General features: G+C 37.4%; 4 protein-coding genes and 1 long non-coding RNA gene across 8 annotated transcripts; 2 read left to right on the top strand and 3 right to left on the bottom strand.

The window, feature by feature from the left end:
• The first annotated feature begins 14779 nt into the window (after nt 1-14779).
• LOC103420265 (uncharacterized) lies at nt 14780-17235 on the top strand. The gene is made up of 4 exons (XM_008358325.4): nt 14780-15298; nt 16196-16354; nt 16450-16558; nt 16718-17235. The coding sequence occupies exons 1-4, from the start codon at nt 14927-14929 to the stop codon at nt 16909-16911; spliced, it is 834 nt and encodes a 277-aa protein (XP_008356547.2). The 5' UTR covers nt 14780-14926; the 3' UTR covers nt 16912-17235.
• Nucleotides 17236-17334: 99 nt separating this feature from the next.
• On the bottom strand, nt 17335-19370 carry LOC103420264 (transcription factor DUO1-like). The gene is made up of 3 exons (XM_070817237.1): nt 19111-19370; nt 18187-18457; nt 17335-17989 (listed from the first exon to the last, which is right to left on the bottom strand). The coding sequence occupies exons 1-3, from the start codon at nt 19299-19301 to the stop codon at nt 17477-17479; spliced, it is 975 nt and encodes a 324-aa protein (XP_070673338.1). The 5' UTR covers nt 19302-19370; the 3' UTR covers nt 17335-17476.
• A 1358-nt stretch (nt 19371-20728) lies between these two features.
• LOC103420263 (uncharacterized) lies at nt 20729-23010 on the bottom strand. Of its 2 annotated transcripts, XM_029098942.2 has the most exons (4): nt 22625-22970; nt 21774-21830; nt 21665-21694; nt 20729-20989 (listed from the first exon to the last, which is right to left on the bottom strand). In XM_029098942.2, the coding sequence occupies exons 1-4, from the start codon at nt 22834-22836 to the stop codon at nt 20977-20979; spliced, it is 312 nt and encodes a 103-aa protein (XP_028954775.1). In that variant the 5' UTR covers nt 22837-22970; the 3' UTR covers nt 20729-20976. The 2 variants fall into 2 exon arrangements, 1 of the variants encoding a protein (XP_028954775.1); XR_011578117.1 differs by lacking the exons at nt 21665-21694; nt 21774-21830 and having other exon boundaries at nt 22625-23010.
• Nucleotides 23011-44075: 21065 nt separating this feature from the next.
• LOC103409600 (uncharacterized) lies at nt 44076-52935 on the top strand. 3 transcript variants are annotated; one of them, XM_029098940.2, is made up of 6 exons: nt 44076-44313; nt 45356-45416; nt 45886-46089; nt 48455-48525; nt 52168-52307; nt 52566-52935. In XM_029098940.2, exons 3-6 carry the CDS (start codon nt 45952-45954, stop codon nt 52580-52582), a joined length of 366 nt encoding a protein of 121 aa, XP_028954773.1. In that variant the 5' UTR covers nt 44076-44313; nt 45356-45416; nt 45886-45951; the 3' UTR covers nt 52583-52935. The 3 variants fall into 3 exon arrangements, 2 of the variants coding, with proteins under 2 accessions (XP_028954773.1, XP_070673325.1); XM_070817224.1 differs by lacking the exon at nt 52168-52307; XR_003771535.2 differs by lacking the exons at nt 48455-48525; nt 52168-52307; nt 52566-52935 and adding an exon at nt 46305-46549.
• On the bottom strand, nt 51395-51786 carry LOC139193697 (uncharacterized). The gene is made up of 2 exons (XR_011578099.1): nt 51648-51786; nt 51395-51598 (listed from the first exon to the last, which is right to left on the bottom strand). It is a non-coding gene; the product is annotated as an uncharacterized lncRNA (long non-coding RNA).
• Nucleotides 52936-71853: the final 18918 nt, after the last annotated feature.

Raw genomic sequence — 71853 nt, 5'->3', positions numbered from 1 at the left:
CAAAGCTCCACCACTCTTAGACACAAAGTATACAACTTGGAAAAGATGCAACGACATGGTCACATTGTGGATTGTGAACTCAGTTCACTCGGACATAGCCAGCAGCATCATGCACACCGAAATTGCAGTTGCAGTTTGGAACGATCTCAAGGACAGGTTCTCACAAAGCAGTGACTCAAGGATCTACCAAATTCGACAAGAAATTGTCAAGAGCAACTTTCAGTTTCTGCCTATTACACCAAAATGAAGGCCTTGTGGGACGAGTTAATGTCCTACCATGATCCACTTGTTTGCACTTGTTCAGGTTTGAAGGGGCTTACTGAACGGGAAGAGAAAGAAAAAGTCATGCAATTTCTGATGGGACTAAATGACTCTTACTCAACTATACGAGGCTCGGTTCTGTTAATGAGCCTACTGTTGGAAATGTGCCCTAAAACCAATCATATGATGATACTTTACGGACATTTCACAAGTTAAACTAATGTAGTTTAAATATAAAGGGCAAAGATTATTGTTTTAAGCCGTTTCATATAAATGTTATATGCTTAAACGATAAGTCCATGGAATATGTGATTGGGAGAATGCAATCTAAAGAAGTTAGATTCATGAGACCATTCTTTCGTATACATATCCTAAATGTTCCTGATCATAGGATTGCCAATTGGGCATTAACAGTCCGTAAGATCAATATGTGATGTGTCTTCTCTCAGGGAGAGTGACTAGTCTCGAGTCATTGGTGTGTGTGACATCAAGACAAGTACGTAGGTGCTCAATAGAGAATGAGTTGACTGAACACGATCAACGAAGAGTTCTCATATTCATGTCACATGAGAACTCATGGTTGGGATAATGCAAAGTAGTCCTTTGACCTGAGGCATCATAGTTGTCTTGTGGTTAAGTCCTTGATCTTTGATTATGTCAAAAGTCACTCCAAAAGGAGGGTGTCCACGGCATAGTTGGGGTTAAGCCTCTTAGCCATGGAGGCAAGTGAATGCGCAACAAGGGATCTCTAACCTTCAAACTATTTGAGGGAGAATACTCTATGATATGATTAAGAATCTCTGGCCAGAGTATGAATAAGATTTAGGAAGTCGTTCCAAATCACATTCAAGGTAATCATATAAGCACACGAATCACATTGGATAGTAGACATGAATAAACTATCAAACCAAATAATGTGGTCAAGAGTATTGTATTAGAGAAATACCGTATTGCATTTGTAATCCTAAACTGAATAGGTTCTCCACCTCTTCTGATTAGCTTGGGTAACCATGATATGCTGCTAGGTGTCACTCATGGTTTGTGGAAGCCCTAAACATGTATAATCACTAAAGGGAGAATTGAAAGTAAGTTTCAATTCACAATCGATTTGAAATGGTTTTAATCGCCCACTGCCTCGCTAAAAGGAACCTAATGGATCGTACACCGTGTAAGGTGGAGATTGAAGAAACAAAAGAGATGAGTAAGGATAATTAAATGGTTTAATTATTTATGGCAAGGATTAATTAATATGTTAATTAATCAAACGAATAAGTTCGTTAAAGACCACGGGTTTAGTTATGGGCCTCAAGGCCCAATGGGCTTCGAACGTCAAGCCCATTGACTTAAGTTGTATGACAACTTAATGACTAATAATTCACAAAGGCCTTAAAAGCCCAATGAAACCCTTAAGGCCGGCCATTTAGTTAAAGGAGTGGATTTTGGACTTATTTACAAGTTTGCCACTCCAAGGAATTAAGGTATATAAAGAACTTTATAGCCAAAATTCATTAAGGGTTTCTTTTGGAGAAAATTGGAGAGAACATGTCTCTCCCTTTCTCTCTAAAGAGGTCGGCCCCCTTGGAGGGATTAGCTAGTAATCTTTCTCCTCCAAGGTCACTCATTTCCTCATCAATCTTACCTTGGTGTGGAGAGGTTCTCAATTTTGGGAACTTGGAGAACCATTTCATCCATCCAAATCCATAGATCTAAGATGCAAGGAATGAATGCCCTCTCTTTGGGTGATTAGCCTTTGCTTATGCAAAGAGGAATCTACAAAGGTATAATTTCTCAACTCACTTTGATTTGAGTTGAGTCTTGGTTCACCAATCTACTAGGTTTGAATTTCATGGTTAATGTTTTGTTTTTAAGTGCATGCAAGCATGATTCCGCCTTTAATTGTTAATTGCATGCTTATAGATGTTGCTTAAATGAACATGTTTTTCACAAATCTTCCTTCAAGTGGTATCAGAGCCAGGTTTAGTAGTTGGTGAATCCTTTTGGGTTTTGTAGTTCATAGTCTTTGATTTAAATGTTGTAATATGTTACAAGCCTTATTCTTGCTTCTTTGAATGTAAATTTTGTTGGAAAATTTGCCATCTCAAATGTTGTAGATGTAGTTCATATGAGCATGAATATTGGAGCAAAAATTTGGTGCCATGTTTTTGGGGATTTTCGGCCAAATCCAAAGGGTGATTTTTTGGGTTCTTGTTTGACTTGTTAAAAGTGTTTTCAAATAACTTTTGGAACCCCTATGTACCCTAGTTTGGTTATATGTTATTTCCCTTAAGTTTGAGTGGTTTTGGGATTTCTTTGGATGAAAAATGTTCATGGAGCTCTTATGGGTTTTTCATGAATGTTCTTCATTGTTTTGACATTTTAGCCAAGAACAAAAAGTTTGGTGTTTTGATTCAAAGTTTTGATTTATTTCATAAAGTCTTTGTTTTGTGCTTTATCAAATGTTTTAATGTGATAGAAATTGTGTAAGGTGATAGAAATGGTGATGGGTGTGTAAGAAGTACTTCTCTTACACACACATCACTTGCATGACTTTATGTCATGCACCACTTGCATGAATTAATGTCACACTTATCTTGCACCACTTGCAAGGCTTTATGACTTTGAAAAAAAATTTCAAAATTTTTGTGGACTCCTCTCCCAAAACCGGCCCTCCCTCAAGTAGGGTAATTTTGGGGCTTTTATGCAATTACATAAAGTTTTGATACTTTTGTGTTTTTTCACTTTGACCCAAAAGTTTACGTATTTACGTAAAGGCCCAAAATCATTAAAGGACAAATTGTTTTGTTCCTTTAATGAAGTTTTTCAATTTGTTGAAATTTTTGGGTTCTAGTTGTGATTACATGAAGTAGTGGACTTTTGTGTTTTTACAAAATGAGCTCAAAAGTTTAAGTTTTGCAACATAGCCCAAAGGTTGAGGTTATTGCATTTTGGCCCAAATTAGGTTGAGAACAAAATGGTTTTGTCTCTTTAAATGAGAATTGGATTTTCATTTCATTTAGCTCCATTTAAATCAATTCTATGGATACAAAAACCAAATGAAAATGTTGCATTCAAGTTTAATTGGTTAAAGCGTTAATTGATTAAAGAAAGGGTGATTATGAACCTAAGCCTAATATAATTGAGCTATGTGAAAGGCCGTTTCAAATTTGTTTGAACCATGGGAATGTGTAGATTAGATTTTGGTTGTGATTTGATTTGATCAAATGTTGTAAAAGAGCATAAGCTCTTCTTTACTTTAAAGTAATTTGTTTTATTCAAATGTTGTAAAGAGCATAAGCTCATCTTTACTTTGAAGTACTTCTTTCTTACTTTATTTGATATGCATGAAATTGAAGTAGTTGGGTCCAACGCCCCTAAGACAACACGCCTTAATGTGATTAAACGCGTAACTAAAATCAATCACCATCCCTAGACCGAGATTCAACACTAGGCTCGTGTTGAATCTAAACAAAGGTTCATAGTCATCCTAAGGCCCTAAGGCAACTATATAGTCCATCAAATGAATGCAAAGTTTATGTTAGTAGTATCATATACTCTTGCTTTAAAAACCGTTTTATAAGCATAGTGGGAGTATTATATACAACTAAATTCAATCAAATGGACCAATAGTTGTAATAGGATCAAAATTGTTTTAATAAAGATTAAAATGAATATTTAGATGTGATGAGACCTAAAAACCCTCAACCAAACCATTATTAAGTTGAGAAGCGTGAGAGTGCTTTGAACACTCTTTCGTGGCCTTCCACCGTGGTAGGCTCCAATCGTTTATGACTTGTACACCGCCTTCACCCTATCATGGGGGAGTGCAAAGTGCATGCTTATACTCAGGAGGAGTCTATATGCATACTTGATGATGTGAGACGTACGCAACGAGAATGATCAATATCATATCATTGTGAGGTTGTTCTTGAACCCCTACCCGAACTTGCATGGTGGGAATGACTTAACTAAGTGCAATGGAACCAATATCATATCATTGTGAGGTTACATTCTCTAGAGGCCAAATAAGATGGGTACTTGCAAGAGATGCAAATGAGTAAGCGTACTCTCTCATTATTATTAATGCTAGCCAATATCATATCATTGTGAGGTGGGCTTGGTAGTAGTGAGTCTCCCATACCCTACTAAGAGTTTCCTCCAAAACTCTCGAATTCCGATGAGGGATATGGAATTTGCCAAAAATAGTGGGTGGTGCTATTTGATTTAAAGACCCGGATCAAATGGCTTAAAATCAATAAATTTATATTCGTTATGTATTAATTTACCAATATATTTGCAAACACTATCCAACACTTGACAAATAAAAGCCGAATGCTTTAGTTTCCGGACTTGGTACAACAATCCCAAAGATTGTCTTAAATGGATTGCATATGTACCTAAGTAGTCTCATCCTCACAATCTTCCTATTGATAATGTACCATTGGAAGAATATGTTAGATCAGTCTATCATAAGGAGGACAACACTTTTAATGTCATAATTCTTCACTTACAAATCGTTGTATGAAGAAATAAGAGTTGTTTTGAACAACCCTTAGTCAATGCAAACATTAGTGCTTGTTTCTTTGTTAAATGAACAAGGAACTTTAGAAGTAAGCACAAGGGCATGGACACTTTATGTGCCATGATTCTTCACTTACAAATTGTTGTATGAAGAAATGAGAGTTGTCTTGAACAACTCTTGAAAGTTTGTAATTATGTTTAGAACATAATGGTTGGTTGACAAAAAATAGTCCATCAACATGGACTTATGATGATTTTGAATCATTGAGTGTTGAAGTGTTAAACCACTTCTAGAAACGGAAACTAGGCAAGGACTTCACCTTTGTGTCCCTATCCAAATGGTTCACTAAGTTTATTGTAAACTATATAGTGAACAATAACCACACGCTCTCCAAATCGTTTGATGTGTATAACACAATTGAAATAAGTTTCAAGAGAGATAGTGGGAGTTTAGGGACCATGACTATTGTAGTCAAAGGAGAAGTCAAATGAAGAAGATAAAATTAGATCCAAGGGAACAAACTTTCTTTATGAAATGATGGACATTGGAAGGGGTATTTGCAAGAAATGTCTTGCAAGTGTCAAGAACACACCTTTCGAAGGTGTTGTAAATTGTTCTTGAATAGTTCAAAACAGTTGATTCTTCTACTTGAATGCTTGATTCCGTATTAGTAACTATGTTTTACAATCGTTGTAAAAGTGTGAATAATAAGAAGTAGAAGATATATGAGAGAAGAAAAAGGTGCTTCACATTCGGAACGTGAATAAAATAAAGATCTCTGGGAAAGCAGATAGTACTTACTTCCTCATATGAACTACCAAAGAAATTGGAAAAACCAAAGATTGTCTTTACATTCCAATTTTAAGGAACTTAATTCCGTCACTATAGTAGAGATGGATGAATGTTTTGTTTGACAAAACATTGTTCTTTATTAAATCAATGATTGGATTATAGTAATCTAATTGATTGTCTCTATAGTAGAGATGATATGGTAGTGTTAACTGTTTAGAATATAAGGATGCTTAAAACCCAAAAGGTTGCAAGATAGTGACTAATCCCAACTGAGTTGTGCTACCTCTAAAAACATAAATTACGAGTTGGTCATAGATGGATGCTCTGGATCGTTAGATCTGGATCCAATACGTTCTTGTTAAAATTGTATAAAGGCGAAATGTTAGAATCTTTATTCTTTTGGAAAGAAGAAAGAATCACAAAGTTGTTGAGGTTAATTCACTTAGATGTTAGTGGCACTTGTCCACAACATAATACTACTCATGTTGTATGACATTCACCGAAGATCACTCTCGGTTGGACTATAGTTTATTTTGAATAAACACAAGTCCGAATACTTTGCAAAATGTTTCAAAGAATTCAAGAAATGTAAGTTGATGAGTAAGACGTCTAAAGTATTTACATCCTTAGATTTGATCCAAGGAATGGTAACACTTTAGAATAGTTTTCTTGAAAGATATCAAGGAAAGAAGCATCATATGATAATGGATTTCTCCATAAGGAGAAGAACGAACTTGAATAAGATTTAGTTCATTGGATATTATCAATTACCCATATATAGGATAGATACTTCTAAGACAATATGATTGTCAATTAGAAGATCTTCCAAAATTTTCATGACTCCATAGGATGTAGTTGGAAAGAAAGACAAATCTTAATCATGTTAAGATTTGGGGTTATGTGCTAATAAGCAATATTTGTTTGATAACAATCTTGTGGGATATCCTTAAATTAACTTTTGGATATCGCTTCTATAAACCAACTAACAAATGTTGTTTTGTTGGGTAGTTCATTGTAATCTTACAATATGATTTGCCTAAGTGCAAATGAATGAGAGATAGAACTCAAAGAATGGATTCTTTGAGAGACAAGATAATAATCAACAAATATAACAACCTAGTTCTTATACCACAAGCTCCAAGGTAGTCGAGAATGATTTATAAACCGTCTCAGTTGAATGGTTTGAACTTTATGACTATGTCATAGAGTTACACCTCTTAAATCGAAAGAAATAAGAATGAAAATCCTTATGACTACATTGAGTGTATATATGATATATACTCAAGGAAATGGTAAAGTACCATTTGACCCGAAATAATAAAACCTTCATAAGCTAATTGGTAGCTTAAGGTAACTACAATCAAAAGAATGGTTGACTTTGAAGAAACCATCTTTGACGTAGTCTTGGTTTCAATTAATTCGAAGATAGCTAGCTACAACTAAATGGTGATTCAATGTTTGGACATAATATGGGTTTCCGAAACCATTATTAAGATAGTCTTAATAATATATGTCTAAAACTATGAATCACAAGACATGTAAGTTGTAGAGATCCATCCATCATGAATCTAAGCAAGCTAGTGGGAGCTATGAGCATCTTATGAGAAAATGATCAAATCGTTTGATTTCTCATAAAGATGTAAATGAATCTTTTGTTTACTAGGTTTACAAAAGATTAGTGGGAGTTAATCATGTTCCTAAATTTGAATATATATATATATATATATATATATATATATATATATATATACAAATATATGATATATTGATTTTGGAAATGAAAAGAATACTTCTTCGTTACAGTTATGACTTTAAAACATTATATGAAGATAGAATGTATATGGGAGACATAATCTATATACATGGGATGGAAATCTATATTGATAGATTTTAGGATATAATTGGATTATATCAATCCCTAATAATAGACAATAGATGCTAGGAAGTTTCTCATATGATGATAAACTTCAATTAGAAGGACAACTCTAGTGAGACTAAGAAGTTGCTCTTCTCAAAGAGAACGTACTCTTTGACTCCCAAAGAAATAATGCGTAAATAGAATCCTTTATGCATATGCATAAAGGTGATTTATGTATTTCATATTGTATGAAAAACATTGATATGAGTTGTACCTAGAACGGTACAAGACGATTTCAGTGCAAGCCCAGGATCAGAACCATGGCAACTTTCAAGTGAGTCCTTAAGTATTTAAGAAATACTAAAAGATAGATTCCTCAAAGAATGAGGAAGAATTAGAGTAACGTAAAGGAAGCGTAAATGTATTAGATTATGAATCTAATCCATCATTGGATGTTTCTTCATTATGAATGAAGAGATAATCAGATATCTCTTTATTATGACTAAAGAGATATTTGGATGGAAACATTAAAAGTAATGACTTTAGTATGTTCCATTATGAATGCAAAATATATATTGCCATATAGAAGCTTACAACATTGTTGTTTGGATGGGAAAGTTCATTTATGAACTCTCTATTCGGTTCCAACCAGAAAGTGTCTCTAGTGTACCGACACTACGACACTAATGGGGCGATAGCTCAAGCCAGGGAATCAAGGTCTCATCAAGATCCGAACTTAAATGAGAGACTGAACCACATGATTAAGAATCATGTATAATGTTGACGTCGTTATTCTCAAGGTTGCTTCTATGGATAACATATAGATATCCATTGTCTAGGCCTGCTATTCAGCCATTTATGAAATGACTACAGAAGAGGTATCATCACTGATGACCAAGCTGATTGGCTCTAGTGCAAGTGGGAGATTGTTGGAAATGTGCCCTAAAACCAATCATATGATGATACTTTACGGACATTTCACAAGTTAAACTAATGTAGTTTAAATATAAAGGACAAAAATTATTGTTTTAAGTCGTCTCATATAAATGTTATATGCTTAAACGATAAGTCCAAGGAATATGTGATTGGGAGAATGCAATCTAAAGAAGTTAGATTCATGAGACCATTCTTTAGTATACATATCCTAAACGTTCCTGATCATAGGATTGCCAATTGGGCATTGACAGTCCGTTAAGATCAGTACGTGCTGTGTCTTCTCTCAGGAAGAGTGACTAGTCTCGAGTCATTGGTGTGTGTGACATCAAGACAAGTACGTAGGTGCTCAATAGAGAATGAGTTCACTGAACACGATCAACGAAGAGTTCTCATATTCATGTCACATGAGAACTCATGGTTGAGATAATGCAAAGTAATCCTTTGACCTGAGGCATCATAGTTGTCTTGTGGTTAAGTCCTTGATCTTTGATTATGTCAAAAGTCACTCCAAAAGGAGGGTGTCCACGGCATAGTTGGGGTTAAGCCTCTTAGCCATGGAGGCAAGTGAATGCGCAACAAGGGATCTCTAACCTTCAAACTATTTGAGGGAGAATACTCTATGATATGATTAAGAATCTCTGGTCAGAGTATGAATGAGATTTAGGAAGTCGTTCCAAATCACATTCAAGGTAATCATATAAGCACACGAATCACATTGGATAGTAGACATGAATAAACTATCAAACCAAACAATGTGGTCAAAAGTATTGTATTAGAGAAATACCGTATTGCATTTGTAATCCTAAACTGAATAGGTTCTCCACCTCTTCTGATTAGCTTGGGTAACCATGATATGCTGCTAGGTGTCACTCATGGTTTGTGGAAGCCCTAAACGTGTATAATCACTAAAGGGAGAATTGAAAGTAAGTTTCAATTCACAATCGATTTAAAATGGTTTTAATCGCCCACTGCCTCGCTAAAAGGAACCTAATGGATCGTACACCGTGTAAGGTGGAGATTGAAGAAACAAAAGAGATGAGTAAGGATAATTAAATGGTTTAATTATTTATGGCAAGGATTAATTAATATGTTAATTAATCAAACGAATAAGTTCGTTAAAGACCACGGGTTTAGTTATGGGCCTCAATGCCCAATGGGCTTCGAACGTCAAGCCCATTGACTTAAGTTGTATGACAACTTAATGACTAATAATTCACAAAGGCCTTAAAAGCCCAATGAAACCCTTAAGGCCGACCATTTAGTTAAAGGAGTGGGTTTTGGACTTATTTACAAGTTTGCCACTCCAATGAATTAAGGTATATAAAGAACTTTATAGCCAAAATTCATTAAGGGTTTCTTTTGGAGAAAATTAGAGAGAACATGTCTCTCCCTTTCTCTCTAAAGAGGTCGGCCCCCTTGGAGGGATTAGCTAGTAATCTTTCTCCTCCAACGTCACTCATTTCCTCATCAATCTTACCTTGGTGTGGAGAGGTTCTCAATTTTGGGAACTTGGAGAACCATTTCATCCATCCAAATCCATAGATCTAAGATGCAAGGAATGAATGCCCTCTCTTTGGGTGATTAGCCTTTGCTTATGCAAAGAGGAATCTACAAAGGTATAATTTCTCAACTCACTTTGATTTGAGTTGAGTCTTGGTTCACCAATCTACTAGGTTTGAATTTCATGGTTAATGTTTTGTTTTTAAGTGCATGCAAGCATGATTCCGCCTTTAATTGTTAATTGCATGCTTATAGATGTTGCTTAAATGAACATGTTTTTCACAAATCTTCCTTCACCTACTTCCTGACACACGCCGAGTTCATGGTCTTATTCTCCAACATGAACGACAAATAGTTATGGTCAATCGACGCGATATGGGAACAAACTCCCATGCAATGCAGGTTCAACAAGCTTCAGCATCGCAATTGACTAACAACAAGCACTTCAACACATCTTCATGTAAGTCACTTAAATGCACTTATTGTGATGGAGATGGACACTTAGTGGACCGCTGCTACTACATCATTGGGTTCCCAGTAGGACACAGATGGCATGGCAGGAACATGAAACCCAAGAACAAAAGAACAGCAGCCAACAATGCCGAGATCATCACCTCTGCATTCACCAACAACTCGGCGAAATCTGTCGGTCCCATGTTCACTGCCGAGGAGTACAATCAGATCATTACCATGTTTCGCAATGGTAATAGACAACCACTTGCAAATGCAACAGGTATTTTCTCACCTAAATGCAACATAGCACAAACAGATCCACACTCGACTATATATTAGATTGTTGATAGCAGAGCAACCGACCATATATCGCATTCACCATCAACACACAACATCATTGATGCTCATCATGAGTACGTTGGCTTACCAAATGGGGAGCAAGCAAAAATCAAACATATTGGTTCCATGAGATTGTCACATGATCTCTCTCTTGATAAAGTTCTTCACATACCAAAGTTCCGCGTCAATTTATTATCTGTTAGTAAATTAACAAGAGCTTTGCATTGTAAAGTGACATTCTATTCCAATTTTTGTGTTGTGCAGGACATGGACACGAAAAGGGTGATTGGCTTGGGCAAGCATTTTGATGGGCTTTACTATCTTACACCAAGACAAAACCCCCATCTCGCCAACCACATTCATCATACCAATAGCCTCTGGCATAGGCGACTCGGACACCCATCATCCGCACCTTCACTTTCGTTAGCCAAAAATAATGTTGAAATAATGTTTGATTCCACACACATTTGTGAAGTTTGCCCTTTAGCCAAGCAAACTCGTCTACCATTTCATAATAGTGAAATCAAATCTTCTGCACCTTTCGACTTAATTCATTGTGACATTTGGGGACCTCACAAAGATCAAACACACACTGGAGCATGATATTTTCTTACTATTATGGATGATTTCACTCGTTTCACCTGGGCACACCTTATGAATTTCAAATCAGACACACAAACGATATTGAAATCCTTTTTCTCTTAGGTCAAAACACAATTCCAACATGCCATAAAAGCCTTTCGTGTAGATAATGGTGGTGAATTCCTTTCCCTACGTCCTTACCTAGAATCATGTGGCACCTCATTCCAACATTCTTGCACTTACACACCACAACAAAACGGAGTGGTCGAACGTAAACATAGGCACCTTCTGAATGTTGGTCGTGCTCTTAGGTTTCAAGCCAACTTACCTTTACAATTTTGGGGAGAAAGTATTCAAACCGCTTGTTATCTAATCAATCGTCTACCTACACCCTTACTTTCCCATAAATCTCCATATGAATTTTTGCATAACACACCACCAACTTACACCCACTTACGAATTTATGGATGCCTAAGCTATGCCACCGATCTCACACCCACCAATAAGTTTGACATCCGTGCTCGTCGTTGTGTTTTCCTTGGTTATCCTATTGGCCAAAAGGGTTAAAAGGTATATGATCTAGCCACACGTAGATTTTTTATCTCACGTGATGTCGTCTTCCATGAGCACATTTTTCCTTACAAATCCTCACCCACCATGGACCAAACCGACAAACATATTACTCCCATTATCCATCCCACACACGACACCACCTCATCATTAATCCCAAATCCCATGGTACCTAGCAGTGAAGTTGAGCTGTCTTTACCGACCAACCTTGAGCCTTTTTCACCCAACTCAAACCTTCCCGTATCACCTGCCACCACCGACATACCACAAGAACTTGCCACTTACCACTTGCCGCAACAACCTTCCCCTCTTCCTCCACCATCTGCACCAACACCCCCCGACCAACTCCCACTACGTCACTCCACTCGTCCCACCAACCCACCTGCTCACTTCAAAGATTATGTGGCTCATCATTCCACCTTGCTCATGCCATCGGAGGGCCTCTCTTTATCCATGTCCAGCATGCGATATCCACTGCATCGGTATGTTTCCTATTCCTCCTTATCTCCTGGACATCAACGTTTTGTTTCTCATATTTCACACTTGGTAGAGCCTACTACCTATGAGCAGGCTTGTCAAAACCCTCATTGGGTTGCAGCGATGAAGGTTGAACTCACCGCTCTAAAGGAAAATCAAACCTGGAGTTTTGTCCCCCTTCCACCAGGACAACGACCCATTGGCTGCAAATGGGTTTACAAACTCAAGTACCAATCTGATGGTAGCCAAACTCATTACTGTGCGTTGCCTCTTAACTGTGGTTGCTGTTCGCAATTGGCCTTTACATCAAATGGACGTTCAAAACACCTTCCTTCATGGCGAACTTCATGAGGCCGTCTACATGTTGCCTCATCCAGGTTGTCGTCGACAGAGGGAGAATGTCGTTTGTCGACTCCACAAATCTCTTTATGGTCTTAAACAGGCGTCCAGAAGTTGGTTTCGAGCATTCTCAAAAGCAATATATACCATCGGTTTCTGCCAATCCAAGGCAGATTATTCTCTGTTCACTCAAGTCAAGGGTACTTCACTCACCATTGTATTATTATATGTTGATGATAGGTAACAATGAGGCAGAAATCAAGAACCTAAAGGCCTTCCTCAGCAACCAATTTCAAATTAAAGATTTTGGACCTTTGAAATATTTCCTTGGAGTTGAGGTTGCACGATCAAAATCTGGAGTCACAATCTGCTAACGAAAATATACATTGGACATATTGGAGGAGGCTGGCCTTCTTGGAGCCAAACCCATGAAAGTCCCAATGGAGGCCGATTTGGTCCTAACCCTTACAGGTAGCACTTCACTACATGAACCTGCAAGGTATAGGCGCTTGGTTGGAAAATTAATTTATTTGACCATCACAAGACCATAAATAGCATACACTGTCAACACATTGAGTCAGTTCATGCAAGATCCACAACGACACCATCTGGATGCAGCGTATCGACTTCTTCGATACCTCAAAAGAGCACCTAGACAAGGCTTAATGTTTTCTTCCCAAAGTGAATTTCATTTAATCGGTTACTGTGATGCAGATTGGGCACGTTGCTTTATTACCCGTCGATCAGTTACTGGTTACTGTATCTTCCTTGGAAAGTCCCTGGTGTCCTGGAAAAGCAAGAAACAAGTTACAATAGCTCATTCCTCTGCTGAAGCGGAGTATCGATCTATGGCTGCAGCTACTTGTGAATTAAGTTGGCTGCGATATTTATTGGAAGATTTACATGTTGAACATTCCCAACCGGCAAGGTTATTTTGTGACAACCAAGCAGCTTTACACATAGCTGCAAATCCTGTGTATCACGAACGCACAAAGCATATTAAGATTGATTGCCACACTGTTCGTGAGAGGGTTGAAAGGGGAGAAATTAAAACTTCCTATGTCAGAACAAGAGAACAAGTCGCCGACTTGTTTAGTAAGCCACTTCGTGCGCCTATTTCAAACACATCTAGGCAAGTTGGGCGTCATTGACATTCACGCTCCGACTTGAAGGGAAGTGTTAAAGTGTTAAAAATGCTCCACTAACTGTACAGCCTGGACAGAAGGAATGTTAAAATGGATAAAACATTCCTTGACAGCTAGGTTAGCATGTGAAGATGTATCATTGTTCTGGACAGCAAGGACACATGCATCGTGGACAGCAAGGTCACTGCATGTGTATTCTGACTGCTGCATCGTGGACAGCAAGGAAGCCACTTCCATTGCTTTTGTTTATTGCATATGTGTGTAATAAAATGTATATAAACTCTGCTGCAATTGTAGCAGAATATCAATTCAAAATAGATATTGGACCCAAGTTTAATACTATCATCTTAATTGTGCTATCTCATTTTGACAATGGTAGGGAGAGATTGATAACCTCTTTTGCATTTGCAAGCAGTGATTGAAGATTGCAATTTCGGGGCAATGTTTAGAACAATTTCAGAGATGCTCCTAAGTACTGACAACCAAACCGAAGGTCACCCATTTTACCTTAGCTGGCTTAGTGTCATCCTAAATACATCACTATTACAATTTACAAAGTTGATTTCAATAAAGACTAACAATTGGGGACATCTTCGAGTGAGTAATTTGGTTTTCATATTTTTATTAAGTCTCACTCACATCCAATATTATTAATTTTAATAATATCTTTAATAAAAAAAGCAATTAAAATAAAACAATAATGTAGTCCTAGTCTAAGCAAACATCTAACTGGTGACAATACTATTTTCATTATCTTGCTTCTTAGTCCGATATTGCACCAAACGTTTCACTAAGCCAGTCCAGTTTATTCCCTGAAGCTAGTCCAGTCCGAGACAGTCTAGTGCAACAAACGCAACCTAACAGACAGTCTCAGGTTAACTATGTCTAAAAAATCAAACGATCAATCTGCTAAAAGCATAAATCAATGCAATTTTAATATATAGTACAGTAATTTAGGTCTAGCATTTAGGTCTAGCGATACTCTTCTTCGCATTTTAGGAAATCCGAAGTCAAAAAAAATTGATCCACATCATTACTAAGCTAAATGACCGTACTAAATTTCCTTCTCTAAAACATTACCATCAACAAGAATAGCTCTCATCCTTCTGCTGACTCCTCCATCTGACTTCCACCTCTCTCAAGGCTTTTACCCAAATGGACGCGTCCAAAAATCAATCCAAATCGATCAGCCAAGACTCCGATCCGCCCACGGCCCACCACTTCCAAAACGTCGTTGTCATGCGCCACGGCGACCGCATCGACAACTTCGAGCCCCTCTGGACATCGCAATCACCCAGGCCGTGGGACCCACCTCTGATCGAAGAGGGCAAGCTCCGGGCCTTCTGCACGGGTACCAAGCTCCGATCGGATCTCGGGTTTCCAATACATCGCGTCTTCGTCTCGCCATTCGTGCGATGCGTCGAGACTGCCGTCCAAGTCGTCACCGCCCTTTCCGCCACCGAAGGCCCTTCTCTCTCCAAATACGAGAGCGACCAGCCGGTCACCGTCGACCCTTCTAAGCTTAAGGTGGGCCCCCACCATTTATGCCCATACATATACATATATACGTATTTTGATATTCTAGTACTAAATGTTGAAACTTTGTGATTGCATCGTATAACAAAAAAAATTCAGTACTGTTCATCTTTAACGAAAAAATATAATTTTACATTAAAAAATTAATTTTTGTAGTCTTTATTTTCTCTTATCGTTAAAATTTAAAATTTTCAAGTATTTTTATTAATTTTTCATTAAAAATTTTGGTCATAGCACTACCCTTTGGATATGTATTTATGTGTGTGTGTATGTTATTTTGTAGTGTTCACGGTAAATATTATTGACAATTAGAGTAGATATCTGACATGTTATATTGTCCTTGTCAACAAATTTGCGCAGTTAGAAGTTTTGATTCACTGTCTGACAATATAACATACTAAGAAATAGCTCGATTGTATTTAATCTTGGGATTCATGTTGTAGGATGCAAAGAAAGCTCTCGAATGGTAATGATATTGTAGGATGCAGGGCTGGTTTGGTATTGCTGTGCTTTGAAAAAAAGCTGCTGTGAGAATAAGCGGCTGTGCTGTGAGAATAAGCGGCTGTGAAATAAAGCCAGTAGAGTATTTGGTAAACTTTTTTGTGAAAGTGCTTTTGGAAAAAAAAGCAGGATGATAGTGTGTCTTTTCATTAAAGGAGCACTGTAGCTCCGTGTGCTTTGAAAAAACTGGCTTTTTTTCAAAGCAACAAATAGCAGCTTCAGCTTTTCCTTTGATTTTCAGCTTATTCTCACAGCAGCTTCCAAAATAAGCTTTTTTTTTTCAGTTTACCAAACACAAAAATGACCCTCAGCTTTTTTTCACAGTGGCTTTTTTTAAAATCACCTCAATCCCAAACGGGGCCGCAATCTGTTGTTCCCATTTTGCAGGTCTCAATTGAATATGGGTTATGCGAGATGCTAAACAAAGAGGCGATTCACGGTGATTTGGCTCCGAAAGATGAGCAATGGGATTTCAACATACCAGATCTTGAGGCTATGTTCCCGGCTGGGACAGTTGATCAAACTGCGAAACGAGTGTACAAAGATGTAAGTGAGAATCTCTCGGTGCACATTTGTGCGTATATGAACGTAGAATGATTAGTATTTTTCATGATGGAACCTGTTCCTGTGATTAAACTCAGTTGCCCCATTGGGGAGAGAGCGTGACTGGTGCGCGTGCTAGATATGCTCAGGTCATTGAGGCCCTTGCTGATAAATACCCTGCAGAAAACTTGCTCCTTGTCACTCATGGTAGGCTTCATGTCTGGTTCGAAACTTTCTCGGACTTTCATTTTCTGTTTCGTATTTTTGACATGTTTTTGGTTGTATTTTTAAACGTCGTCAACTTTCATTTTCTGCCTCCAAAAGGCTACACAACCTTCAAATATAAGAGAAAGCATCTTTGTGCAGGTGAAGGAGTTGGTTCTTCAGTTTCCGCATTCCTGGAGGGCGCAACAGTATACGAAGTAGAATACTGTGCATATTTAGAACTAAGAAGGCCCATCAAAGACCAGTCATCAGCTGCAGGAAAGTTTGAGGTAATCGGAAATCGTGGCCGGACTGGGGTAAGTTACTCACTCCTAACCTCAGGAACAGATGATTGACACTGAATATCAGAGTACAAGACAACAGCGTAATAATCGCCTTCTTTTTAGCACACTTGACTGCATTTTTACGCCAATATTCCTGTTACTGGAGAGATCATTCTGGGATTCACTGGATTTACATATTGATCAGACAATAGTTTTCTTTACTTGTTTTCGCAACTTCAGATTCCCATGTATTTGCTGCTAGACCATGAAGGGTCCGGTTAGAAAGGAACAAAAACCACAGCTTCCTTTGTATCAGAACCAGAATGATCAAATTCCGGTTTAAACACTGACAAAAGAAATTGAATTGAAATATCATTAGTGATTTCATTGCTACTAGATTATTGATCTGATTCTATTGCTGTTAATTTTAGTCCAACTCTTGACTTTTCTTTCAAAAGGTTTTCGATTTGAACGAGATAAAAAAAGAAAACTGAATGAAAGCTGATTCGTGAATCAAGAATTAAGCAGGCAAAAACTCTACTAGCTACTAGAAGTAGGTCAGTGTCTAGTACAAAGAATGCCAGTAACAAAAATTACCAATACAAAAGTTATAGAAGAGGTAGAAGGTTATTGTCAGTCAATGCTGCCCTGATATGTTCGGAAGTGGGTCAAGTTGATCAAACATGTCTGTCGGGAAGTCATCGAACAGACAATCCGGAGCCATGGTATGGTCGATTTGTTCCCTTTCACAGCTTACACAGCTTCCTACTGGTTCAAACAATGGAGGTTCCATGGGAAGTGGTTCTCCATTTCCAAGCTCCGAAGCATCCAGAGGTACTAACATGTCGAAATAGGGGTCGAACCTTGCCAAGAGTTCTTGGGTTTCGGATGAGAATAGGTCTGTTTGGGGCTGTGGGTTCTGCAGGAAAGGTATTACAGACTGGGACTCATTCCATGGATCCTTATCAGTTATGGTGAGCTCATGTTGAACAGGGTTTGTTTTGAAGCAAATAGACTCGGGCTTAACAATATCCGGCAGCGGCACCATTTTGATGATCTCAGAGTTCCGAATGTAAGGTGGCGGTGACGAGCATGACGGAGCCTGTGACGATGGTTCGCCCTCTGATGAGCAATTGAATTTTGGAGCCTGAAGCAAAAGAAGAAAAGGACCTGTCATCTAATAAACAACAGTTATTGGAGCGTAACTACACTACTATTAGAGGATGGTACCATTTTGTAACCTTGTAAAAGTGTGGGGTCCTCTTTTTCCTTTGACTAAGTTTAAATTTCCGACAAAATTTTAACAGGGCCCACTATCCTGCATCGTATCCTCATGTACAAGTTCTTTTTAAAGAAGAAAAGGTAAATTGCCTGTAAAGTGGGAAGCTCATGAAAAACAGAGACTTCCCTTCTGGTTTTATGTGATTTGGAGGAGAACGTGATTGCTGTTGGTGTCTGTAGAATCCTAGCCAGCCTCTTCTGCCTGCTGCTCCAAAAATTCTTGACGTCGTTGTCCGTCCTCCCCGGCAAATAGGTCGCTATTCTTGCCCATTTGTTCCCAAATTGTGCCTGCAACTCTATCACCACCCTCTCCTCCTCCACTGAAAATTTGCACCCACTGAAAAAAAACAGAGATTCCAGCCACAATTAGTAACAAAACCCCACAACCCATTTCTTTTTCTCAATTAAGAAAAAAAAAAACAATAACTTGTTTCGTAAATCTCAATTTTTTGTTGTTGAGTACAACGTTATATTTTACACTAAGGGAAAGAGGGAGTGACTAAGTCACATAATAGGCAACTTAATTTAGTATCGAATTCGTCATCTACGAATTCGAACCTAACGAAACCCAACAACCATTTCTTTGTTTATCACAGACCATATTTCTACTCTAAACTAGAATAAGGGAAGGAGGAGTGTTCAAACGAGGAATGAAGTTACAAGAAGCGAAATACTCTAAACCACCAAGTAATCCACCACTAGACTTGCTAACAACCCATTTTCTTAATCTTAATTAGCAACAAAACCCAGCAACCCGTTTGTTAAATCTTAACTAGCAGCAAAACCTATTTCTTAAACTTTAATTAGTTACAAAACCCACCAACAACCCATTTCTTAAATCTTAAATACCAACGAAACCCAGTAACCCATTTCTAAGATCCTGATCAAATTATCAATTTATCAATCATCAAGTTCATGAAACCAAAGTGCCAACGAAAAACAAGTGAAAACACAAGAGACAGTGAAATGGCGGATGGTAAATTGGGTTACTTCTTCAAGTTGGGTCGGAGCTTATTGACCCAACGGAGCCGGCAAGACTTTCCGGTTCGCTGCAAGAGGCCCTTGGATCGAATGGAGCTCCAGTCTCTTGGTCCACATTTCTTCACATGGTTCAATAGCACTTCGTCTTCCTCTGCCTTCCATGGTCCTTTCCTTATACCCTCTTCTTTTTTACCTTCCATTCACAATTAATTACCTCACACGCAGAGAAGAAGTAACTTTTTACTTTTTGGGGGGAATGTTTTCTGGGTTTTTTTGGTTCTTCTCTGAGTTGTGCAACACTTTGTAATTTTTTTTTTTTATCGTTTTGTGTAGTGGCGGTTAAGGTGGTTACTTCCTTCCGGTGTCATCCCCCCACTAACGAGCCCACATGCGCACTTTTTTCTCCGTTTCAAAATCATCTGCGTGGAATTACAAAAGTGGCCCTGAACATGTGGCACATAGTTTATTTTTTATTCCAATTTCCCGCCTTTGTTGTTGATTTTTTTTTTTAAAGGGGATCAGCAAGTGGCCACGTTAGTCCATCATTCTAAGGATTGAGAAGCCTCACATACATTTTAGCTTCTCGTTACCTTCAATTATGTGATTCCCCAACGTGAGTAAACGAATTCAAAACATGCTGTGTGAAAATACGAGTCTAGAATCATCTTTTGTCTATTTTACAGAATTTACGTGAATTTCTTTATGAACTTTTTTTCTTTCTAGAAAATTAAACATATGTTGATAGTTTACATATGCTTCCCATATTCTAAACTAAAGAAGTAAAGTGCTTCGCCTGTTGATTGGACCTCTTTTTTCGAATCACTGTATCTCGCGTTTTATCCTTCTCAATCTGTTAGTGTAGCATGATGTATAAATCTGCCAAAAGCTTATCAACATTGAACTGAAATACATCCCTGAGTACAATGAAAACACGATACTTGTGAATTTTAATTCACGGAAGTATTAATCCATTAAAAAATAAAGAAAAAAAATTGCTCAAGACCATGGCAGAGTGGCCTAATCTATTTCAAATTATGTATGCTAAAGCGCAATGGAAAAAACATTGTTTATAAGCACGTTGGCGAAATTGCCCTTATTTTACTGTGCTTTCTCATCTTTATTTTCTCAGCGGAAGAGTAAATTACGAAATTACCAATTCAACCAAATCCGGCTCCTTTATTTATCAACAATTTTAGTGAATAACAAGTTGTTTGTTCAGAACCTTGAATCAGACGGTCTGATTCCCAGAGTGAAACAAGATGATAGTTTAAGCTGATAGGATAAGGGAATGCAGGCTAGAACGGACAGAGGACAATATTGGAACTTACCAAAATATATTCAAGAATACCATCAACCTTTGGTTTGTAAGGCATCTTTTGCTTCGGCAGCCGCCTCGCTCTTACATGGAATCTTGTTGGACAATCTTTACATAATTGGCTCACGCAACCACCGGTGTTTCATCTGTTTACTTGTCAATCAAGTAATCATCCTCTTAAACCTGTAATTCGCGATTTGCAACATTTTCATTTCTTTCCTTCCACTTGTTCCCTTCACTGTCTGATAAGAGAAGCTAAGTTCCTCTAAACGCCGAGGAAGCAAATGACATTTGCTTAAATACACCTACAACTCTCAAATTACACCTCCTTTGTAAATGCACCGTAAATAGACAAGTGACAGTGATGGACTCATGAGACGATAAATACTTCTCGATCAGTAATCAAGTCAAATCAAAATGCACAAAGATGCAAATCCAACCCAAGTGTGGGTTTTATACGATAAAAACTGCATTTCGAAACCTAAAACTGAAAGGTTATTCCTCCCTCGACCTCCTCCGGGGTACCCCAAGTCCAGTTCTTATGTTGGCACCCAGCTCTACTAGATCCTCCACCTGTAACACAGGGTGCAGCTGTGTGAGTACATGTATATGCGAGGTAGAACAATATTGACTATTGTCGTCTACTTGTCTTGCTCAATTAACCGATCAAATAAGATATGCCAATAAATCAATCTTTCTGTAAATAACACCCCAATCATTACCGAAATAGAATATGCACAACACTAGAGGGTCCGAACACATCGCAAGCCCCCAAACACATCGCAAGCCCCCAAACACATATGATCTATGATAAACTAAGAACAAAGCAACCATACATCTAAATTAAGTCCCTTGACATGTGTGCTTAAATCTCCCATCTATATTAGACAGTAAGCAACAACTTAATTACGATTTTGGAAAGGTGGTATCTCAATTCCTTTAGGACACCTTAAGTTCTGTTCATATTTTGGAAAGATACAACAAGTTGCAGATAGAAGATGAATTGAACTTCAACTATCTACACATGTAACCTGAGAAGTTGGTCCACTATTCGTATCTAGTTTGCAACCAGGAAATTTATGATTCTGTTCAGGTAGACGGTTGAAGGAATTTTAAAGTGAGGAGTAACTGGGTCTAACATTAGAAAATGAGGTGACTTGAACGGCAATTAATGTTCATGTTTTCAAGAAGAACCAGGGTACAAAGAATTGCAGATAGAACAAGGACTGAACAATCTAGATAGCAAACCTCACAAGTTGTTCCACTCTGGTAGCTAGTCTGCTCAGGAAACCAGGGTTTTTATTGAGGTACAGGTTTGAAAGAATTTTAAGAGTGAAGAGTAACTTCGGGAACTTACAGGGCCTTAAACTGGGTCATTATGCAGCTCGAAGAGTCACGAGGTTTGAAAGAGAAACTGGGGAAAGCAGTATATAAGGATCTACTCAACAAAACCAATAACATAAGCCAATGAAATTCGGCAACAAAACTTGCCGAGTAAAACATGATTTCGGATTAAGGGAACTGGAGGAAGAATTCTCTTATAATCATACGAGCACCAGACGGGGTTCGCACAGTCATAATAAATGAGAAGTATACAAGAAAAACCCAAGAAAACTACCAAAAAATGCTAAGAATCCAAACCCAAAAGATCAAAACAGATAAAAAGGAACCGAAAGCCACTCAACCACCCGCATAGGTCTAAAATTTGATTCACACCCAATGCCCCAAATGACACCTAAACAAAAGAAATTCACTTTACTCCTTTCTCCACCAAACTGTCCTTCCTTCCCAAGAGACCTCAACAACACATCATTCACTCAGTTTTCGGTTCCTCCCTTGACCAGTAAAACTAGTCCTTCACTAGTTCAACATAAACTGAACATTACAATTTTCATTGTTTTATTTAGTAAAGGAGAGTACTTTGCTTCACTATATCTATACACACACATAAGATATATTTATATTACTGAATTTAACAAATGAAATTCTGATGAATGAGGAGCATATGATCTTGATGTTAAAAAAGCAGCAGAAATATAAATATAAACTACCATATAATCATGATTCATGTGGAGACCGTAATTGTAATTACAAATTACACAAGCAATACAATCAATGTAGTAAATTGCAATGCTCCCCCAATGAAGAATTTCCATAAAATGACTGATATACCCCTGGGAAGCTGAGATAGAGAAATGGGAAGATAACCTCGCGGATGCCAGAGGCATGGAGGCCAGCGACGCCGGCGGTGGCCACAGAGCCGACGTAGAGGGAAGCAACGGCGAAGGCCTTGAAAGGCATCGTAAAGGAGTTACCGGCGCAGCCTTTCCGGGATGACATAACGGCCCAACCCAGCTGAGCCGCACTGGCCCCGGCCCACCACAAGTGGGTGTGTGACCCAGCGCTACCGCCGCTTCCATTGTCCGGAGTCTCCTCCTCCTCCTGCATCTGAGTCCCTCTGGCCGATGACAATAAAGCACCTTGTTTTGCTTCGTTCTGCAGAATTCGGTGTGTGTTGCGATGTTGGACTGAAATGTTTAAGTGGGCTTGTTTTGGGTTTTTTGGGACCTCAACAGATTGTGGGCAGATGAACTATTGGGCTTACACATAAGGATGGAACTAAATTTTTTAAATTAAATTGTAAACCAAATGATGTGTTATTAATAAGAAACAAGTATATTAATCGATATTTAATCAATAATCGAATCATCTACAATCACATCATTTGGTTTAAAAAATTTAGTTTTTCGATTAATGTGGTGAAAATTTCCAATTTAGAACTTCTTGTTGCAGTCCTATTGGAATAGGAATGTGATTGTGTAAATCTTAACATATCTAGGGACATCTTCTATATTCCCTTTAGTAGTTAATATCCTATTAGAGTTGTAATTCTAAAAGGGTAAGGAATTAACCTTCCTTACTACTATAAATAAAAGCACAACGGGTAGAATAACACACACGTTATCAGTACACTCTTGACGCTGTGCTAAAGAGAGTTTGATCTTCAATCAGGAGAGTATTACGTTTTAATCATTATTTTTATGATTAATTTACTATGTTATTGAATTGATCTACATGCTATTGCTTCAATTTAATTTTTCTGTGTTGAACATGATACAATGCATTGGAGATGCAATTCTAGCTTTCTGAGAAGGAACCTCTACAAATTCAAAGGCTTTTATTGTTTTCTGCCAATCAAGTACACTTAAAATAAAGTAAGATATTTGAATCGACTTTGAAGCATGAAAACATTCCCCATGATGCATGAACCCTCCTATGTTTATATTTTCCTTCCGATATATTTATATATTGTATATGTTCATATATTTGTTCATGCATTACGCAATTTATGCTATGTGGAATTTGTGAGTCAAAGAATCGAAAGAAATTATAAGCAATTAGGGTTTTTCAAACCCTAGGAATTTTGAAGAAAAAACAAACAATTAAATTTTGGGAAAAATTTTCTAAGCCATGGCCTGTAGCAACGCCAACCTAACCAAGCCTACATCCCAAGGCTTAGGCATTGGACTCGTGAGGCAGCAACTTTTGGGCTTGTTGCATGTGAGAACCAGGCATGTGCTTGGGTTTGAAATTTGCATGGGCCAACAGCCCCTCCAAGCCGTATAATAACATCTTTGGGGCCTATTTCTCACAAGCCTGCGCTGCTGGGCTTGTCATGCCCACTCGGTCCACCAAGCCAACATTATTGCGCTTGTCAACTCGGCCCTCCCGCACTTTAGGCCTGCCTCCAAAAGCCTATGCGCTGCTGTTTTTTCCCCATACATTCGGTCCAAATACTGCAACTTACCTTGCAGTAGACTGGGCTTTTTGGCAGTCGTGTCCCCAAGCCCAATGGCCTTCAATTTTCTTTGCAAGGTCGTGTGTTGCACCCAACCCACACATGCTAGGTTGCATCATTTTTTTTTCTCGACCCGACGCCATATTTTGACATCCCCCGCTTCTTATCCATACCCCAATATTTTTTGGACGTTTTTAGTTAAAGCCACACTAGGTTATATTTTCTTAATTATTTGGCCCAAAGCCATCTAAAATGAATATGACCCGAAGTCATTATTTTGCTTCTACGATCGACCCTGAAGCTCTCACACTTGAGTTCCTTAAGAACCTCAAATCCACTATACTTAATTGAACCTGTATTTTCAAATTTAGTGCCTTTGAAACCTGAAGTTTTCATAAAACAATACACCCATGAAAACCTGACGTTTTTCATGAAAACCATGTTTTAGAACTCGAATGTTCTAACTTTGATGCTTATGGATCATTCATTCCCATAACACCAATTACAATCTTGTTCCCTCCAATTCAGTGGATTGTCGAACCGTCACAAGTTCGATTTCCCTTATTTGGATGTTTATAATAGAAACCACTTTATGTGGGGTACAAGACATGAATCTCCACTTGACTATCAAGTAGTTGAGAAACCATTGAAGCCAACAATGGCAAGGAAGAGCTGAATAAGCCTCCGCCATGATCTTCATTCGAAGACTTATACCCAAAGCATGACAAATAGGCGTACCTCATGAACGATGATTCCATGGCTCTTTGGCTCACTCCTATTGACTGTCTAATCATGAAAGACATTGCCTGAAGCACACCATGATTACATCCATGAATGAGTACAATTCTGAAGTTTATAAATCTGATCAAATTTTGACTAGAGAATACTTTTCTCGTCCTTCTATGTTTCAAACTCATTCTTGAAGCAACAGTGTAGAAAGCAAAAGTTTACCAAATTTTTGAATCTGATTACTACCAAACATATGGTAGAATCAGGGCTTGCCAAGGTGTGGCATCATGCCCGAAGCATGATCCTTGGTACCTAAGACCTAAAACTTCAAGAATAAGGGATAATATTCTTGAACCTTAACCCTGTAGAATCTACTTCCGTCTTGATGGAATAGATTATTGGTTATGCACCTGTTTGTGCCCCTACCAATGTTGTTGAGGAGTACGATTTTGTTAGTTAATATGTGAGATTAATTTTGCTTCATCGTTGGAAGAGCAAAATTTTGACATGAATGGCCTTGTTGGCCGAATCCACCCTAGTAACTTTGGTTTACTTTGTGAACATTTTTCCTTGTTCTTGGATTCAAGTTTGGTGTATGTTTTACTTATGGATAATCTTATTAATATTGTCCTCGAATATGAGTTAATTTAATCATGTTTCTTAATACATGTGACCCAATTCAATTAAACACGTGATTAGGTAGGAATGTGGGAAAGTTAGTTGTCTAGATGAATGCGTATTACGCACACTAACTTTACACCTAAATAACATCTCTAACAATGACTCCAGGTCTATCCAACCTGATTAAGAGCATTTGGCACGCTCCTCGTTGTATGAATGGTACTGACTTAACATTTAAGAGACCTTAAATTCTCCCTATCGTTGAGGTTTTAAGGATATTCGAGAGAACAATGATCATCAATGAAACCACTGAAGAAAATAAGAGTGAAATATCTTTGCACCATCTCTAAAAATAAGCATGAAGCTTTGATTTGGGGCCAATGGGTTGCCCCCCAACTGGGAATACACCACATGTGGCTGGCCTGGAGCCTGGTGATTGAGCAGTTTACTTGCTTTGGCATGACCATTGGGGATATTTAGATCGAACAATGATGCTACGACGCATCTCCTTACCCAAAGTAAGGATCTTGTGCCTACAAGCACACTTGCCAAAGCCCGCTCATTTGGAAAATTTGATTTTTATATCATTCCTAGCAAAGATACAAAACGACTCTCTTTTCATAGTGGATTCAAGAGAATATATGTGGACTAATCCAACCAAAATGCGGACCATATAAATACTTATGGTTTTGGTTGATGAATCGACAAACTGGTCACATGTTTGTCCACACATATTGCTGCTAAACCTCATGGCCGATGAAGGGTTCACCGCCCTACTTATCCCTTAAGGTCCTGGAGACTTGATAATGCGGAGAGTTTATATTGACGGTTTTTTACAAAGTATTGCATGTATTTTGGGTTAATAATTGAACATCGAATTCCCATGTTCACCCCAAATAGCCTCACCTAGTGATCATAAAGCGCAAATTAAATGATCGCCCGGACCTTGGTGAACGTACCAAGCTTTTTCGGTTTTTGCCTAGGGCTATGCAATCTTGTACCCAACTATGTTGGTCCACCTTAAGGCCCATTGCCACCCAACCTATATGACGTTACATTTAGTTACTGGGTACGAACCTGACGATTTTCGTATTTACGCATTTGGGTGCGCATTCCATGTGCCAAGTTGCGCCATCGCAACTTACCAATATGGGTCCTCAACGAAGGATGTGTATCTTTTGTCGATCATGATTCACCTTCACACTAGCTCTCTTTGAGCCCTTGCACGCGATCTCTTTACCGTTCATTTGGGGGTTGTCACTTTAACGAGACAGTTTTCCCGCTGTTAGGAGGAGATAAGAATGTTAACGTTCCTGGAGAACGGTGCAAATTTACGTGGACATTGCCCATTATGTCTCATCTCGATCCCCATACTGCACAAGTATGATAAGCAAGTGCGATGAATTCTAGATTTCAGAATGTTGCTCCAGATGCATTCCTCTCGATCCCCATACCACTATATTGGACCAGCTGCAAACATGCCTATAAGGATAAACGTACTTAACGGACGTCAAGTCAACATCCCTAGAGGGTGTGTTGCCCCTGTTAGATGGTTTTGACGCCATTGTTGGATAGTCCGGTACACCGGTGGATAGCCAATCAATCTGTCTTGGCCAAGAGCATGACGTATCACTCGGTTCGTAGGATTCACTTCCCTAAAAGAGGAAGGCACGACATAAAATGAATCTACACTTGATCGCTGTCTCAAATAATTTCCATTTCATGATATTAATTCGGAGTTTTCCCGAGACTTAAAGTTCTTAGTCCAATATACTAGTTTGGATAAGTTAAATGGAATTGAAATGAGTTATCATCGATGATGTTTTCACTTATATGGTAGCTACCAACATAAATGAAAAACAACGATATCGAACTGTGTTCCGTTGATTAAGTGACAACGTAGAACTGATTAGACAACCAAATTACAATCCAGGTCAAATTCCTTACCAAAGTGTGTATTGGACCTGTCGTTCCTACACTGCCCAAGGTAAACCCGTTGTGTTACAAGTGGGAAATGAAGCATTATGAGATGAATGAAATAGTGTGATATGATGCACGCCTTACGACGCAAGGTTTCTCTTAAACGTCATGTGATTAATAGCAACATTATGAAATATGGTTAGTGTTTTCTCCATGGGGATATAGATACGGAAATTTACATGTAAGTTCCCGAATAATTACATGGACTGGTTCAAATAGTTCCAAAACCACGAAACACCCTCTTAACTTGTTTGAGGTGTTCACTTACAATCTGACGGAAGTGGTATAACCGTCTAAGTGATTATTTGATCAGTCAAGGATGAATTATGCCCTTGCGTATTAAAACTATTAACTCTTATTCCAAATTGCTAGTTTTACAGTTTTGTTGACATACATCTCACTAAGACTCTGAAAGAGCTTGAGAAAACTGCCTCGCACCTGAAGATGGAATTTGAGATGAAGGATCTTAGGAAAACTCGTTTATGCATTGACCTAAAGTTCAAAGCATTGTTCTGACGGTATTTTGGTCTACCAGTCGAACTACACCATGAATATGTCACCTTTGAGTATACCTTTGATTGTCCATACGTTATATACAAACAAGACCCTTGAAAAGGTTATGGAATCCAAAATTCCATATATGAGTTTAACTTTGCGCTTCGTTGTACTTAGCTCATTGTATTTAGACAGGATATCTCATTAGCTGTTGATCTATTGGTAAAGATGCAACACCACGCCTACATGCAACCACTGAATTGGTATTAAAGATGTACCTTGAACGTATTAAGAATTTGGGTAAATCAAATCCCAACCATCTCGAGTAGATCCAGCCCCCCTGATCCTCAGAATAATGCTTGCCTTGTTATTATGCTGACGCATGTTACTTATCAAACCCCGTATAAGGCAAAATCCCCGAATGGTTATGTCTTTACCGTTAGGGATATTGCAATATCTTAGAGGTCCCTGATATGACCTTAGTTGCGAAATCTTCAAATCATTCCAAGACTCACCTTACTTCACTACGCCACAAGTGAGACATGGTTAGAAGTTCTTATTGAGCATATTTGAAGTACATGTTGTCTTTCATCCATCATTGAAGTCCTAATGACGATCCATGAAGATTATGCCGCATGTATCAACCCGACAAAGCCATGATACATCAACAAAGTCAACACCAAGACATATTGTGTTCACATCTCCATCAGCAAAGCATAAGGAGATTGAAGTCATGCAAGCCTATCCCAGACAACCTTGCCAACCTCTACGCGATGTCACTACTGAAGTCAACGTTCCAGAAGCTTGTCTGAGGAATTGGTATGCTTAACTACTCATATGCAATGCTTGTAGTTCTCATTTGGAAGTTATGTCAAACTCATGGGGAGTATCCAAAAGTATACTCACTTGATCTTAATGTACTCTTTTTCCCTATGATTAGGAGCATTTTTCCCACTGGGTTTTTGGTACCTAACTAGGTTTTAACGAGGCACCTATCCTGGGCTGATCATACCCTTGTGAGCTCTTCTACTTGCATCCAAAAGACGTATAGTTTTGACTTAATGCAACTTTTCACTTTTCTCCTTAGATTATGGGTTTTTCCCCCACCTTGGGTTTTACTATAGCGAGGTTTTGTGAGTTTACTTTTTATGCATTCTTTCGTTGATTTAAGACTCGTATTTGTTCATTGTGTCGACGACTTCATCAACTGTACTTACATCATCGCTGAAGACCTGATGCGCCATCTGTTTGAGTATTTAAACACTCAAGGGGGAGTGTTGCAGTCATATTGGAATAGGAATGTGATTGTGTAAATCCTAACATATCTAGGGATATCTTCTATATTCCCTTTAGTAATTAATATTCTATTAGGGTTGTAATTCTAAAGGGTAAGGAATTAACCTTCCTTACTACTATAAATAAATGCACAGTAGGGTAGAATAACACACACCCACAATTACACATCTCTCTCTTCTCTCTACTATTGTCGCACCTTTCTCTCTCTCTCTCCATGGCCTCCATAATTGTTCAGTAAATCATGCCTACAACACTTCTAATATTATTATTGGGGAAGAGAAGTACTAATTGACCAAGAAAAGTTAAGAAATATTTTATTTTTGACCGTTTATTTATCTGACAAGATATAGATAAACATTTCCAATTATACTATCTATTTTCAAGTTAAATTTTAACTTACAAATAGGTCCTCATAAAATTTCTATTCCAAACACACTCACTAATTTTTTTATTTTTGTTATTACGACTATATATTTACAACAAAGAGTGTAAATAAATAAATATTAGGAGATCAAATGTATTAACCATTGAGCCAACTTTCAACTTGTGATATTGAATTGTAACAATGTATGTATATGTTATCTAATAACATTAATTTTTCAACTTTACTTCCCCTCAAGACCCTAGCCGCCATTCATTTCGTCCTCTCTCTCTCTCTCTCTCTCGACCATCATGACCATAGCCATCACCACCATTGGATTCTAGCCACCAACAATTATTCCTTCCTCCCATCATAATATTCAAACCTCTATTTACGAATCTTTCTTTCTCTGACCAATCCACCACCACGGTGCCATGACCTCCATCTCCACCCTCCATCTTCATCTTTCTCTCTCACCACGATCTCCAACCCACCACAACACAACAATCCCCTATGTTTACCTAACCGAACCGATGAAATCAGTTTACTGAAAATTTGGTAATCTACTTTGTCGGTATCAGTATCGGTTTTGAAAATAGATATTCTAAAATCTTCGATTTGGTAGTTAGTACATCCAGCCCTAGCTGTAGATGCAAATTTTCATCATATGCTACTTTGACAAAAGTGCACTTGTAAAATAATAACACATTCGACTAAGGTCAAAAGCCATACATGCCCATGATGAATTGGGGGGCTTTGGTTGAAGAATCTTCGATGCCAAAGTTAGAATTCTGAAAAGAATGTATTTTGGAGTTTGTGGGTAGCAAATGACTTAGTTTTTTAGTGGGATAAGTAGGTATTTATAGGAGAGTGTCAGGCTCTTTGTGTTGTATTTGGGTGATACTTGCAAGATATTATGTGAAATAATATTTTGCAATTAACATGTCAATTATTCCTAGTTTAAATAGGAAACCTTGGGAGTTACCTTTTGAATAAAATCAATAAGTGAAGGATGATTTTGTGAAAACATGTTCATTTGAATAACATCTATAGCATGCATTTAACAATTAAAAGGCGGAATCATGCTTGCATGCATTCAAAAACAAAACATTACCCATGAAATTCAAAGCCTAGTAGATTGGTGAACCAAGACTCAACTCAAATCAAAGTGAATTGAGAAATATATACCTTTGTAGATTCCTCTTTGCATAAGCAAAGGCTAATCACCCAAAGAGAGGGCCTTCATTCATTGCATCTAAAATCTATGGATTTGGATGGAAGAATAGGTTTCTCCAAGTTCCCAAAATTGAGAACCTCTAAGTATCTTCACCAAGGTTAGATTGGAGAAGAAATGAGTGACCTTGGAGTGGTAGGATTGCTAGATACACCCTCCAAGGGGGCCGGCCTCCTAGAGAGAAAAGGGAGAGACATGTTCTCTCCAATTTTCTCCAAAAGAAACCCTTAATGAATTTTAGGCTATAAAGTTCTTTATATAGTCACTTCTTTAAATGACCTAAAGAACCAAAAACCCTAATTCAACACACATGGCCGGCCACATAAGGGATTTGGGCTTTTGGGCCTTTGTGAATCTTTATTCATTAAATTGTCATACAACTTAAGTCAATGGGCTTGACGTTCAAAGTCCATTGGGCCTTAAGGTCCAAAACTATCCCGAGGTCTTTAATGAACTTATTCGTTTGATTATTAACATATTAATTAATCCTTGCCATAAATAATTAAACCATTTAATTATTCTTACTCATCTCCATTATTTCTTCAATCTCCACCTTACACGGTGTACGATCCATTAGGTTCCTTTTAGCGAGGCAGTGGGCGATTAGAACTCTTTCAAATCGATTGTGAATTGAAACTTACTTTCAATTCTCCCTTTAGTGTTTATACACGTTTAGGGCTTCCACAAACCAAGAGTGACACCTAGCAGCATATCATGGTTACCCAAGCTAATCAGAAGAGGTAGAGAACCTATTCAGTTTAGGATTACAAATGCAATACGGTCTTTCTCTAATAGAATACTCTTGACCACATTGTTTGGATTGATAGTTTATTCATGTCTACTATCCAATGTGATTCGTGTGCTTATATGATTACCTTGAATGTGATTTGGAACGACTTTCCTAAATCTCATTCATACTTTGGCCAGAGATTCTAAATCATATCATAGAGTATTCTCCCCCAAACGGTTTGAAGGTTAGAGATCCCTTGTTGCGCATTCACTTGCCTCCATAGCTAAGTGGCTTAACCCCAACGATGCCGTGGACACCCGCGGATGGGGTGACTTTGACATAATCAAATATCAAGGACTTAACCACAAGACAAACGTGATGCCTCAGGTCAAATGACTACTTTGCATTATCCCAACCATGAGTTCTCATGTGACATGAATATGAGAACTCTTCGTTGATCGTGTTCAGTGAACTCATTCTCTATTGAGCACCTACGTACTTGTCTTGATGTCACACACACCAATGACTCGAGACTAGTCACTCTCCCTGAGAGAAGACACAGCACGTACTGATCTTAACGGACTGTCAATGCCCAATTGGCAATCCTATGATCAGGAACGTTTAGGATGTGTCTACGAAAGAATGGTCTCATGAATCTAACTTCTTTAGATCGCATTCTCCCAATCACATATTCCTTGGACTTATCGTTTAAGCATATAACATTTATATGAGACGGCTCAAACAATAATCTTTGCACTTGATATTAAACTAGATTAGTTTAACCTGTGAAATGTCCGTAAAGTATCATCATATGATTGGTTTTAGGGCACATTTCCAACAATAAGGGATCGATGAGGAGTGATGAGAGAAATATGAAATAAATTCCATATTGATAACTTTTGACTATTCCTTGATTGAGCCGTTATTGTCCGTTGCATGCACGTGACACGTGTCATCTCTACGATTTTTGAGATTATTTTTTACTTCACAAATGCCCCCATACATGTTGGGCTGCTCGCAGGAAAGGGTAGTAAGTGTAAAGATCTCCAACTTTGATGCAGATTCCTACTTGGACTTGGAATTAGATTTTTCTAGGAAAGGAAAATAAATCGCCATCAAATCCTATTTAAGCTTACCTTAAGTAGGTGATTAAATCAACTTCGGAGGACAATTATTCATCCTTACAAGAAAGAGAAAAAACTAGATGATATTTGTTTCCCCTCCCTTAGCATTCTTCTTCACTTGCCCGTGTAAAGAACTATCTTCCATTGATTTCTTTGTCTTTTTCGAGTCGCACCAAGGTAAGAAAAACTTAATTTTTTTTGTCTTCTTCTTGGGTGGTTTTGTCGTGGGGCAGCCGTCGAGATGGTGTGGCATGTTGGCTGGCAAAGACCAGGAGTCAGCTCGGCATGGGTTGAGGAGTTACTGTGGTAGAGGCCACGGTTTTGGTTGCTCGGCTTGGCTGGGGCTAAGGGCTGGCTCGGCATAGGCCGAGGAAGTGGCATGGCATGGGCCACGGTTTAGGCTACCACATTTGTACTGCTTGCCAAAAATGAGGAAACTGCTTGAGTTTGATTTCTTAACTGCCATAGATGGAGAATTCGATGACAGAGCTGCTAAGATCAAAGCTACTGAAAATGAAGTGTTGGATGAGCAAACTGCTGAGTGCGAAGTGGCTGCCGAAGGCATGATGGCTACTAAAGAGCCCAAGGTCTTCTAAGCTGCTAAATGAGTAGTCTTCTCTGTTTAGCTTGTGTCGGATTTGACGACCTTTGTGAAATCCCGTCCCTGAATTTCACTATTTAAAATTTTGTATTTCAGATTTTGTATTCGTATGCGTAGTTTCGATGCGTTTATATTTATGACGTATAGTTTTTTTGTTTTTTTTTATAAGTAAAAGGACGAAAATTCCCGTAATGAACTAAGCAGAATTCTACGTGGTCGTATTTTATCCCTACATATTTTTCCAGATTCCTTTACATTTTTGGATAGTACGTGTTGATACGAACGCATGATCATAAACGTAAGGTAATTTGGAGTTATAACGAAGAAGTTATAGGCGAACTAAGACAAGGGCAAAATTGTCATTTAATTATTAATTTGGAAGGCTCCGGATTTGTTGGAGCGTTGATCTAGTGCCATGTGTGTGGCTAGGATGGAGAGATAAGGAGAGAAATGAAGGAAATTAGAGATTGGAGGGGAGGCCAATCAGAAAAGAAAGAAAGGAGGGAAAATGAAGGAGAGAAAAATCAGTCAAACTAGATCCTACCTTCGACCCCGTTTCAGACCCGGCGACTTGATCTCTTACCCGTTTCCCTGCAACTGTTTTGACAGGTTTTCCGTCTATTTTTCTAGCCTTCTTCAACCTCCCATCACCACTAAACAACACCACGACATCCCAGCATCTAATTATAGCCAAAATCGATGAGATTTCATCATGATTCCGTGAAGAACACCCTTATCGGTGCCGTGAAACCCTAGCCTGCCATCCACCATTTTTGAAATGATCTCTTTCAATTACCACCACCATTAGACACCTCTTGAGCCCAGGAATAAACCCTAAACAAGTTTAGGGGCGGCAAATCACCGGAATGGATTGATTGAAGTTCACCCCTATTTGGGATTTCCGACGATTCGAGGAATTTTCAGGCCATTTCCCAACCGAACTGGACTTCGGCCCAAGTATGCAAAATGTTTCCTTCATTGAGCTCTACATTTTGTAAATTTTGGAGTTGGTCGGAATTTGTGGTTTCCGTTCGTCTTAAACCGCTACATGCGCGACGCGAGGCCAGTGGGTGGACATTGTCTTTTTGAGTTAAATTCGATGTCCTAATTTCAGATTTGATATTGTTTTGATGTAATTTGATTGTTTGAACCTAGTTTCATTAGGGGTCCGCCACTTGACTATTGTAGCGAATGACGATCCGACTGTTGGATCGTCACAAAACCTTAATGTGTTATAGAACGTAATATTTGAAGACATTAGAAACTAACGGATCGAGAATCCGATGTACGGATCTTGATAAATTGAATTTTTAAATTTGTAAAATTAATTGTTGATGGCCACCTAATTCTAGCAATTGGCGAAGTTTCGACCGTTAAATCATTCCAAAATTTTAGGATATTGTTATAGAAGATAAATGAGACTCTTAGGAAGTTACGGATTGAATTACGTAGGGTTGTGGACCTCTCCATTGATTGAGAGTCGACTTTTGGTCAACATGTCTCAAATCATTTTAAATACTAAAATTAGTACTACTAAAGATTAAGTGAAGTCTAATGGCCCTACATTGGTTAGTGAGTGACATTAATAAATGTGATAAGGTTATTATCATGGTTTCGTATTTAATGTCTTTCGTGGGTATCACTTGATTTTATTAAATGTGATTTGACTATGTATTGAAAACATTTATAAAATGTGATTTGACGTGCATATTTGAAATGTGGTTTGATTTGCATGATTGGTATGATGTGACAAAATGTGAGGGCAAGTAGTAGACCACTAACCCACGGTCATAGGGTTTGTTGCTTCGAAGGTTGTTTCATATCCTGTTTCAATGTTTCATTTATCATTTTGTTGACCGTCTTAAATTGTGTAACTTGTGCTTTGTTTCAATTCTTGTTTCGTCGAGCTTTTATAAATTGAGTAACTTGATTCATGTTTGTTTCTTCGAGCCTTTATTATATTCAATGGACTTTCGCTTGGTTTCGTTGAGTGATCTAGAATTAGGTTATGCTGGGGTTCGGTTGAGTGGTCCGATTCCCTGCTCCGTTTGGATTCCTTTGAGTGGTCCGGAATCCCTTGTGCTCCGTGATTCTGTTGAGTGGTTCGGAATCGTATCCTGCTTTGGATTTCATTGAGTGGTCCAATATCTATTGTACTCCACGATTCCGTTGAGTGGTTTGGAATCGTATCCTAGTTTGGATTTCGTTAAGTGGTCCGGAATCCGATTCTTCAAAGATGTAGGTTTCAGCCGAACTGTGTCGCTTTAGCCCTGCATGTTCATGCATTGTATGTGTTATTGATTGATGTGATTGTGGAATGGTGTTGGAAAGCATATGTTTATGAATGGCATACTTGTGTACATGGCAAGATGACAAATGTTGTTTGGCTTATGGTTGATGTGTAGTGTGATACTCTATGTTTTATGCTAGAAGTATTTTACGAAAAGTTTAGAGTTTAACAATGGTGAACTACAAATGGCTTGATCCCTTTATAGGGTACGTAAGCAGTTTAACGCAAAGGTTAGATGCAGCTATGAAATAAGAGAAAGTTAATGCATTGTTGAATCATAGATTGCGTTTTGGACTTGACTCGGAGACGTGACATGATAAATAAACAGGGATAAGCTGACATGACGTGTCGATCTTGGACATATGTCAGGATTGGGGCATGACAACTTTTGGTGGTATTAGAGCTTAGGTATTAGATACCTACACCTTTACCTTAGAGTTAAGAAACCTTAGGTAGGTTATGGGTAGCTAGAGCTTTATGTAAGTAATGTCGGTTAGTCCCGAGTCTTATTTATTCGCTTACGCTAAATTCTTTTATTCTTCAGACATACGATGACGACTCCACATGGTTCTACCCAGTCGATTGGGGATGATGTTCTTGATGATGGCATGGCTCCAAGTACTGATCCCGAGGCTGGACATAACTATGGTTTACCTGATAATGCTTTTCGGGAAATTGAGAATTTGGTTCAGCTTATGCAAGCTCATATTCATGTGATTTCTACTAATGGGAAGTCTTTGTATGGGGAGTTTCGTACTCACAAGCCACCTTTATTCGATGGTTCTACTAAACCTTGGGTGTATGAGTCTTAGATTAATCAGGTTACTAGGATTTTCAATGTCCTACATTGTTCGTCGGATGAGCAAGTAGATCTTGCTATATATATGTTGATGGGGCGAAGCTTACGAGTGATGACATATCACTCGTCCTGTATTGGTAGCCGATGGATCCATTACTTTGGATCGTTTTCAAACAGCATTTTATGAGCATTACTTCCCAGAGTTTTTTTTTAGATGAGCTCGATGGGGAGTTTATTACTATTGAGCAAGGCATAGATACAGTTGCTGAGTCTATGGCTCGCTTTACCCGATTATATCTTTTTTCACAACTTCTCCCTGAGGAGAAGAAGATGAAGAAGTTGATTAGAGGATTCAAGCCAAGTATTCAAAATTTATTATCGGTTCAGAGATTGACTTCTTATGCCCAGGCCATTGATCGTGCACGTACTGCGGAGATTAATGAGGAGCGTGATGCACGAGCTAGTGGAGATCAGAAGAAGAGGACTCGGTTAGAAGGTCAGACATCTAATACATTTTTGGGTTAGGCCTGACGACGTGTTGAATTTACATTTGGTGAATCTTATGGCTTTACTCATGGAGGACATCATGGATTTGCAAGAGGTGACTCTCTAGCTACTTTTGGGATAGATTCTCATCATTTTACTGGGTAGAGTCATCACAGTCGCTTTCGTGGACACGAATCCCATAGTTTTTCTGGGGAAGGATCACAGACGCAGTCTTAGACAACCATACCTCGAGTTTGCTTACACTGCGAACGTCGACATAGCGATCCATGTAGATATGGGGCTTTAATATGTTTTCAGTACGGCCAGGTTGGTCATTTCTTGAAAGAGTGCCCAAAGGTAGCAGGTATTGATATAAGCAAAGTAATGGCCAGTGTTGGTGGTTTAGTTGCACCTCCAATTCATGGTACGTCATTGGGAGCACCTTCAGGCTCAGGTCAGCAAAAATCTGTTCGGCAGAGAAGTCGATGATCTAAAGTCAATCAGCAGGGAGTTGGAGCTCAGAGTAGTGGAGCTACGACATCGTAAGGAGGTTCTTAGCATAGCCAGAGTTAGCGCACATTTTACTTTGAGGTATGATGCGGAGCTTGTCACCACTACGAGTACGTTGGGCTTAGAGGACTAAACTGATTCTTAAAGGGGGGAAGGATGTGAATTCTCGTCCTCGGATTTCACTATTTAAAATTTCATATTTCGTATTTCGTATTCGTAGTTTCAACACGTTTATATTTACAACATATAGTTTTTTTTTCGATAAGTGAAAGGACAAAAACGCCTATAATAAACTAAACAGAATTCTACATGGTTGTATTTTATCCCTACATATTTTTCCATATTTCTTTACATTTTTGGATAGTACGTGCTGATACGAACGCGTGAGCGTAAACGGAAGGTAATTTGGAGTTATAATGAAGAAGTTATAAACAAACTAAGACAAGGGCAAAATGGTTATTTAATTATTAATCTAGAAGGCTTCAGATTTGTTGGAGCGTTGATCTGGTGCCACGTGTGTGGCTAGAATGGAGAGATAAAGAGAGAAATGAGGGAAATTAGACATTGGAGAAGCGACCAATCAGAAGAGAGAGTAAGGAGGGGAAATGAGGGAGAGAAAAACCACTCAAACCGGATCCCACCTTTGACCCGTTTCAGACCCGGCGACTTAATCTCTAACCCGTTTCCCTGCGATTGTTCCGATGAGTTTTTTGTTGATTTTTCTAGCTTTCTTTAACCTCCCATCACCACCAAACAACACCACGACATCCCATCATCCAATTATAGCAAAAAATGATGAGATTTCGTCATGATTCCGCGAAGAACACCCTTATCGGTGCCGTGAAACCTTAGCCGGCGATCAACCATTTTTGAAACGATCTCCTTCAATTACCACCGCCATTAGACACCTCTTGAGCCCATGAAAAAACCCCAAACAAGTTTGGGGGGGGCGGATCACCGAAGTGGACAGATCAAGGTTCACCCTTATTTGGGAATTCCTACGGTTCGAGGAATTTGTAGGCCACTTCCCGGTCGAACTAAACTTCGGCCCAGGTATGCAAAATGTTTCCCTCATTGAGCTCTATATTTTTGTAAAATTTGGTGAATATTGGAGTTGGTCGGAATTTGTGGTTTCCGTTAGCCGGAAACTGCCACCTACGGTGGTGCATGCAACGACGCATGGCCAGTGAGCGGACTTTGTCTTTTTTTTAGTTAAATTCGATGTATTAATTTCAGATTTGATATCTGTTTGATGTAATTTGATTGTTTGAACCTAGTTTCATTAAGGTCTGCCACTTGACTATTGTAGTGAACGACGATCCGACCAATGGATTGTCACTAAACTTTAATGAGTTATAAAATGTAATATTTAAGGGCATTAGAATTTGACGGATTGGGAATCTGACATACGGATCTTGATGAATTGAATTTTTAAGTTTGTAAAATAAAATGATGATCGCCACCTAATTTTAGCAATTGACGGAGATCCAACCATTAGATCGTTTCGAAATTTTAGGATATTGTTATAGAAGATAAAAGAGACTCTTAGGAAGTTACTGATCGAAAGTCCGTAGGTGGATGTTCCAGATCGAATTGCGTAGGGTTGTGGACCTCTCCGTTGACTGAGAGTTGACTTTTGGTCAACATGTCTTGAATCGTTTTAAATACTAAAATTAGTACTACTAGAGATTAAGTGAAGTCTAGTGGCTCTACAGTGGTTAGTGAGTGACATTAATAAATGTGATATGGTTATTATCATGGTTTCGTATTTAATGTCTTTCATGGGTATAACTTGATTTTATTAAATGTGATTTGACTGTCTATTGAAAACATTTATGAAATGTGATTTGACGTGCATATTTGAAATGTGGTTTGATTTGCATGATTGGTAGATGTGATGAAATGTGAGGGCTAGTAGTCGACTGCTAACCCATTATCATTGGATTTGTTGCTTCGAAAGTTGTTTCATATCCGTATTCATTGTTTCATTTCTTGTTTTGTTAACCGTTCTAATTGTGTAACTTGTGCTTTGTTGCATTTCTTGTTTCATCAAGCTTTTATAACTTGAGTGACTTGATTCATGTTTGTTTCTTCAAGCCGTTGTTATATTCCTTGAACTTCCGCTTAGTTCCGTTGAGTGATCCGAAACTAGGTTCTGCTGGGGTTTCGTTGAATGGTTCGGTTCCCTACTCCGTCTGGATTCCGTTGAGTGGTCCAAAATCCCTCGTGCTCTGCGATTCCACTGAGTGGTCCGGAATCGTATCATGCCTTGGATTTCATTGAGTGGTCCGATATCCATTGTACTCCGCAATTCTGTTGAGTGGTCCGGAATCCGTTCTACTTCGCGATTCCTTTGAGTGGTCCAGAATCGTATCCTGGTTTGGATTCCATTGAGTGGTCCGGATTCCCGCTTGGTATTTTGGTTCTATTGAGTGGTTCGAAACTTGATATTGTATTTTGTTGAGTAGTCCAAAATCTTATTCTTCAGAGATGTAGGCTTCTGCAGATAACAAATGTTGTTTGGCTTATGATTGATGTGTAGTGTGGTACTCTATGCTTTCTGCTAGAAGTATTTTATGAAAAGTTTAAAGTTTAACAATGGTGAACTACAAATGGCTTGATCCCTATTTAGGGTACGTAGGCAGTCTAATGCAAAGGTTAGGTGCAACCATGAAATAAGAGAAAGTTATTGTGTGGTTGAATCATAGATTGCATTTTGGACTTGGCTCGGAGACGAGACATGATAAATAAACTGAGCTGAGCTGACATCACGTGTCGATCTTAGACGTATGTCGGGATTGAGGTGTGACAACCTTCATATAAGTTTATCAATTTGCTAGAAATAAACCACTTTCTTTGCTTTACTCCATTTTTGTTTTTCTTGAAACTTTGCTTGCTTGAAGTGTCTTGCAAAACTTTTAGCCTTAGAACAGTCGGTAGGGCACGCTACTTCAAAAAAAGTTGACCATCCCACAGAGTCACTATGCCGTGAGTTTTTGCTTCTTGGGAATCGAGCTGTTGAGTTCGTCATCGGCTGCTACCCATTGACCATTTGATGCTTGGCTGGTCTTCAAGTATTTGATCTTTTGAGCTATGTGGCCTGCATCACAACATGATAAAGATATGTGGAATATGAAAACTATTAACTAATCACATCAAAATGAGTAGTTGTGTGGAAATTCATTGGTAGTTTTCCCCATTCCGTTGAAGAGTAGACCTAGATGGGTGTAGGAGAATTAGTTTATCTTTTTGCACTGGAGAGCTTACCCAGATGGTTTTCAGGGAATTAGTTTACCCTCTTGCATTGGAAAGCTTACCCAAATGAGTGTCAAGGAATTAGTTTATCCTCTCGTACTGGAGAGTAGACCCAGATGGTTGTTAGGGAATTAGTTTACCCTCTCGCACTAGAGAGCAATTAATTTATCTTCTCGCATTGGAAAGTAGACCTAGATAGGTGTCGGAGAATTAATTTACCCTTTCACACTGGAGAGCAGACTCATATTGATGTCAGGGAATTAGTTTACCCTATCGCACTGAAGAGCAATTAGTTTATCCTCTCGCACCGGAGAGCAAGCCTAATGGGTGGTGGGGAATTAGTTTAGCCTCTCGCATTGGAAAGCCTTCCCAGATAAGGGTTTGAGTAGTTGTTATTGACAGCAGTTGAGCCAGGCTTATGAATAACTTCTTGAATTTTCATTGAGAATAAAAAATGTAGCAATTGTGCTGGAAGGTAGAAACTGCATAACAACTGGATAATCCTCGACTGACGAGGTCTTCTTTTTCATGTTGCTTGAGACTTCGAACTTATTTGGATAAGCTTGAACGGGGTTCAATGGGTGATGGGAGATTTTTTTCCAGCATTCCATCATGTTGCTACTTGATGAAAGTGGGATGCTTATTTCTTTTGGAGCTGTCCATGGCCTGAGAGTGTTCAAACCTGGCAAAGATGCCACTAATCTGCATCGTCTTTGAAGAGGGTTTAGTGTAGGTTTCCACTGCTTGGGTAGGCCATGTTGCTGATTTTAACAAGATATTCATCGCATTGACCCTCATTCATCAACTTCTCAAGGTATTGGTTCCACTTCAGGTAGCCATTGGTACTGTGGCCTGGTCTTTGATGAAAAAAAGCAATACTTTGTCTGATCCAGCCTAGTAAAATCACCTTTCATAGGTGGCAGCTTGATCCAAAGTTTGTTCTTGAGCTTACGGAGAATCTAGCCGATTGAAACTGTGAACTTATAATATTTCGGGCATTGAGTCTTCTCTGGTCCGGGAATAATCTGTGCGCTTCTTTTCTGACTCATTTCTTCTAGACTGTTTAGCCTCGTCCCATAGTGCGTGCTTCTCCACCAAGGCATACGAAGTTGCCAGGGTCAGTTCCTTGCCCATGATTAATTTTCCGAATAAAGGGTGCTTAATAGGAAGCCCATTTATGAATGTTGTTGTTACTATGCCTTCGTTGCAGCCAACAATCTTAGCCTTCTCTGCTTTGAACCTCTTGACATAGTTGTGAAATGTCTCCCTCGAGTCTTTTGCGATACTGAAGAGATGGTCAGACATCATTTTGATTGAGCAGTTAGATGAATATTCCTTAGTGAAAACTAAGGAAAGTTCGTTGAAACTTTGGATTGACTACGACAGTAGGGTATGGAACTAGTCTTGCGCCTCACGTTGTAGAGTTGTGGCAAAAATATTGCACATAAGCGCATCGTTGTTCTTATAAAGGTCATAGTACTGCGGTGGTGCTTGAGATGTCGATCCGGATATTCGTCTCCCTTATATGAAGTGAAGTGAGGCATGGTGAACTTGTGAGGTGGGCAGCAGCTTCATCGCACTGGAAATCGCGTAATCGTTCAGTCAGGAGCGTCTCGACTTCTTTTTAAATTTGCCTCTGCTAAGGTAGTGGAGCTTCTAACTGCCTCCTGGTTGTGACAAGTTGGTCTAGGCTACTCTTTCCTATGCTCAATTCGTCTATGTCGCGGTTGCGGTGCATATAATACGTTTCTAGCAAGCGAGCAGGCTAGTCGCAGACTACTGGTTGAACTTGAGCCAGATTGCGTGCAAGGCCTGGGCTTACGCTCTTGAGGTAGCAGCTTAGGCTGCCTCTATAGCCTGGGCCTATTGCTGCAAAGTGGAGTGGGCCTGGGCTTGCAGTTGCCTCGATGTTCCCTACTTACTATGGCCTCACTTCCATGGAGCTGTCCCACTCTCCACTGCCACGACAATTGTCATGGCTGCCATAATGGTGGTGCTTCGTGGTGGCAAAGTTACTCATCTTGCCTTGGTGAGTCTCGCGGATCATTGTGATAGGGCTACATCGTGATCTCTATCATTTGTTCTGGATCTTTGAACATAGGAAGTTTCGTTCGTTGTGGTTTCCGAATTTTCCGCCATTGTATTTTTCTTCTACATGTATTCAAAGAAATTAAAAAATTCTAGGAATAAGAACGTATGAAAAATTTACGTATGAACGAGGAAAAACTTTGAATGAAAATTTTTGCCATCTCTTCCTTTGACGAAAATGCACCTGCAAAATAACATCACCTTTGATTAAGGCCAAAAACCTCACACGCCCAAATTTAGGTTGGGAGGGGCTTTGGTTGAAGAATCTCTGATGCCAAAGTTAGAATTATGAAAATAATGTATTTTGGAGTTTGTGGGTAACAAATGACTTAGTTTTTTAGTGGGATAAGTGGGGTATTTATAGGAAAGTGGCCGATCCTTAAGGTGAGGAATGGCCGGCCCTTTATGGTGTATTTAGTTGATTATTGCAAGATATTATGTGAAATAATATCTTATGGCAATTATTCCTAATTTAAATAGGAAGTTTTGAGAGTTACATTTTAATAAAATCAATAAGAGATTGATGAGGAGTGATGAGAGGAATATGAAATAAATTCCATATTGATCACCTTTGACTTTTCCTTGATTGAGCCGTTATTGTCATTTGCATGCGCGTGGGAATTCCGGTGTGCTTGAGGGTAATCTCGTCATTCTTGTCCAAAAATCCACATGTCACCTCCACGATTTTTGGGATTATTTTTTGTTCCCACTAGCTGTAAACGAGTTGAACCAAACTAAATATTGTTGTGCTGAAGTTTGACTAGTTTAATTTTTTCAAGCTCGAACTAGGTTTGGCTAGGTTTTTACACGAGTTGAGTTCTAGCAAGCATAAAAACTTCAAGCCCGATACCTAGCTCAAGCTATTTCAAGTTATTTCTTATAGTAATTTGGTTTGATTCTGTATAAATTTTGCAATATCATGATAGGTTTAGGCTTAAGCATTGGCTAACCTATCAAACCTTATTAATATAATTACATAAATAGTATTAGTCCAATGATATAGTATCACTACAAGAAAACCGGATCCCTTTCATATGAGCCTACTAACCACACAATTCGAGCCTTTGAAATTTGATTCAACGGCTAAAGTTATTATAACTTTTAATGGAATTCCTTATTTTTAACTATTAGATCAAATTTTAAGAACTCAGATTATATACTCAGACTGAATCCCTTTCCCAAGAAAAAGGCCTTTTGTGACTAGTTTTTTGTCAGATAGCACGGCCCTCGCAAATAACACAAAACATGCGCGCTAGATGGTGGAGCGAAAATGATTGCGACCTTGGCATTAGTAACGTCGCAATTAAAGGAAATAGCCAAGCGCACATTGCCTTTCCCCTTGTATCCGAAAAAGAAAAATGTTTTTCTCTCCCTCAACCGTTTCTTTTACCTATCCGACTAAAAGTATGGAGCTCCTCTCACCCTAATCCATCCAATTAGAGATTCAATCGGAGATTCTAGAGCTTAATTAAAGATTCTGGAGCACAATCGGAGTTCTTGTAAGCCACTACAATCATCTCCATCTTCTCTCTTTTCTTATTCATTAACCTTTGCTAAGTGATTTCTAGGGTTCCTCTCAAATCTGGAAGACAATTGTTTTTATTAATATTGGATTGATTTTTCTAATTGTTGTTAATATGTTTACCTGGAAAGATTATGTACTTGAGATCCCTTCTTTTCTTATTTCCAATTTTTGTTGTCGTTTGCTTTCAAGTGAGTTATGAGATATACAAGGAATTATTTTTCGTTTCAGTATGGGTGGTAACGGAATTTGATCTGGAACTCAGTAGATTCTGCTAAAATATATTTTTTAGTTAAATTCAGAGTTGTGATTTTTACAACTGGGTTTTAAGTTTTAGTACAAACACAAAACCACTTTTGGTGTAGCTAATGGGATTGTTTAGTTTTGGATTAGTTTCGAAAATTGTTAAGCTTTTGCGTAGCTAATGGGACTTTGTTGTGTTGAATTAGTTTGAAAACTTGTAAAACTACAGGGAGTATGAGTTTGGTAAATTTAATGAGTCTTTGACTCTTTGTAGGGTACAATTTCCCACACTTTTTCATTTGGAATAAATCCGCATTGTTCGTGATTATAGGAGTTTTAGCAATGTTTGTTGCCAGGACATTATGAAGTTTTGTTTCCAATAGATTCAACACCATGCTTGGGATTTTTTTTGAGGTTGGAAATTAAGATTTTGAATCAGATGTAAGCTGTGGAAGTTTTTGTTAGGGTAGGATCAGTGTTGTAGTTCATATACTTTGGATTCACAACAGAGATCAGAACAAGGTGCTTAATACATATCTTGGTAATGACTTTGAGAGTCATGACTCTTATGTCTAAGCATCCAAGGATTACATATGCAGACCTATACCAAGTGATTATAGTTCTGAATAATTTACTCAGCCTATTATATGAATTTAGCTCATCAAATTATTTGCAAATGAAGAGCTTGTACAAAGACTGTCGCATACTTTCCTAAAATACGTGGAAGATAGTGTGGATTCTTTAATATTAAGGGGCATGGTTACTTGTATTTTCAGCTTGCTGGTGTGCTGCAGTTGAGTTCATTGCCCTGCCATTGATTTATCTCCAGGCTGGAAGGTATGTTGTGGCCACTGATCACTTATTTCAAGAACACATAGTTAGTTTCCATATCACTATTTTCAAGTTTTCATCTGTTTTTTGTACTTTTTCTTAGAATTCTAAAATTTCTCCTAAAGAATGACAACTTCTAGGTGCTAAACGAGGTTTATTCGAATACTTAATATATCTTCTTCAAGTTTTATTTTCCCCTATTTTAATAGTTCTCATATGCTAGCTTTTAGTTGGATTAGAATTCATAAATGTTATGCGTTTCGGTATTAGATATTTAGAAGTGTTTTTATTAGACTAGATTAGAAGTTCTCTAATAATGTCTCTATTAGTTTATATGTGCTTGTGTATCCTAGCTTTCTTAATTCATGCATGCTTGTGTATCATTTTCAATTAAATTGCTTGGGAGATGAAATGTTTTGTTGTTCATTAATAGAAGTTTAATTTTTTATCGGTGTGTTCTATTTTTCTATAATAGGTGCACCACATTTTAGGGAAAAGTTCTATAGAATGGGGCTGTCTGACAAGGATATTTTTGCACTATATGGGGGTGATACATTGGAAATTCTGTCCCTCCTTGCACTATATGGGGGTGATACACTGGGGGTTGCTGAAACTTCCGACCTATGCAGCTTTAGTGGAGGATCCTGAGTTCCGTAAATATATTGATCTGTATGCAAAGGTAATTTGGGTTCGGGCTTGTTTCAGTTCTATTTTGCTGGTACACAGTTGGATTATTTATCACTGCTAGTGCTAGATTATACTTACAGATTTACTGTGTTTGTTAATTTAGAGCTACTTTAATATTGTTGGTTGGCACTAATTTTAACAAACAATCAAATGTGGTATGTTTTCCTGCATCAGTGACAAAATTTGTAATATGTTTTCCTGCATCAGTGACAAAATTTGTAGCGTTGCATGATCTGATCAACTCTGACTTATGAATGTAATATGTTTTCCTGCATCAGTGACAAAATTTGTAATATGTTATTCTGTTTAGTTCCTTTGGGTTTTCATCTCATCTTGTCTTTCTAGCGCGTGCTTAGTGGTCTTTGTACAACTAGTATGATTAATACCCTGATATGAGATCCTGTTAGTGCTTTTGAGTTTTGACCATATTAAAATTCATCTATTTCTAGTTATATGTGTTTTCTTCTTATTGATATGAAACTATGATTTTTGTAAAAAATTTCATACATTATTGATGGTTCCAAAAATGTAGGTGTTTGGACCCAAAATTACAGAATCGGCCAATATCTTTGAATGGGCGAATTCTAAACTGTTGGATTTACTAAGATAATTTTTTAATTATTATTTAAAGGATAACATTATGATTTTTTTTAATCATATATTTATCTCTTAGATGATAATTTAAAATTATTTATATAGTTATCTCGAAGCACATCGGGTAGGCATGCAAAATAGGATACTGGAGAATATGTTTCTTTTGTCATATTGCTGTGGCCACGTGAGTCATGCATCAATAGGACTCCTGATACAAAGTGGTATTTGATGGAAGATGGTATCTCAAGTGATTAGATGATATTGCAATTAAATTATAATTTAATTTGCATGTATGGTTGCACTTGGACATCCGTCATGAAAAAACAAAAGGCTTTAGTTGCATTGGGATTCTTAATGAGATAAAGCAAGGATTTGATGGTGGAGAGAGAAACCTAGGTAAGCTAGGTCTTTGGTCATGATGGGATAAGCCTAGATAGTTTTTATATTTTAAAGGTCGGCCAGCTTATGCCACGGATCAAATTTCATTCTGCGAGGTAGAGTTGCAGTCAGACTCTGCAACATTATCTGACCGTGCAAGCCAAATACTTTAGTCCTATAAATACAAGGCGCTGTGGAACGTAAAAGGCCCCCTGCAAATCAACACAAAATTGCCCTGCGCAAATTCTCACAACTTGTGATTTTTCTTTTTCCTTTTCGCTGACACATCTTCCGTTGGCATCAACAGCACTGTGGAAGCAACCGGTGATATCTTAAGTCGGCATAGATAGCTCTGTCACCGTAGAATCAATCGGTCTCGCAGTATCTTCCGTTGGCATCAACAGCACTGCGGCGAGAACGGTTGATTACCTATCCAAGTCTCGGTCGAGAAGGGTTTTTGAACCCTTATTGGTCGAGGTCATCTCATCAGCCTTCTTGGCGAAGTGAGGTGTTACACGTTATTACGTTCGGCACATTGAAAGCCGAATTTGATATTGAACTTCGTAAGAATAGTAACCTTGTCTTCAGGTTCGAGAGCCCAAGAGGCCGAGACGTGTTCCTTTCTCGGCCGCAATCGCAAGACGCAGAAGTCAGCCGCGCACCCAAAGCAATATCAACAAATTTACTTCTCGGTCGAGCTCGGCTGACGAGTTGGCACGCCCCGCAATCACCGAAGGACGTAGTTAGCTTATAGATTACTCGGCCTGCGCGCCACGTAGACTTTGTAATTTCTAGGGTCAACACATATATATATTTATATAATCTAAAATACTATGATATGGTTGAGCTTTAGATTGCATTATGGCATATCCATATGAACGCGGGACGCGCAGGTAAGTTCAGGTGAGTTTATGGTGTTATTTGAAATGATTGAGTGATGGCATGACTATATTTGTGTTATAGGCAACTCCGACACTGTCGTACATGTTTCAATGATAGGCAACTCCGATATTGTCGTACAAGTTGCAATGGGTAACTTCGACACTGTCGTACAAGTTGCCTATGAGTCGTACAGGTTGCATTAAGCAACTCCGACTCATGTGTTATCATAGATTGATTTATGAGTCGTACAGGTTGTATTAGGCAATTCCGACTCGTGGGTTATCATAGATTGATGAGCACCTGATTTTATTATGTTGTTGCCAATATGTAGTGATTTTGGATTATTCTTGGATTTAATGTGGATTTACATTTGACTTCATACTTATATGTGATATGATTTCCTGGAAACTATACAGGTAGTACAGTGAGGGGTTATATTGTTTAGAATGTCTTTATTAAAGCTTTATATTCAAGCCCACTCACTCTTGTTTTTATCCCTTCAGGTTCTAGTAGCAGAGTTTTCATATCGACAAGGATTCGTGGCAAATCTTGGTATTGGAGATTACCTTCGACGGTATGATTTTCAATCCACTATACTGTACTTTACTTATGCTCTGACGTCACGTGTGAAATGAGTTCATTCCCGCTCACAGCGTACTCTCATATTTAGGCACTTTTAGTTTTAAATTTGTTCACATATTCCATATCACTACACTTCATGGCTTCGTCACCTTCCAGGTGTCAGCCAACACAACTCGATTCGGAGTCCTAGTGGACAATCCGGGTCGGGATGTGTCATAAAAAATCTCATTTAGCACTCCAAACTTTTAATAATTGGAAACAAAAATACATTTGTGAGGAATGTATAATAAGATTTTTGGAGTGCTAATAATAGTTCTCTTACAATATTATTAAAAAAAATATTAACTTGCTAAGAACTCTTTTCTCCCTCCCCATATTTTGGAGCTTCCAGTTACTAACCTAACTAGCCTAAGAGCAAAGTAAAAATTCTATTTTTAGCTAGGAATTCATTCAAGGAGCTCGCTAGAGATTCTCTAAATATGTTACCGTATAGCATTTTCAGTTACCCTTTATTTTTCTTATTTTATTGGTGCATTCATGCAAAATCAATGAATGCTTCGTGTTTAGTTCGAAATACTTAAATCTCCTTAGAATTATCATTTTATAGGTATGTTTGAAAGCTATCTGCACCCATACAATGATAAAGAGAGAAATTGTGTGGGCTTTGGTGTGATAAATACTTCTCAAAATTTAAAAATTTATTCTTTTTATTTGATGCGTAAATTAACTAAACACACAAATTAACCCTCTTGTTGACAATTGTAGTATGGATAAGTAGGGATCGTTCTTAAACCGGGGATTAGGAGAGATTGCTAAAACACTCTAAACTGACTCAAATCTATAAAACAAGGTTTAAAACACTAAACTAGATTCAAAGAATGCAAAACTAAACTCTAAAACACTAAAACAAACCAAAAGACTCAAAACAACAAACAAACACTCAAAACTGCCTAAAAACCACTTTCTGGGCAGTTTTGGGACTCTAACACAACTTGGACGAATTTTGGTTTTCTAATGACCTAAAATGCTTAAAAACAATATCTAAGACAAGTTCTAAGTAATATGACTCAAAGAAATAAGGTGGGGTTGATTTTGGACGAAAATAATTAAATTAAGACAAGAACAATGAAAACAGATTCTTAGATAAAATTAGGTGATTTGATGAGATAGACTAACTAGAGGGTTCTTCTCCACACATGATACACTTGCATTCAACTTTGATTTCCAATTGCTTCTTTCAATAAACTATGAATCTCAACGCCCTAGGTTAACTGTGATAGCACTTTTTTAACCTTCAAGTTTTCCTAAAGTTAGTGAATTGGATGGGAATGCACATGCAACAACTCAAAACATTCTCTAAAAGTCCCTTACGTGAAAAGCACAATAAAGGTACAATCAAAGATCATTAAGCTTCATGAAAACTATAAGCATTGACGAGGCAATTGTTACTATGAAAAGCATGAAACGTTTGCCAAGAATTCACTTAACACGATCGTTTATAAGTGACCTCCACTACTTGCAAACATAAAGTTGTAACTATTAGGTGAAACTTCCTTATGTTTTAGCTTCAAATTCCTGCATGAAAACTAAGTTGGCCACCTTAATTAACACACAAAAATAAGTCATCAATCAAACGGTTAAGCAAATTGCTTTCACAATTCATGAAATAACAATTAGACGTAATCAATTCATCTTGCAAGCATAATCATGGTATTGAATAACCCCTTAGCCAAAAAGGCTTAGTTCCTCATGTTCACAAAACAAAGGAAAACAGATTTATACATTGTAAATATAAGAAAGAGAACACCTAAATATTCCAACGATTCGATGTTGAACAGCTAGAACCTTCAAGTACTTCTTCTTCCTCTCCTTTGCTGCGGCACAGGGACTTTGGGCAAGTTTTTGGGTTATTAAATGATGTAGAATGGATGGGGGGACGTATGGAAGTGTTTAGGGTTGATGGGTGATGCGGCTAGTGGTGATTTGTGGCAGAAATTTGGGTGAATGGTGGTAGAATGCTGCGGCTGAAGGTGGAGATTGGTTTCTAGCGTGAATGGGCAGTGTATGGATGTTTTTGTGGCTGCACAATGAAGTTTATTTAAAGGGATTTAGGAATTAAAACCCTAGGTTATTTAGGTAATCAGAAATTAAGTCTAAAACTTATCTAAATAGGAAATAGAATCAGAAAACTAAAGGGAATTAGGCTAGGAGGTGCGGCTAGGGTTTAAAACCAAAGGGGAATGTGTTTTAATTGCAAAGAAACAGGAAAGGACCCTCTCCCTTGCACGGCAAGGAAGAGGAAAGGCAAGGGTGGTGCGGCTGGATGTTTGGGAAAGGGATAGTGTCCTAAAAAGAAAGGGAAAGGGGACTCACGGCAAGGAAAGGGAAGGAAATGGTATGTGAGGTGCGGCACTACCTTGAATGGTGCAAGGAATCTTTGTTTTATGTCCTAAAGTGCATATGAGGTCCTCAAAGTGGCTGGAACATAAGTGCTTTTAGACTTAGGAAAGGTTAAACTAAAATAGGAAACTTTGGCTTAACTTTCCTACTTCAATTAGGAATCCTTATTGGATTAGGAATCTTCATTCTTCTAGGAATCCTCATGTGATTAGGAATCAATTTTCAATTAGGAATCCTTCGTCGATTAGGAATCCTTCGTCGATTAGGAATCCTAATTTCTTCAAGTCTTCAATTCATCTATTCTTTGTGCTCCAAAAGGCTCCAAATTACATCATTTTGCACACTTCGGCTTTGGAATCTGAAAACACACAAAAGTGACTTTAAACACTAAAATAACTAAAAAAACACAACGTAAATGCACGAGAACTAGCCAATTAAGTCGCATAAATATGCTCCTATCATTATTATGGTTGAAAAGTTCATGTTCAAAGGCAAGTGATGAATATCCAATTATGTGAAATGGCATGACAGTTGATGCATGCATGCGTTATAAGATGTTTCAATTAGCTTATGAATTATGGACTGCTCTATAATTTCAATTGAAACACGTAACAATTTGTTTGTAGGTAAATAAACTAATTTTATGTCATCTTTGGTATTATCGCCTTATTTAAAAAAGAGAAATGTTAGAGAGACTTTCTCAAAATGGGACGCTTCATCCATTTTTTGTTATATCACAATTTAACGTTAATTTCTATGCCACCATTATAAAACATTTTACTAAAAGCATGAGGTGATGGAGAGTCTATGGAAAGTCTCACATGAGATTGCGGGAAGTTTATTGAGAGTCTCACTTTTGAGATAATCTCCTTAGCATGTATCTTTAAAAATTCTATCAATTTTTATTTTTATTCTATTTATATAACCGTCTTGATACACGCGAGAGTGCATGTCCGAAGGTAAGTCTGCAATACTAAATCATGTGAAATGACACGAAAGTTAATACATGCGTTATTTTGGTCTCTATATATTGAAGTGAAACAAGTGAATGATTTGTTTGTTGCTAAATAAACGAATGTAGTGTCATCATCGGTTTTATCGCCTTATTTTCTATAAATGCCTCCCCGACACTCTTCACGAATACAAGAAATAAGCCATACATTACTCATACACAGTTTCTTCCTTTAAGCATGGCTACCAGTTTAGAACTTGAGAGTCAGTTTTCATGTTTTAGTAGTTGGAAGGGGAAAACGAAAGGGGGTGAGAAACGGCGGAAAAGAAAACTTGAGAGACAATTAAATTTAGTAAAAGAAAATTGTTCAGTTGTAGAAACGGGTGGCATGGAAGAAATTGCATCCTCTTTCCGCGTCCAAGGTACATTTCTATACTTGTAATTATTTTCTTGGTTTTGATCTTGACTGGTTTTTACAAGGACCAAGATCAAACCAACGTTCATTCTTTTGATCAATTTTTTCAAGTTATTATGCCACTCGATTGGTAAAACGAAAAAGGGAATTTGTATAGGTGGCTGACGAATTTATACGCATCAACAAAAACAGAAAAACAATCTTGTTCTCAACTTTCTACTTAAGTTGTGTTTATAAAATTGGATTGGTGTTAATGTTGGTGCAGATTGCTATGTCTTGTGAGGATGGAAATATGGTTGTTCGGGCAAAGATTTCTCTTGGAGAAAGCTCCTTGGACCTCTGCACAGCTCCTTAAGGGATTGGCACTTTGATGTATGTACTTGGTAGTTGGGCTCTTACTTGCCTGATGTGCTACAATAAGAGCTTAAAGTTAGTTCTGAAAGGTACCTTTGTGGGGCCTTAGGTGTAGGCCTTGAGGTTCGCAATCAAAACTAACTAAATGCTTAGGCGTGCCACTGCTATCTCAGTATAGTAGATATAGAACACGTGTGTTTTTTAGTTGATTACTTGTGCCCTAAGTTACTCCAACTTCTTATTATCAAAGGATTGTCATGGATGATTTAAGTCCACATTAAGTTCTTTTTCTTGCCTTGTAAACAAGGACTTTTAGTTCATGATCTTGTATGTTTAAACGGAGGGAGTCCAGAGCCCCTTGAATCATTCGTTTGGTCCTAAACTGCTCATAATGAAAACATATCCAATAATCTAAACATATCTAGATGCAAATGACTCTCAAAATAGAGAAACAGGTGGAAATAACTTGAATACATGCTGGAGAATGCATTAAGCAATAGATCTACTGATTTAGAAAACAAACAAAAAGCTTCGGCAAGATTTCACCTTGTCTGGCAAGGCAAAACTCTTGCAATCACTTATCTTTGAATTTATAAGGGTTATATGCTAAAAAAGGATGGATGGTAAATAAGTTTACACAGGAGAATCGATACTACACCACTAAGGGAGATAGCAGAGCTTTTATACTAGACAAAAGATAGTTTATCTAAAGAAACTATTGCTAAAAGGATTAAATCTGAGTTGATTTCAGCTTTTGGATGCAAATCTGGCTTGAGAGCAGAGTTCGTATGTTTGTTTGTTTGATTAGTTGAGTGTCCTTGTCTCTGGAGCCTTTCTTCCCTTTTATAGACTATCTGGCCCAACTGTTGTAACTTTTGCTCTTGCCTGAAAGCACTTTGAGGGTAGTGAGTCATCAACTTTTTACTAGCAATGCCACTAAAAAGTGTTCTTTGGCTGATAGTAGGTTAGTCTTCATCACTTGTCACTTCAGTTACAGACACGTGGCTTGTGTCTTGGCTAAGAAGGCTTCAGTTTGTTTCTAGGCTCGATGCTGGGCTTTGAGCAAGTCTTCCTTTAATTTGGCATCTTTGGGCTCTCCTTCATTCAAATCCAATATTCAAATATTAACCCAAACAATGACCCTTTCTAGAGAGAAGGCATTGGACCCAAGGTTCTTGACAAAGTGAAACAATGGAGCTGGATCATAAAAATTTGGTTAGGACATTGCCTGCTCTTCCAAACAAATTGCAGTTTGACACATATGCAAAACTAAATTATAAAAAATTATAAAACTAAAAGTATTTGCATACATGTTAAACTATAATTACTAGGACAATAAGAAATACCTTCCTCCATGGAAAAAGCAAAGCATTGAGAAATATCTTATATGATGTAAAATTGTGAGGCAGTGCAGATGTGTTAACAATTTTCATCATGAAGTCATTCTATCCATGAAATAGATAAATACAGACTTTAAGTTTTATTGTCAATATATAAAGAACCCCGTGCATTCATGAATATCCAAAATGGTTTGAGAAACGACTTTCCACACCTCTGTTTGTTCGTGTATTTTGATTCTCTTTTGATTAATTTAAGTGAAATGTCAGAAATAAACAATAGTGTGCAGAAGAGAATGGAAATCACTTCCTAATGAAGTAAGTGACATTAAAACACAAATACCAAAAATAAAAGGTCTATTTTTCTGAACATATATAACAAAAAATTTCTTAGTTCCAGAGACATTAGAAATTAAAAGATAACAAGGTCAATGGTAGAACAACTCAACGTTGTTAATTAATCATGTAGATGCAAATCAAATTATGTTGTATGAATGCCAAATTATCTTAGCACTAGAAAGGCCCCCATTGAGCAAAGCATTGGACCCTTTCTAATTACATAGGGCACTTTCCTCCTTTGGGCCTGTGATATTCTTTCCTTCGTTTGGGCCTTGGTCTTCTTTCCTTTATTTGGGCCTTTATTTTCTTTTCTTCATTTGGGCTTTCACTAGTCCTCTTTTAGACCTGTACTATTTTAGGAGTCGAAATGACCATGTGCTACCATACGCATCACTTGCTTGTTACGGCTATTCATCATCTTTCACGTATAGGCCAACATGCCTCGATTTTGGTGTCCACTTGGATATTCAGGTTGGGATGTGTCAGTTTGGTATCAAAAGATGGATTTAGGTTGTCCTATATTCATAACACACGTAATATTAAGCATTCATAATTCTTGAATCTCTGATGTCGAACCATGCCACATTATTTAGCGTCAGCTTTTCTTGATTTTGGGCAGCTAGGGGATACTAGCGCCAGATGTTCATCCCCCTCAGAAAATAAATAACTATTCAATGTATAAACCCGACGGTCTAATGATATGAGTTATGAAATAAGTTCTCTTTCGTTTCAAAAATTAATACAAAGCATAATCTTTTTGGATTATTTTATTTCAAAAGAAATTAATACACTGATTTTTTTTTATTTGACAAGAAACGATAGCGGTATTTCATTTATTATCACAAACAAATACAAGGGTGCCAATTGGGTATATTGCTCCAATGACCAATAATTGATCTGAAGTGAATTTGCACAAACAAGTGATTAATTAAAAACATCTACATGGCTACCACAAGCAACCACAAGCAACCACAAGCAATACAAATTTGTCACCAGAACGATAGACGCAACAAACCAATACTAGTGCACACGCACCAATCTTCACTGATGAGCGATGCCACACAAAGTCATCACAGGAGAGCGAGACCACATAAAATCACCGTTGAAGGATGAGACCATTTAATTTGGAATATACAATAAATGCATTCTTCAGTTACTTACCCGTTATTGATATTTAACCAGATATGAGTCAGTTTTTTTGTTCAAACCCTAGAGCCTTTAGCTTCTTTTAAATAGTCTCTTTGTGCTCTCCCCATCTAACTTTGGTGTTTCGTTACTCTCTCTTTGATTTAATTTCGGAAACAATCGATTTGCGTCCTTCGTGGGTACCTGCAGATCCTAAAAATCCAAAGGTGATCTACGTTGCATAGTTAGCTGTCTCCGAATTCAACAAGAAAGCCACAAAGAAGTTAGAGCATGTTTGATATTCTACTTGAATCAAACTTTTTAAACTCAAAAACAATTTTCAAGTTTTAGGCCTTAAAAACTTGTTTGGTAGGACTATTTTCAAAAACTGAACTCAAGACTAACTCAAAAATATAGTCTATTATCTAAAAACATAAAAAGTGAGTTTTTAGAGTTTTTAAACTTAAACTCACTCGTTTCTTTTCTCTCCCTCCTCCCTTCTCACTCCAAAGCTATCTCTCTCTTTTCTTCTTTCTCTCTCCCCCTTCTCTGTTTTTTTTTTTTTTACCCTTTTCGTCTCTCATCCAATCTGCTTTCTTTATTCTCTCGGTTCTTTCTCTCACTCATCTTCCTCTCTATCTCCTCCGATCCTCTCACTTCTTTCTTTTCATCTCTTACTTTCTTTCCTCTTCTCTCCTCTTTCTCTCTTGACCCACTCTTTTTGGAATTCTTTGTCCAGTTTAAGTTGTAAGATTTAAAAATTTTAAATTGCATACCAAACAAGTTTTTGAGTCTTAAAGAAAATTGTTTTCAAGAAAAATTCTTAAGAAATATTTTGAGAAATTATAAAAAATTTCAAATAGAATATCAAACAAACCCTTAGTTTTCCAAAAGGTGGTTTGGGGTAAGATTGCGTTTGTATCAGGCCGGGCTTATGTGCTTGTCATTACGGCAAAGAATGATTCATTGACAATCCCAGCTGAAAATTATAGGACTGCTGTGTGGGATAGAATTGGGGCGCCAATGAAATTGACTGCCTTTTATAAAAATGCAACAGAAACTTGTTTCGTATGACAATTTTTGTAGTTTAATTCACTTGCTTTATCCTTTGTTATAATAAAGAAATTGGGATTGATAAACAAATAAAAAGGAATTTGAGAATATGATCGAATTGGTGTACGTTCATCTTGATTATTATTTTCTATACAATTATTTTTAATTCTATGTTGTGTTTGTATGTTAAGGAAGATATATTTATATGTAGGACTCAATAAGGAAAACCTTCACAAATGAGCACAAACCAATTGTCCCTTCTATTCCTTATAATTTCATATGAATTTATGCAAAAATATTCTCTTACAAATTGCATATAAGTCAAACAATAGGGGATCTCTTTAGAATACTAAAATAACCCTATTAAATCGAATTAAATTAAATAGAGTGCTACCTTATATGAAGGGATAATAAGTGTAATAGTATCGCATCTGTCTTTTTACTGTCAGGTTTAGTTAGTGTTTGGGCCCAAATTAATATATTTGGGCCGAATAAGCTATTTGCTCAGCCCATTGTGAGATATCTTGGCCTAGTTCAGAATGATCTGGCCAAGTCTGAGTTGATAAAGGACATTCGGGTCCTCGAGATGGTTTCAAATAAGGTTAGATCCTACTAGGGGTCCTTATTAAGCAGGATAGTGAGGATGGCTTTTATATTCTCGAGGAATTCGACTAAAGTAAGGAGATGGATTGAATAGTGGAAGGCAGATAGATTCAGAATCCTAAGATTAGTAGGAGTTTTCAGAGTCCAGTTCGTATGAAGAGAAACATGTCCTAGAGGTCTAGTCCTAGTAGGATTCTATCTCGGTACTAGGGAAATTGCTACTATAAATAAGGGAGGATGTGCAACATTCAAAGCTTCTTTAAACACACGAACAAATCTGCCCTACACAAACCCTTTCTCTATGTGAAGCCTTCTCATCTTTGAGAAAACACTGATCTTTCTAACTTCATCGAGCACATCTTCAGCTAGTTTTAACAACACTGTGGTTGACAACCAGCGACACCTTTAGTTAATCTTAACAACATTGGAGCTGTAGAATCGAGCGACCAATGAGCACCTTCAGTTAGTCATAACATCATTGCTTCGAGTTCGGTTGGTTATTTATCCAAGTATTGACAAGTAAGGAGTCTTTGAGTCTTTATTGGAAGAGGTCACTTCATTAGCCTTCTTGGCGAAGTAAGGTGTTAATAGGTTACATTGCTCGGCCCATCAAAAGCTTAGTTTATTTTATGATTGGATATTCGCAAGTACATTATAGAGTTCGGCATTTGGACTGTCGAGCCACATTTACAATCAAGACACTGACCTTTTTTTAGTATTTGTGTCCGTACAGTCTGGTGTCAGTTCAGCGTACTTATATTTGCACAAATATAATTACAGAGACCGCGCCAGGCGCCGACGATTCATGAACTTCGAAGAAACTAGCAGTCTTGTCTTCAGGCTCTAGAACCTAGAGCCGGAGACGAGTTCTTTCCTCAACCACAATAGCAAGATGCAGAAGTCAGCAATGCGTTCGACACCACCACTACCACATTCATCTACTCACTGACCGAGCTTGGTCGTCAAGTTGGCATGTGAAATAAAATTTTTGTCCTAGCTAAGAACAAGTGAGAATATTTGAACATACAAGCTTACAAAAACTCTTAAAAGTAGGCATGCATTCAAAATAATTCTTTGACCCAAAGAAATTCAAAGCCTAGTATATGGTGAACCTAAAGACTCTTTGCAAAAGAAAGAGGAAAGTTTGAGCTTTTCTCACCCTTGAAGCTCATCCTTGTTTGCACAAGGAATTCACCCAAGTAAAGGGCCTTCAAGTCACCTCTTTTGCTCCTTGGTTCTTTCCTTTCTTCTTGGCTATTTGCTCATTTTCTTCTCCTTTGCTCCTTGAGGATATGAGGAAGGATCTCCAAAAAGCACCAAAGGCTTGGTGCCTCTAAGTCTCCACACCAAAGATGTAGTGTGAGGAGAAGATGGATGACTTAAAGAGATTTTTGATGCTAGTAAAAGTCTCCCTAAGTGGCCGGCCTCTATATAGAAAAAGAGAGAAACAATTTCTCTTTTTTGCCTCAAGAAAACCCTAGTGAGAGAATGACTATAAAGATGCTTTTCACTTCACAAGTGAGTGGCAAACTTACAATTAAGCTAAGTTCACCCTCTCTATAGCTTGGCCGGTTTTGGCTTTGTTTTGGGGCTATTTTTTCATTTAGTTTTAGTTGTCATACAACTTAAACTCAATGGGCCTGATGGACCAAAAACCCTTTTGGACCCCGTAATCCAAAACTAACTTCAAAGCCCAATACGAACCTTTAATTAACTAATTAATTAATCTTGACCATTCTCAATTAAACTATTTAATTGCTTATCTATCTCATTTATATTTCTTCACATTCATCCTTAATTCGTGTACGATCCATTAGTTTCCATTTAGCGAGGCAATGGGTTATTGTTGCTCTCTTATCAATCGATTGTGAATTGAAACAACATTTCAATTCTCCCTTTGATGAAAATTAGTGTTTGCTAATCTTCAGGCTTCCACAAATCATGAGTGACACCTAGTAGTATGTCACGGCTACCGAAGCTAAGTAGAAGTGGTTGGAGAACCTATCCAGTTACAACTACAATGCAATACAATCCTTCTATAATACAATATTCTTGATCACATCGTTCAAGTGATAGTTTGTTTCATGTCTACTATTCAATGTGATACTTCTCTATATGATTCAATAGAATAATGATTTGGAACATTCTTCCTAAGTCATATTCATATGCTTCCTAAGTCATGTAGGCATGTGAATGCACAACAAGGGATCTCTAACCATCCATGCACAATAAGGGATCTCTAAGTCATATTCATATCTCAGAGTACTTTACTTCCACCATGGATGGTTAGAGATCTCTTGTTGTGCATTCACATGCCTACATGACTAGATAACTTAACCCCAACAATGTCTTGGACACTCTCAATGTAATGCCTTTGACATAGTCAAAGATCAAGCACCTACCCATCAGACAACTATGATGCCTCAGATCAAAGGACTACTTTGCATATTTCAACTTATGAGGTCTTACATGACATGTATGTTCGAACTCTCTTTTGATCGTTGTTCAATGTACTCGATTACCCTTTCGAGCACCTATGTGCTTGTCTTAGTGTCCAACATTAAATGACTTAAGACTAGTCATACTCACACTTGAGTCAACATAACACATACTAACATTAGTGGATTGTCAATGTCCAATTGGCAATCTTATGGCTAGACGTTTCAAGAATGAATATAAGAGAAATCTCTCATTAATCTAATTTACTTAGATCACTTCTCTCTTAAAACAAGTACAATCCTTGGATTCTTCTTTTGCCTAAACACATGATACAATAAACAGTAATTAACAATAAGCTTTGCCCTTCATTGCACAAATAATAGTATAACATAATGAGTATTCCAAAAGCTATTACATCAAATTAGTGGTTTGGTGGGCATACTTCCAACGGCACAGCCCGTATTCAACTGAATGAAGTAGTTAGCTCATTAGTTACTCGGCTTGCACGCCACATAGACTTGGTAGTTTTTAGGGTCAACAATTAAATTCTACAAGGTCACACATGTCTAATAGTACTGACAAACATTGTATGAATGATGAATAAATATAATTAATTGTTACTTATATTATAATTCATTGTTAATTATGTTTGATTAAATATTTGAGAGAATGTTGCTTTATTGTAACAAAAAAGTCATGGGTTTGAGTCGCGCCCGCCCCCCCCCCACCAAAACAAAAACCCCAAAACAAAGGACCCTCGCTTGCTAGCATAATCGAATCCTCACTCCATCATCCATCGGTGATGTATCAATGTGGATACTTCGAGAGACTTTCTCACAAATCATCATGAAGGGAAAGATGCAAGGACAAGGATGATCCTACTAATTGGTGGATACACAACTAAGGATTCACATAAGTAATTTCTACGTCATCTTTATTTGTTGCATTATTGATTGAAAGCCAATTGAATGTGTAACTGGGATTAAGTCTCTCTGAATGTGGTAGTCCTTCCGTTAACTTTTCAATTAATTTTCTTTAATTTGCTTATGTGGCAAGACATGGAATAAAAATTTACAAATCCACAAATCATAAATTTTAATATACTAGAAATTAAAATAAGGAAAATTAGAAAAATAAAAAATAAAAATCAACGATAATGTTCCCAGCAAAATCCTTTTTGAACAAAATCAATAGAGGCACCCACCTCACCCCATATAAAATCGTCTTGATACACACGAACGTGCATGTCCAGAGGTCAGTCTAGGAGTATTCAATTGCGTGAAATGACACGAAAGTTTTACATACGTTATCACCCGTTTCGAGTATCTTCTGAATTTTATAACTGCTCAGTTGAGACTTCTGTAATTTCAAGTGAACAGGTGAGCCATTTGTTTGTTGCTAAATAAAGTAATGTATTATGATCAATGGTTTTATAGGCTTATTTTCTACAAATGCCTCCCCAACCCTCTTCACGAATACAAGAGGTAAGCCATACATTACTTATAAAATTTGGGAGACAATTAAATTTAGTAAAAGAAAAATTGTTCCGCTATAGAAATGTGGCATGGGAGAAATTGGTATAACATCCTCTAATCGGCACCGCGGTATCTAAATACTTATAAGTATTTGTAGTTTTGTTCTTGATGAGTTTTTAACAGATTTTTAAAGTTATTATGCCACTTGATCGGTAAAACGAAAAAAAAAGAAAATTGTACTGGTGGCCAACGAATTTCTACACATCAAGAAAAACAGAAAAACAAATCTTGTTCTCATTTTGTACATAAGTTATGTTTTATATAATTGCATTGGTGTTAATGTTGGTGTAGATTGCTATGTCTTATGAGGATGGAAATCTGGTCCGTGCTCGAGCAAAGGGCATTGGACCCAAAGTTCTCCACAAAGTAAAAGAAACATTAGCAATGGACATTGCTTGCTCTTGCCAACAAATTGCATTTTGACATATATGCATAAATAATGCATACAAAAACACAAAAAACAAATGTATCTGCATTTTGACATACTTTAATTGTCAATATATAGGGTATTGGGTTTCTACTCGTCGTGAGTTTGAAACTCCCATTTTCTTTAAATTATTGTAGTAGTTTCAATCCCTTCTCCTTCCCCCTTAATAATAATAATAATAGTAACAATTTTTTTTAAAATAATAATTGTCATTTATAGTAATGCATTCGTGAGTACCCAAAGTGGTTTAAACAATTCTTGGGAAATTGTCAAAAATGACCAAATTTTTTTAATCTTAGGACTGAAACAGGACAAACCGGCCATGCACAAAACTAAAATGGTGAAAAACCCCACATATAAATTGTAAAAATTCACAGGTGATTGCGTCATTATTTTTTTTTATTTTGAAGAGAGAGATTTCGAGAGAGAGCTCTGGGTTTTTGGGTTGAACTTAGATATGTGAGCTTTGATTTCAAAGAGAGGGAAGTCGAGAGAGAGCTTGGAAGAGTAAGGTCAAGGGTTTTGGGTTGAGCTCAGAATGGTGAGCACTAATTTAAAAAACAAGGATGTCAATGAAGTTGAATGAGGATAATTTGAATGTATTGAAACCCTAGAATCGAAAGTGAAGTTCAATTGTTTATTCAATTGGGTATTTGAGTTTGCTTCTCCTCAATTGGGTTGTGGGAAGCTTCTCTCAATTGGGTGCGATGGTAGAGGTTTTTCTCTCTCCCTCCCTTTCTCTCTGTGTCTCTATTTACATTGTAATTAATCTTTTTCATTTTTTTCTCGTTGCTGGATGCTGAGAAAATACAATATCTATTTGTTTTATTGAAAAAATTGTGGAATTTTGGTTAGACTAATTTTTTGCGGCTTAAATTTTGGGCTATCCGAAATATGAATAACTGTGGTATTGGTGGATCTTTGGTGGAAATAGAAGTTATAGCACATAAAACTATTACATTATTGTTCTTTCAATTTGAATATTGCCTTCAATTCATTACAGTAAGTAAACAATTTTGTTTGTTGTGGTGAAATATATTTTGTAATTTGTATTTGTGTTGTTTTGGTTTCATTCTGATGGCTTAGTTTTGTTTGTTATTAATCTTATTCTGAGATTGGTGGATATAGTGAAGATATGATCTTGACGGTATGCCATCTTTTATCTAAAGCATTCATCTTTTATCTTCAACACTCTGTTGCCACAATTATCTCACTTAAGCCAATCTCTTTTGTCTACAATTAGATGAAGAAAGTAAGAAAAGGGAATGTCACAATAAAGTTGTGGGATCTTGGTGGTCAACCAAGGTTTTAATCATGTGGGAAAGATATTGCCTTGGAGTTTCCTCTATTGTGTATGTCTCCTTTTACTTGTACATTTTGTAGGCATATCATTTGGATGTTTATTTTTTGTTTCCCAAATATCACAGTAAACATGTAGTTATTATTGGTGAGATACTAGAATTGTTAATATTTTGTTTACATATGCAGAGATATGATTACCAGTCTTCCATATATATTTTCAATGTAGGACATTCGACTTCTTCTGGAGCAAAAAGTGATCAAACGGATGAATTTTGGAGTGATTCCAATTGGAGGATGTTCGTGAGTGTTTCAAGATGATTGTATCAAAGTTTCAGATTTTTGTACTTTGCCATTTGACCATGGCAATGAAATAAAGACCCAGCGCGCAACTTTCCCAGATTGACATTTTGGGCATTTTGGAGGTCAAGATCGCATATTTTAAGGTTCCTTCTGAGGATTTGGAGGGGACGTCTTCAGCTTTCAAAAGAGAAATTTTGGGAACAAATTGGAGTTGATTTGGTTGGTCAAATGTCTAATTTTCTGAGAAGTTCGAATTTCAGTTTGAATAGGAAACCTTTTATTTTCTATTTTATTAATTTATTATGTTTCCTAGTTTTAATCTAAGACCTTTTAGGGTTTTATATTGTAGTAGTATAAATAAGGCTTTTTAGCCATTAGGAAAAGGGAGGGAGGAGAGAACGCAAAACTTTGGCTTTGAAGAGCTTTTGACGATTCAAGTTTATTTTCAAGGTGTTTTCTATCCATGTTTTTAATAATATTTTGTTTTATGATTGTTAGTAACTAGTTTTGTTTGCTAGGGCGAGGCCACAAGCCTTAGCAATAATATGTAGTTTCTTTTCAATTTGCTTATGATATTATGTATGCAGGTTTTGAATTATTAATCACCGGTTTAAACTATCTAATTGTCTTGATGATTGGCCACAATTAGGATATTTAAAAAAGTAATTTGATGCAATTTTGGCGAAGGGATGTCCCTGAAATTGGCGCTGGCTTCTTGTGGTTAATATGTGTAACTTTTTATGATGGACGACACGTCTTAAGGGTTATATGGTTTTTCAAAAGGTTTTCACAAAATTTAATGAGTCTTGCATGTTTACATTTGATCTGGACGCCACAGACGGGTTGCATGTTAGATATACGTTTTATGTTTGAGGTTCCAAGTAGGACATACTTTAGGAAAACCTAACCTTCAAATATGCATGTGTAAGTCATAAGTAATTGGAAGAACTACGTAGGACTGTTAAGGTGACTGCAAAACCCTAGTACTCAAATTTATTACCAAAACTATTTTCTTTTGATATTTACATAAATTATTCATTCAATCTCTATGGAGAACGACCTTACTTGAGCTGCTATACTATGGCAACCTTGTACTCTTGCAAGTATTTTTAAGTGTTTTTATCCCTACTTTTACAAGTGGTAAAATCTCTATCACAATCCTCAATAGAATCTTCTTCTAATAGAAGTATTAAAGATTCTCAATCATCAAGTTGATATTCAAACAATAAGTAGCTGTCCATCAAGAGGGCCATTAAACATCTACAAACACATATAGAGCAAAATATTTTCCAATTTTGCACAATACTCTCAGAATCGTTTAATTGTTTCCTTGACAACAAGGGAGGTTAGTAACTGCTGAGTATTACGGAATAAACTTGAGTCCCAATCAAGAACAAGTCATCTAATATACACCAGGAACACCTCATTTCATATCTACTCTAAATAACTCATCTCAAAAACTTTCTCGCCTCTTTCACTCTTGCGATCTAATTTCCACTAAATAAAACATTTCCATCCATCTATTATTCATTTCCAGTTTCTGTATGTACATACATGCGCGCGTGTGTGATTATATATCAGTGTGCGTGTGTGTGTGTAAAGCTATTCAGAAAGGAAAGGTTGGGTTTTTTCAATTCTCCAGCTCCTTGTGTCTCACACTAAGTGTTTATCAACCCATCTAAGAGTGTACATGGCTGATAGCTCATCAACATTTGATACTATTCATAACACAAGCTTTACTTACGCACCGTTGAAGTACAAACAAAGAGATAATCACTACACTAAACCGTACGTGTGCATGGACACCTCTAATGGAAATAAAATTACACAAGTGGTGCATATTCGCTAAGAGTACAACACGTATTCCAAATTGATCAACAGAGACCACACAAAACCTTGCCACTCAAACAAGTGTTGATTAATGAAGAGCATAACGGCTAAACGCATTTAACCATTTCCAACGAACAAACAAAATCTTGTGAACTAAACACGAAAAGAAGAAACTGCGTCAAACCATTTCCAATTTAAGGAAAAACTGCATTTGGTTTTATTATTATGCTTTATTCATCCATCTTGTAACTGACCCCTATATATATATGCGACTAAACATAGCGGCTAAAATGGTACAACTTTTTTCTGACAACTCATTGACTTCACAAAAAGAACTAAAACATGATAGCATGATACAACTGTGTTTTCCTTTCACATTCTCAGATCTATCATTAATATACCTTCTGTGTTGAAGATGTTCATAGCACCTTCTGAGTTCGAGATGTCCAGAGCAGTCATAAGTCTTCCAAAACTCCACCAAAAATTTAACTAACACCCACATCATCCCATCCAACCATGCAAGCAGGATAATCAAATTCTCCATTATCAAGTCAAACGCAAACTCATTAACATTAATAATGTGTACATTCCACAACTACAAATCAAAACACTCGAAACTGATAAAGATTTCACCTTTAGAGGTTCATGAACCAGGTAGGATTCTCGAGACACCGAGTTCATCCACAATCCAAGAAACAGATTCTGCAAAACAAAACACAAAAACTGTTGGATATATATCAACAATCTGTGATAATTTTATATATGCTAATAAATAATAAATACGAATAAATATTGAACAGAGTATGAACAAAGAAATAATTTAAAACAGAAAGATTGAAGATCGAGGCTCGCGTACCGCAATATCCTTGAAACAGAAATTCGTCCCTACTCAGTGCTTGTAGTTCTACGGACGTCTGCTTCACCATGATTCAACGATCAAGTTAGAATTCCAGCACCGGAAAACTTAACTTCTAGCGAACTTCTGTGTGGTTCTCTTAGAAAGGATGTTTGAGATTGTAGAAGAAGAATATTGATTTTCTGTATTTAAATGCCATGCAGATGGATGTATATATAATAGAAGAATGCATGTTCGCAATAGGTATGAGAATGAGATATGTCTATTGGGAGACATCTTCTCCAGAGGGGTGCATTGCTCTTTGTTTTTTCTGAACTCTTCAGACTTCATTTGAAAGGATGAGTCTGTTGGTAAAAAATAATTAATTAATTAAATTCGAAATTAATTAAATAATTTAATTATTAGAGCCCGAGCCCAAGAGCCCAATGCCCATCTTTTTATAATTAATTATATATTAATTATATATATATATATATATATATATATATATATATTAATTATAATTAATTACCAATTAATTAGTGCACCCCAAAGCCCAACCCCAAGGGTGAGCCCAATTTTATTCTACAAGCCTATTACTCCAATCACTTTCTATAAAAGACAAAGCCTTACAAAGTGATAAAATCTTTTGGGAATGGCCAATGTGGGACAAAGAAATTTCTACTCAAACTATTCAAATTTCCAACAATACCCCACATTTGAGTTGAAATTTCATTCAAACTCCAACAATTACCCCACATTTGAATGCAAATGTAAATGCAAATGGATGACTAGGCTGCCTAAAACTGAGAGAGAATAGACATGATATGCATCGAGTGAAGTGTCTTTTGGACTTGAACTTACCCTAGTGAAAACATATCGGGTTTACTTGGTGATGCAGTGGATGTGGAAGATCTTGAACTGTTCACCGTAGTAGTAAACCGAGACAATATGCTACACACATATCATGTCTGCCACACGTAAATTCATACGGTTGTATTCATTTTGGCCCTGAACAGATCCTGAATTTCATAGGAGCTTTAGAGAATTTAGTCATGTCAATTCTCATAAATGTGGCCCCATTTACTCCTATATAGGTGACATTAATTAAGAATAATCTGCCATATTCCTCTTGATAACAAGATATTAATGTCATTAAATGTATAAAACATAACCCCTCAAATGTCAACAGACAACACACATTTTATCATAAGAATGGGTAAGTTGTGTGTTCAACTTTTGAATCAAACTCAACCAGTTTGCCTATTGAACTTAGACCATGGGATATCCAATCAGCTAGGTTAGGTTTTTGTCCAGTTCGATTCATTGAATTGGCTTAAGACCCATTTCCCTCGATGTAAATAATATTTGCTCTCTTGGTAGGCCTTTTGTCAAAGGATCAACTATATTTTCCTTTGACTTTACATAATCAATGGATATTATTCCATTGGAGAGCAACTTCTTAAGAGTATTATGTCGACGTCTGATGTGACGTGACTTCCCATTGTATACATGACTTTTGGCCCTTGATTGCGCGGCCATACTATCACAATGTATACATATAGCCGTTACCGGCTTTGGCCACATTGGAATATCCTCCAGAAAATTTTTGAGCCATTTGGCTTCTTTGCCAGCCAAGTCTAAAGCTATAAACTCGGACTCCATGATGGACCGAGCTATACATTTCTGTTTAGAGGATTTCCAAGATATTGATGCACCTCCCAAGGTAAAAACATATCCACTTGTCGACTTGGATTATGTAGTGTCAAAAATCCAATTGGCATCACTGAAGCCTTCTACAACAGGTGGATATTTTGTGTAGTGTAATCCGTAGTCAAGTGTATTTTTCAAATACCTTAACACTCGTACTAAAGCATCCCAATACTCTTGTGCCGGATTACTTGTATATCTACTAAGCCAACTTATTGCATAAGCTAAGTCGGGCCTAGTTGAATTCATTAAGTACATTAGACTTCCAATTACTTGAGAATATTCAAGTTGAGATATGGTATCGCCTTTATTTTTCTCCAACTTGCATCCAGCATCAAAAGGAGTTTCAGCAGGTTTGCAGTCAAATTGACCAAACCTTCGTAATATTTTTTCTGCATAATGGGATTGTGTAAGGACATATCCTTTACTATTTCTCTGAATTTGAATTCCTAAAATGACATCGGCTTGACCTAAGTCTTTCATGTCAAAACTTGAATTCAACATTTTCTTTGTTTTGTTTATTACATCTTTATCACTTCCAATTATGAGCATATCATCCACATACAATCAGACAATAACACAAGTTTTATCATTACTCTTAATGTAGACACATTTATCAGATTCATTTATTTTGAACCCATGTGTCAACAAAGTATGATCAAATTTCTCGTGCCATTGTTTTGGTGCTTGTTTAAGTCCATATAATGACTTAACTAATTTGCACACTTTGCTTTGTTGTCCTTTAAGCACAAACCCTTCAGGTTGTTCCATGTATATTTCTTCATCTAGTTCTCCATTTAAAATGCTGTTTTTACATCAATTTGATGTATATCAAAGTTGTATACAGTCGCAATCGCCATTAACGTCCTAATTGACGTTATACGAGAAACTGGAGAATAGGTGTCGAAATAATCCAACCCTTCTTTTTGGCGATAACCTTTGGCTACTAAACGTGCCTTGAACTTATCAATGGTTCCATCCGCCTTAAGTTTCTTCTTGAAAATCCATTTATGGCCAATTGGTTTACTACCGGGAGATAATTCAACCAATTGCCATGTGTTATTTTCCATAATGGAGTCCATTTCACTTTTAATTGCTTCCTTCCATAAAGGAGCCTTAGAAGAAGACATTGCTTTTTTAAAAGTTCTAGGTTCATTCTTGGACAAGAAAGCAATGAAATCTGGTCCAAAGTTTTTAGAAACTTTGATTCTTTTTCCTCTTCTTGGTTCCACATCATTTCCTTGGACACCAGAAGAAGAGGCTTCATCATGACTATGATCATGAACCCTCTTTGTATTAGAACCAGATTCCTTTTCTTTGTAAGGAAATATATCCTCAAAGAATTCCGCATCCGCTGATTCTAATATAGTGTTGACATGTATGTCAGAAATCGAAGATTTTACAACAAGGAACCTATTAACAGCACTATTATTTGCATATCCAATGAATACACAATCAATAATTTTAGGTCATAGTTTCGTTCTTTTTTGTAACGGAATTTGCACCTTTGCTAAGCAACCCCACACTTTGAGGGTTTTATAAGTGGGTCTATGTCCTTTCCATAGTTCATAAGGTGACTCGTCAATCTTCTTTAGAGGAACCTTATTCAATATGGTATTTGCAGTAAGTAAAGCTTCACCCCACAAACTGTGTGGAAGCCCTGAACTATTTAACATGGAATTAATCATATCTTTGAATGTTCTATTTTTTCTTTCGGCAACACCATTTTGTTGTGGTGTGTATGGAGCCATTGTTTGATGTATAATTCCATGTTGTGCACAAAAATCTAAGAAGGCAGTAGACTCATACTCTCCTCCTCTATCGGATCTAAGTGCTTTGATTTTTCTCTCTAGTTGATTTTCAACTTCTGCTTTATATGTCTTAAACATATTCAAAGCTTCGTCCTTGCTATGAATCAAATAAACATAGCAATACTTATTGCAATCATCAATAAAAGTGACATAATAATTCTTTCCTCCACGAGTTGGTGTGGATTTAAAGTCACAAAGATCACTATGAATTAATCCATGTAATTCATTTGATCTTTCCAGAATTGACTTTCTCGTTTGCTTAGCAAATTTCGATTCAGTACATGTTTCACACTTATGATTAAAATCAATTTTGAATTTAGGTAATAAGTCTAATTTAACCATTCTATGCATGGAACGAAAATTAACATGTCCTAATCTAGCATGCCAAATATTAGAAGACTCAACAATATAAGTAGAAGCATTTATTTTATTAGCATCATCAATGACAATTACATTGAGTTTCACGAGGCCATCAGCCACATAACCTTTTCCAACAAACATCCTACCCTTGGTAAGTACAAATTTGTTGGATTCCATTACAAGTTTAAAGCCCTTAGCAATTAGAATAGGTCCAGAAACCAAGTTCGTCCTTATTTCAGGAACATGCAGCACATTCAGCAAGGTGAGACTCTTTCCAGATGTGAATTTGAGTACCACTTTGCCTTTGCCCTCCACCGCAGATGAGGCAGAATTGCCCATATACAAATTTTCTCCATAGGCAGCAGGATGGTATTTAGTGAATAGATTTCTGTCAACGCAGATATGCTTAGTAGCACTAGTATCCAACAGCCATTCACTGACATTTGAGACCATGTTGACCTCGAACACAACAGCAGCCAATTCTCCATTGGTGGTTGCCATGTTAGCATGGTTGTTGTTGTTTCTGTTGGCATGATTTCCATCCTTGCGATGATAACAATCTTGTGCCTTGTGACTAGATTTGCCACACACATAGCATGTGCCCTTAATCTTCTTCAGATTCTTGCCTTTGGGAGCAAGGGCAGATTGTACAAACTGCTTGGTTTTCTGAGCCTTATTCTTCTTCGGCTTGGCCTTGGAGTTTCCTCCCTCAACATAATTTGCATTGGCTTCAATGACAGCAAACCCTCCAGAACGGTATGCCTTTCTGTGGTTTTCTTCCACTCGTAGCCTCAGGATCAAATCCTCCATATTCATCTCACGACGCTTGTGCTTGAGATAAATTTTGAAGTCATTCCACGAAGTTGGCAATTTTTCAATTATCGCCCCAACTTGGAAATGCTCATTGATCTCGCATCCCTCGAAGTGCAGTTCATAGATCAATTTCTGGATTTCTTCGACCTGAGAAACAACAGATTTGGAATCCATTATTGTATATTTGAGAAACTTACCGATAACAAATTTCTTTGAACCGGCATTATCAATCTTATACTTTTTCTCTAGGGATTCCCACAACTCCTTTGCTGTCTTGCACAGAGAATAAATGTCGTAGAGATTGTCATCCAAACTATTCAGAATATAATTCCTGCAACAAAACTCAGAATGATTCCAAACTTCGATTGCCATGACAGTCTCTTTCGTCATTGGATTCTCATTAGACTTCGGAGCTTTTTCCTTGACAACATGAGCGAGATTCATTGTTGTCAAGAAGAACAACATCTTCTGTTGCCATCTTTTGAAGTCCAACCCTTTGAACTTCTCAGGCTTTTCAGAGTATTTTGGCACAGCGCTATTCATATTTACAGATTGTTGATCCATTAATTTCTATTTCAAGATTGTTGGATATATGTCAACAATCTGTGATAATTTTATATATGCTAATAAATAATAAATACAAATAAATATTGAACAGAGTATAAACAACGAAATAGTTTAAAACAGAAAGATTGAAGATCGAGGCTTGCGTACCGCAATGTTCTTGAAACAAAAATTCATCCCTACTCAGTGCTTGTAATTCTACGGACGTCTGCTTCACCAGGATTCAATAATCAAGTTAGAATTCCAGCGCCGAAAAACTTAACTTCTGGCGAACTTTTGTGTGGTTCTCTCAGAAAGGATGTTTGAGATTGTAGAAGAAGAATATTGATTTTCTGTATTCTAAATGCCATGCAGATGGATGTATATAATAGAAGGATGCATGTCCGCAACATGTATGAGAATGAGATGTGTCTATTGGGAGACATCTTCTCTAGAGGGGTGCATTGTTCTGTGTTCTTTCTGAACTCTTCAGACTTCATCTGAAAGGATGAGTCTGTTGGTAAAAATTAATTAATTAATTAAATTCCAAATTAATTAAAAATAATTAATTAAATTTTTGATAATTAATTATATATTAATTATAATTAATTACCAATTAATTAGTGCACCCCAAAGCCCAATCCCAAGGGTGAGCCCAATTTGATTCTCCAGGCCCATTACTCCAATCACTTTCTATAAAGGACAAAGCCTTATAAAGTGATAAAATCTTTTGGGAATGGCCAATGTGGGACAAAAAAATTTCTACTCAAACTATTCAAATTTCCAACAAAAACTACATCAAATACCAAGCCATTCCAAACCCTAATAATCATAATG

Source organism: Malus domestica, chromosome 02, assembly GCF_042453785.1.
Source record: "Malus domestica chromosome 02, GDT2T_hap1".
In the NCBI taxonomy this organism is placed as follows: Eukaryota; Viridiplantae; Streptophyta; class Magnoliopsida; order Rosales; family Rosaceae; genus Malus; species Malus domestica.
This window is presented reverse-complemented; position numbering and strand designations above follow the sequence as displayed.

What these genes read in the sequence shown, in the direction of transcription:
- LOC103420265 (XM_008358325.4), top strand. Translation starts at nt 14,927, where the DNA reads ATGGACGCGTCCAAAAATCAATCCAAATCGATCAGCCAAGACTCCGAT. An exon ending in TCGACCCTTCTAAGCTTAAG is followed by an intron (nt 15,299 to 16,195) that starts GTGGGCCCCCAC and finishes CCCATTTTGCAG; the next exon opens with GTCTCAATTGAATATGGGTT. An exon ending in CTTGCTCCTTGTCACTCATG is followed by an intron (nt 16,559 to 16,717) that starts GTAGGCTTCATG and finishes ATCTTTGTGCAG; the next exon opens with GTGAAGGAGTTGGTTCTTCA.
- LOC103420264 (XM_070817237.1), bottom strand. Translation starts at nt 19,301, where the DNA reads ATGGAAGGTAAAAAAGAAGAGGGTATAAGGAAAGGACCATGGAAGGCA. An exon ending in CTCCGACCCAACTTGAAGAA is followed by an intron (nt 18,458 to 19,110) that starts GTAACCCAATTT and finishes GTTTTTTTTCAG; the next exon opens with TGGGTGCAAATTTTCAGTGG. An exon ending in TTTACCTTTTCTTCTTTAAA is followed by an intron (nt 17,990 to 18,186) that starts AAGAACTTGTAC and finishes CTTCTTTTGCTT; the next exon opens with CAGGCTCCAAAATTCAATTG.
- LOC103420263 (XM_029098942.2), bottom strand. Translation starts at nt 22,836, where the DNA reads ATGGAAGCGGCGGTAGCGCTGGGTCACACACCCACTTGTGGTGGGCCG. An exon ending in ATGCCTCTGGCATCCGCGAG is followed by an intron (nt 21,831 to 22,624) that starts GTTATCTTCCCA and finishes TGCTTTCCCCAG; the next exon opens with TTTCTCTTTCAAACCTCGTG. An exon ending in ATGACCCAGTTTAAGGCCCT is followed by an intron (nt 21,695 to 21,773) that starts GTAAGTTCCCGA and finishes TTTCCTGAGCAG; the next exon opens with ACTAGCTACCAGAGTGGAAC.
- LOC103409600 (XM_029098940.2), top strand. Translation starts at nt 45,952, where the DNA reads ATGGGGGTGATACATTGGAAATTCTGTCCCTCCTTGCACTATATGGGG. An exon ending in ATATTGATCTGTATGCAAAG is followed by an intron (nt 46,090 to 48,454) that starts GTAATTTGGGTT and finishes TTATCCCTTCAG; the next exon opens with GTTCTAGTAGCAGAGTTTTC. An exon ending in ATTGGAGATTACCTTCGACG is followed by an intron (nt 48,526 to 52,167) that starts GTATGATTTTCA and finishes TTCATGTTTTAG; the next exon opens with TAGTTGGAAGGGGAAAACGA.